Source organism: Ananas comosus, linkage group 7 (genome assembly GCF_001540865.1).
Source record: "Ananas comosus cultivar F153 linkage group 7, ASM154086v1, whole genome shotgun sequence".
Classification (NCBI taxonomy): domain Eukaryota; kingdom Viridiplantae; phylum Streptophyta; class Magnoliopsida; order Poales; family Bromeliaceae; genus Ananas; species Ananas comosus.
This window is the reverse complement of record NC_033627.1, coordinates 2,915,488-2,986,199: the sequence shown is the minus strand read 5'-3', so window position 1 is coordinate 2,986,199 and position 70,712 is coordinate 2,915,488. Positions and strand designations below refer to the sequence as shown.

The 70,712-nt window shown below is 35.3% G+C and overlaps 8 protein-coding genes across 17 annotated transcripts; 3 read left to right on the top strand and 5 right to left on the bottom strand.

Moving 5' to 3' along the window:
* LOC109712953 (PITH domain-containing protein At3g04780) lies at positions 11,303–20,238 on the bottom strand. The gene is made up of 8 exons (XM_020236793.1): positions 20,015–20,238; positions 19,856–19,942; positions 19,632–19,755; positions 19,213–19,261; positions 19,047–19,104; positions 18,792–18,838; positions 18,617–18,694; positions 11,303–11,573 (listed from the first exon to the last, which is right to left on the bottom strand). Exons 1-8 carry the CDS (start codon positions 20,051–20,053, stop codon positions 11,525–11,527), a joined length of 531 nt encoding a protein of 176 aa, XP_020092382.1. The 5' UTR covers positions 20,054–20,238; the 3' UTR covers positions 11,303–11,524.
* On the top strand, positions 20,999–23,438 carry LOC109712951 (probable ribose-5-phosphate isomerase 3, chloroplastic). Its single transcript, XM_020236790.1, has 2 exons — positions 20,999–21,572; positions 22,868–23,438. Exons 1-2 carry the CDS (start codon positions 21,141–21,143, stop codon positions 23,324–23,326), a joined length of 891 nt encoding a protein of 296 aa, XP_020092379.1. The 5' UTR covers positions 20,999–21,140; the 3' UTR covers positions 23,327–23,438.
* On the top strand, positions 25,123–27,803 carry LOC109712947 (pentatricopeptide repeat-containing protein At3g22690-like). 2 transcript variants are annotated; one of them, XM_020236781.1, is made up of 4 exons: positions 25,123–25,273; positions 25,340–26,153; positions 26,275–27,587; positions 27,699–27,803. In XM_020236781.1, exons 1-3 carry the CDS (start codon positions 25,191–25,193, stop codon positions 27,505–27,507), a joined length of 2,130 nt encoding a protein of 709 aa, XP_020092370.1. In that variant the 5' UTR covers positions 25,123–25,190; the 3' UTR covers positions 27,508–27,587; positions 27,699–27,803. The 2 variants fall into 2 exon arrangements, with proteins under 2 accessions (XP_020092370.1, XP_020092371.1); XM_020236782.1 differs by having other exon boundaries at positions 25,126–25,273; positions 25,343–26,153.
* LOC109712952 (probable ribose-5-phosphate isomerase 3, chloroplastic) lies at positions 28,397–30,788 on the bottom strand. The gene is made up of 2 exons (XM_020236792.1): positions 30,270–30,788; positions 28,397–28,974 (listed from the first exon to the last, which is right to left on the bottom strand). The coding sequence occupies exons 1-2, from the start codon at positions 30,699–30,701 to the stop codon at positions 28,516–28,518; spliced, it is 891 nt and encodes a 296-aa protein (XP_020092381.1). The 5' UTR covers positions 30,702–30,788; the 3' UTR covers positions 28,397–28,515.
* LOC109712949 (serine/threonine-protein kinase Nek2-like) lies at positions 30,873–38,113 on the bottom strand. Of its 7 annotated transcripts, XM_020236785.1 has the most exons (16): positions 37,914–38,113; positions 37,454–37,520; positions 36,751–36,859; positions 36,575–36,641; positions 35,891–35,956; positions 35,547–35,593; positions 35,398–35,443; positions 35,171–35,254; positions 34,674–34,716; positions 34,523–34,572; positions 34,366–34,447; positions 34,231–34,280; positions 32,783–32,856; positions 32,632–32,683; positions 32,083–32,514; positions 30,873–31,730 (listed from the first exon to the last, which is right to left on the bottom strand). In XM_020236785.1, exons 3-16 carry the CDS (start codon positions 36,834–36,836, stop codon positions 31,116–31,118), a joined length of 1,794 nt encoding a protein of 597 aa, XP_020092374.1. In that variant the 5' UTR covers positions 36,837–36,859; positions 37,454–37,520; positions 37,914–38,113; the 3' UTR covers positions 30,873–31,115. The 7 variants fall into 7 exon arrangements, with proteins under 7 accessions (XP_020092374.1, XP_020092373.1, XP_020092372.1 ...); XM_020236784.1 differs by lacking the exon at positions 37,454–37,520 and having other exon boundaries at positions 37,693–38,113; XM_020236783.1 differs by lacking the exon at positions 37,454–37,520.
* On the bottom strand, positions 38,890–42,911 carry LOC109712269 (stress-induced-phosphoprotein 1). Of its 2 annotated transcripts, XR_002216803.1 has the most exons (9): positions 42,634–42,911; positions 41,887–41,980; positions 41,697–41,747; positions 41,320–41,493; positions 40,933–41,112; positions 40,563–40,682; positions 40,177–40,310; positions 39,660–39,825; positions 38,890–39,199 (listed from the first exon to the last, which is right to left on the bottom strand). XR_002216803.1 is itself a non-coding variant. In XM_020235734.1 (8 exons), exons 1-8 carry the CDS (start codon positions 42,768–42,770, stop codon positions 39,747–39,749), a joined length of 969 nt encoding a protein of 322 aa, XP_020091323.1. In that variant the 5' UTR covers positions 42,771–42,911; the 3' UTR covers positions 39,376–39,746. The 2 variants fall into 2 exon arrangements, 1 of the variants encoding a protein (XP_020091323.1); XM_020235734.1 differs by lacking the exon at positions 38,890–39,199 and having other exon boundaries at positions 39,376–39,825.
* Positions 51,235–52,684, top strand: LOC109712415 (leucine-rich repeat extensin-like protein 6). Its single transcript, XM_020235971.1, has one exon. It carries the CDS (start codon positions 51,400–51,402, stop codon positions 52,576–52,578), a length of 1,179 nt encoding a protein of 392 aa, XP_020091560.1. The 5' UTR covers positions 51,235–51,399; the 3' UTR covers positions 52,579–52,684.
* On the bottom strand, positions 60,215–68,732 carry LOC109713219 (protein NETWORKED 1A-like). 2 transcript variants are annotated; one of them, XM_020237214.1, is made up of 6 exons: positions 68,417–68,732; positions 67,216–67,523; positions 65,686–66,030; positions 64,173–65,485; positions 61,982–63,673; positions 60,215–61,641 (listed from the first exon to the last, which is right to left on the bottom strand). In XM_020237214.1, the coding sequence occupies exons 2-6, from the start codon at positions 67,316–67,318 to the stop codon at positions 60,520–60,522; spliced, it is 4,575 nt and encodes a 1,524-aa protein (XP_020092803.1). In that variant the 5' UTR covers positions 67,319–67,523; positions 68,417–68,732; the 3' UTR covers positions 60,215–60,519. The 2 variants fall into 2 exon arrangements, with proteins under 2 accessions (XP_020092803.1, XP_020092804.1); XM_020237215.1 differs by lacking the exon at positions 68,417–68,732 and adding an exon at positions 68,088–68,245.

Genomic DNA, 70,712 nt, shown 5'->3' with positions numbered 1-70,712 from the left:
ACGTAGTAGGTAAGGTCGTTGTCGAGGACGTCGTATACCGTGCCCACAGGCTCTCGGGCAATGCTTCTTAGAAAATAGAAACTAACGAAGCAGGAAGTCGAAGCAATGACGTTACAGAGAATGAATTAATAAAATGGAAAGTCGAAGAAGCAAATGTTATGAAAAAGGAATTAATGAGATAGGAAGACAAAGAGACAGACATTACAGAGAAAGAATTAATTTAACAGAAAGCCGAAGAGGGAGACGTTACGGAAAGGCGAACGGTCGCAATAATTGCAGAGTAGAAATTTTAAAAATGAGAGACTATAGTGCTGCCATGTGTTAAAAGTTTATGAAAAATAATGTATATAAAATATATGTATAGATGTATAGATAGTACGAGATGCAGTTGGAGAGAATAATTTTGAAAGGTCTAAAGAGAATAATTTTGAAAGGTCTAAATTACACATTAATTAGTCCCCAAAGAGTGAGGCGTATGACAATTTCATCCTCAAAAATTAACTAATTATAGTTTCTATCTCAAACTTTCTAAGTTGTCATAATTAACTCCTACAAATACAATTTAGTCTGCTGAATAATAACATGCTGTTAATGTAATAGTATTGTAATTGATGATGAAATAATAATTGAGATCCCACCTCACCGCCACATCAGAATTTAATCAGCTAAATTGAACGGTGGAAATTGATTGCAACAATCTAAAATGTTCGAGCCACAAATTACAATAAGTTATAGTTTGAAAAACGAAAGCGTCACGCACCTTACAATTTGAGAATCAGAAATGTAATTTAGCAACTTTCAATGAGGGATAACTTAACCCACCCACTATAATCAATTTTTATTTTTTTTTCACAAGAATAATTTTAACATACAACAGATAAGGTAATAAATGAAGTGAACGCAACTTTCAACTACGAGAAGGCAAAAAAAAAAAAATTCTAATTCAATCACGGTCGATAATATACGACCAAAAAAAATTAAATAAAGATATTTTCACTGTATCTTTAACTGTATGCATCTCAAATTATAACGATCCGACCAGTCGACTATAAGATAAGATAAGGAAGAAGAATTTTTTGGGACACATTGTACAGTCAAACAGCAGGCTCGGAATTGCCAGCAGCAATGACAGAGTGGCTTTGGTGACGGTGCCGCCTGTCTGGGCTCCACCCCCACCCAACTGCTTAGGGCAGATCCTGCTATTTGAGCTCATATGTTTTTAACTTCAAAAAAACAATTAAAAAAAAAAAAATTCATATGCTTCTTAGTTTCTGTATATGTTTCTCTTATTCCATTTGTGAAGCCACTTCAGATAATGCAACTCCAGCATGTATATATTTATGTATAAAATCGAATTGAAGGTGATGTTTAGTTGAATTCGTATTTTGTTTACGAAGCTATTCTATAAAATCGAATTAAAGGGATGTGGTATTAATAATAAACAACTGATTTTTTTCGGATAAATATTTGAAGAGTGTACTAAAATAAGCCATAGAACAGAAAGCTGTAAATACGCAATACCGTGAGTTTGTTCGTGACTCTTTTTTTTTTTTTTTTTCGTTCTTCTTTGATGATGCCTGTAAACTACACACACGCATTTTATTTTCCGCCTCAAATAGGATTCGAACTGGGAACGACAAATAGTTCTAAATGAATTCCTTCACTTCAATCCATGGTGTGTATTTGTGTGTGTCTAGGGTTTTTGATCTTTACACCTGTGAGACCACAACTGAGCTGTAACAATCATTATTATACACAAGCAGTGGACCTCATGTGGAAATGGATTTTCAAAGTTGGTAACTTTAGCGGCTAAATTGGGCTCAAGGACAAACAAAGAATCTCTTAGAAAGGGTACAAATTTGCCTCACTGCAAAATCCTCAGCAGCTTGTGTAATAAGCAGTTATTGTTCAGAGCAAAAGCAAAAGCCCTAATTGTAATTGTATTGTCTTATTTGCTTTGCACCACACATTAATGATGTCATTGCTCTTCTCATTGTGTCTCTCCCTTGTTGTTCATAGATGAGATCTCTTTGAGGGTTTTGCACTATATATCTTGTATGTAAATTACTAATAACAAGTCCTTTTATCCTTTTTCTAAGACTAAATGATGTTCTTCTTCTGTTGCGTAATAATTTTATCTTATTAGGGAAATGAAACTAATGGTAACGGACTTGTTCCTTCTGAATATCTCAAAAAGAAGTCTGCATTTATAGCAGTTATGTTCTCGACTACACAATGAGTAGTATATAAACAGAAATGATCTTGATATTAAGAAAAGATATATTTAATTTGATCACACTACACTAACTAAAATTGATCAGATTTAATGAATCTAATCAGCTGTCATTAAAGTTAGATATGAATCCGACTCTTCTTTAGCATAACAAATTTTCTTTGAAAATATGTATGATCAAACTGCATAGAAACCTTTTTTTAAAAAATAAAATTGGGTTTCTTTTGCGAATCCCCTCTCATGTTATCTAATCCCAAGAGAGCTCACTCCTCTCCCTAATCCATTCTTTATATCTATTCTTATAGACCCAAAATAAAGTAGATCCAAAAAGAAAAAAAAAGTGATGATCCCCTTAAGTATCACACTTAACAATAATAAGTAATCAATATAAGATGGTGAGGTAAAGTGAGGGTGATGAGAGAGAGAAAGAGAGAGGGGTGTGTGAAAGGGAAAGATAAGGGAAGTGTGAGGGAGACAAGTGCATCTGGATATAATCATGAACCTGCCAATTCTTAGGGTTTGGGACCTACACTTCAAAATATGAACAAAATTATATATAAAAAAATATTCTAGTTTTTTTTTTTGGAAAAAATAATTGAGATCATGTGTACGGAAGAATGTTTGTGGGGCCAGAGCAATTTCCCTTGTGAGACAATCACAAAGGGGCTACTACACTCTTGACCACTCTTTGACTACTTGAATACAATGGAAATGGCTAAGTGAGATGTCACTTACAATGGGTCCACATGGTCAAATTTAAACATCCCAATTGAATGTTTAGTTTGTTTTGTAGATTTGTATGTTCTAGCACTTTTTTTTTTTGGACTTTACTGGGCAAAAGTTATGTTATACAGCGATCTGGTTCATCAGGTTCATATGCTTATGATTTGTATCAAGAGTTTTTTTGAGAGAAAGATAGCATACTACCCACTTCATTTATTTCATTTAGAAATAAACTTTGCTGGAAATGTGAATCAACTAGGATTCGAATTTAGGTCTTGGGTACCAACCACCAAGTCCTTTGCCACTTGCTCTAGGGACGGTCGGTTAGTTTGTATCAAGAGTTAAGTTTGATTTCGATATGACTGGCTCGTTAAAACTGGCTAAAGCGAAGGAAAGACGGATCAGGTGGCACGACTTATCAGGTCAAAGAACCTCAACCGGAACCGAACTCACCTTGTTGACGATTCAAACTACTTTGGCCTGAACACAGCTTGCATGCATGACGAGTCATTTTCGATCGAGACCCCCCATGGGCTCGGATCAAGATTGACGCAGACATTAAGAGCTAGGAGGTTAGATTTGTGGGAGTTGTGATCACAGTAGTGGCAACAACACTAGCAAAAGTTGTTACCTGATGCCCTTAAGATAACCCACTATGCCACTACCACCAAATTGGATAAGACCCATTAACTCAAGCTCACCAAAAGCTTGGACTGAGAAGACTCTAAGCTGGAACATCAAATCCCCCATAGCACTACAGCATTTCAAATCAAGGCTCCAAAGTTGAGCTCAAAATAGGCCACTCCTGTAGATTGTGATATGGGACATGAGTTATTTAGAACCTCTGTAGAAGTGTTATTTCAAATCCTCGTAGTATTTTTCATTAGAATTCTATCGCAGCAGCAGAACAAGAAGTTTCAAAAACCTAACTACTACTTGCAATACAGAACTTGTTTCGAAGGCCCACGCTAAAGAGAAACTATGGATCTAACTGGTCTTGCTGTAAGGTGAAGAATTGGAATATAAAACTCATTTTGAAAACCATGCTAGACAAATACTATAAGATCTAACTAGTCTTATTGTAAGATGGTGAACTAATATATAGAACTTATTTTGAAAGCCACGCCAAACAGATACTAAGAATCTGACTGGTCTTACTGCAATGAAGTATATTGTTCAATAGGTTTTTTGAGCTTTTATAAAGTAGGGCTCTTGAACCAGCCTCAAATTTCATTTCATCCTTCACCACATGTGGCTGGAGGATTAGTGAGGGTTGGGCTGCAATCCCTTTCTCCATGATGGGAGGGGAATTTTGATGATGAGTGGTGATGGCAGAAAATTCCTTTTTTTTTTTAGTGTGGGCAGGTCAGGTGGGAAAGAGAGGGATGCAGAGGCTGTCTCTCCCTCTCAAAGTTTGTGCACTCCTCCAAACTGTATTATGTGAAAGAAAGAAAGAAAGGTTAAAACCTCTTTTCTCTCTCAGCATGCGTAGGGTGGTGTACATGTGTGTGCTTAGGCTGGGATTATATCATGTAAAAAACAATATCATTTGTGCCTTAAGAAATTAAGCACTCATTAGCATGCGCAAACTTATGTTTTCTATTTGGCCACAGTACGTAGGCTCACTCTCCCTCTTGAAAATATATTACCTTATCCCAGACTCAAGACTCGTCCCTCAGATGAACTCGATAGTAGCATATCATTTCTTTCGAAGAGATCTCGTTAAGAATAAGCTTAAATTGTTTAATTACAGATCTGGTTTGGCTCTATTTATATTTCCACTATTAGCAGTAATTTTTTCCTCATAAATATTTCGGTTAATTTCATATAGATTCCTGAAAATATAGAGAATTGTAAATATATCTCTATAAAGTTCAACTTTCATATGTTATTCCTGCAAATTTCATAATATTTTCAAATATGTTCCTCTAGTTTGTTATCGTTGACATAATGTCTATTTTATAAATGAAATGATCTTTTTGCCATCACAAATATATCCTTCCAAAAATTCCAATTGTTAACTGAAGAAGGATAAAAAAGTCAATTCACCTCACTAACTAACCAAGATTAAGTATTTAACCTATGGTTAACTAAATTTTTTTGACGAATTCTAACGGTAGGAACATATTTGAAAACATCGGGACTTACAACTTTGTAGGGATATATTTGTAATTTACTATATTTGCAGGGACCTATATAAAATTAATCCTAAATATTTTTATATTAAGTGTGAAGCAGAAATAACCTTACAAAACTTGCATGATATTTCCTTCTAATAAATCTGATGCACTTTGGTCATATCTTAGGTGAGACTCATCATAGTGTACCTAAATTACTCAAGCAATCAACTCCCAATGACTCCACCAACTCAACAGTTGACACACCCCTCTGATTACTTTTTGGTTTGATTTTGATGGCACCAACACTAAAGTAGTAAAGATAGGAAAGTTCACTCTGTCAAAGCTTATTAGGCAGTTGCTTAACACCAATTAGTAACAGTTTACTCTGCAGGTTAACAACCTTAGGTTAGCAATCCTTTGGAAAAGCAACTAATCTATATATCAAGGTTTTAAGTGACCGTCGGCACGGGCCGTATCTATCGCGCCGTATCGTGCAAATAAGATAGCAGCACGATACAGATTTCGTGCCGATTGCACAACTCAAAATTCCCTATTCTTTAAATTAGTTAAGTAATTTTCTCAATAAAATTCAAAAGATGTGATAAAAAGACATAATAAATAGTGAATATTTTGTTGCAACGAAAATAAATATTTTATGTTATTATGTGTCGGCACATAAGAATTTTTTTGACCGACACGCATCGGCACGACTCGGCATGCATCGTGCTGTGCCGTGCTTGTAAGTTTCCGGTATGACTCCATGACATGGCACTTAAATTCTTGCTATATATCCTAAGTTGTTCCACTGACCCGATAACATACTGATGATGAAGACAAAAGTTGATATGTTGATGGTGGTGGTGGTGGTGGTGAGGGAGGGAGATTATGAGATGATTAATCCAAGTCTCAACCTCACACACCTAACTCCAAACATTCTTGCAGATGATTATCCTTACAGTTGGTTCGAAAGAGTGTGAAGATCAAATTTGGTTGTTGACCTACTATGAGAGGAATAACCTTTTTATTAAAAAATAAAAATATGCGGTCGACCAACCGCTGAGATTTCTAATGAGAAGATACGAAAAGAGGAGAACATAAAAGAGATTGTGGTTCAGATATATAAAAGAAAGTGCAAGTTTAATAGAATGTAACAATTACGTAAAGGATTTAACCCATTTGCCATTTTCCTCTTTTATTTATTTATTTATTTATTTTTTTTTGCAATAGTCATTTAATGGTTGGAAAGATTCATATCCCAGTACATCAAAAGTATCTCTTTTTTTAAAAAAAAAAATTTTTAACCCACTTTTGGTTCTTTACATCAGATATAGTGATTTACAGGTTAAATGGGAAATGAACAGCAACAAAAGAAATCATCATAAATACATGACTTTTTCCTTGTGCCCACATTATTCTGCAATAGTCTGCATCATGCTGAGATAGGAGGCTTTAATTAAATTGTTTGGTAGAATGATAAGATCAAAATAATTTTTTTTAAATAATAATATATTTATATGAAGTGAAAAGTGAAAACACCTTTTTTTTTGTTTTTTTTTCTTTGGTTGCTTGCTTTTTCCCATGAATGGGGGACTGGTAAAATAGATTTACTTACTGCCTCCGAAGAAGGTAAAAAATAAATAAATAAATACATACCACCCATGTGGTTTCATACTTTCTCGCTTTAGTACCATATGATTTAAAATGTATCAATTTAGCATCCTGTAACTTTATTTTTATTTTTTTATTATCGATTTTATTAATTTTTTCCGTTAAATCAGTGACAAAGTTAAAACTAAAGGGTACTAAAGTGAATATTTGATAAATCTAGATATGGTATCTGAAATTTTTTTGTATATAATTTAACAAAATATTAATGAAAAAGTTGAAAAAAAGATAAAAATAAAATTATAGCACACTAATTTGATATACTTTAAATTATAGAGTACTGAAATAAGAAAATGCGAAATCGGATGGTATTTGAAGTTTATCCAAAAAAAAAAAAGAAAAAAAAGAAAAAAAAAAAGAAAAGCAGATGCCACGATAAAAGTGTGAGGATGGTAAAACGAACCGCTACGTGTGTGGCCAACCGACAATCGAATCCTGCACCCTATGCCGAAGAAAGCTGCGGCCTCGGATCCCCTACAAACCGCCTCGATTTCCACCAAATCAACATGCACGGAAAAGAAAGAAAGAAAGCAAGAAAGAAAGAAAGGGGAGTAAAAAAACAAGAGAGGATAAATAAAAAAGGAGTAAAGAAAAGAGTTCACAGTTGTCCTTGCCCCTAGTACGATTCCCATCGCGCACTATTCAGAGTCTTTTTTTTTTTTTCCTTTTTTTTTTTTTAAGCCGGGCATTTCTAAACTTATGTATCATTTGGTTCGAGGATAAGCAAAAAATGACTATTCTAAAAATAAGTATAAATTAAGGTATAAGCGGGGATTAGATCAATTTTGCGTTTGAATAAAAATTAGTTTATTCCTGGGAATAAAAAAAATAGCGTTTGGTTACGTAAGATGGAATAAGAAAGATAATGGGTTTTATAAATAAAAAATAATCATATTATCCTCTTATTATATTTAAATTTAAATTTTTAAATATATATTTTTAAGTTTAAAATTTTAACTTTTAAATTTTCAAATTTGAAATTTAAAATCTCAAATTTTAAATTCAAAATTTTAAATTTTAAATTTCAAACTTTAAATTTAATATCAAATTTAAATTTGAAAAATATAAAATATCAAATTTTAAATTTCAAATTTAAATATAAAAATTTAAAATTTAAAATTATAAACTTTATTTTTGAGATTATAAATTATAAATTTTAAAATTTTAAATTTTAAAATTTTAAAATAAGAATAGGGGTGGAACAATTAATAAAAATAATTTATTATAATAAATTTGTAAATTTTTTAAAATTCTACTTAAACTTAAATTTAATAAAAAGATTTATTATAATATTTAAATATAATTTACTATAAATTTTATTATAATAATTTAAATATAATAATAATTATTAATATAGTACATTAATAATTTTATAATAAAATAATGTTATTATATATATAAATTTTAAAATTTTAATTTTAATTTTTAAATTTTTAAATAAGAATAGGATGGGAACAATTAATAAAAAACTATTTATTATAATAATTTATAAATTTTTAAAATTCTATTTAAACTTAAATTTAATAAAAAGAATTTATTATAATATTTAAATATAATTATTATATAAATTTTATTATAATATTTAATATAAATAATATGTATTAATATAGTACAATTAATAATTTATAACAAAAATAATGTATTATAATATATAACATACTATATTTATATAATTTAGTTTTAATTCAATTTATAATTTTTATTAAATTTGAAATTAAGCATTGGAATAGTTCTATTCCACCAAAATGGTGGAATAGCAAATCCCTGGCTATTCCGGAATAATCGAAAATAGCAAGGTTTGACGGGGATAAAATATTCCGACCAAATTTCACGCCCGTTTGGCGGAAAAGCGGGGATAACTCTCCCCAAACCAAACGGGGCCTTAATGATATATATATATATATATATAATATATATATATATATATATATATATATATATATATATAGAGTTGAGCTAGAATACTCTCTATAGTAACGGGGCATTTTACTATCGAGCTGTTTTCGATGATAGAGCTTCCAATTGACGATCGGCTCCGTTGAACATGATCTATACCACTTAAAGTGTTTAGAAATCAAATTTCAAATCTTTTCGCATCATTTGTGCTAATGATCAAAGGGTTTCAAATTGTAATATTTAATGGTGGATAAGAGACGTTTTTTCGTTTAAACGGTGTATAAGATATCCAAATCATTGTATTTTTGTTAGAAAATTCTTTAAACTATTTAAAACAAGATCTATACTCTTGATCTTGATTACAAGACTCCTATCATCATTTTTTAAAGAATATTCATTTTCAACCATTCATTTTCTGTTCACTAGATGGATAAAAGAACAATATCGAAAGTGCGTAAAATTTGATTTCTAGGTAGTTTAAATGATTTAGATCATATTTAACGGAGCCGATCGTCAATTTGAAAGCTCTATCATCGAAAACAACTCGATAGTAAAATACTCCGTTTACTATCGAGAGTATTCTAGCTCAACTCTATATATATATTACACACTATTAATCTAAGGATTCTTATTTTTGACCTGTCTTTTTTCTTCTTTTTTTTTTCCCTTTTTCACTCGAAGATTAAAAAATTTTGTGAACACTAAGATTTATAAAATATAAATATACAAATTACGCTTTTCTTTTGTTTACGCTTATGGTGCAACAAAGAAGACGAGGAAGAAGAAAAACAAAATTTAAGCCATAAAAGCAGAGTGCCGAGTTTGGTATTATTACCGTTTTTCTTTTTTTTTTTTTCCAATAAAGTCTTTATATTATATATAAAATAGTGTAGAAAAGTATGATGTATTAATTATAATCCATACATCCAAAGTATTTATTTAACAAGAAAAAAATAAAAATTTAAAAATATTTTTTAAATAAACTATCATCCATCATTTTGCCAGTGTATTACAAGCTAACTAATTATGACAAAAAAAAAGAGAGGATTTTTTCCATCAATATATTAAATTATGTAAAATGAGTAAAAACCAGCGCCGACGCTAAACAAGACCAAAGCGAAATAAATTGCTAGAAACTACTAATACAATGGTTACGCTAGTGGCACTGCATGCACAAAACTTTATCTGACAACGCTAAACTATACAACAAAGCCCCTAACAAACCCCATAGAACGACTGAGTGAGAGAGAGAGAGAGAGATAGAAATCTTACTTCACACAATGATTTAGAACTATTCAGGGTCTCTTCAAAACAGTACTGTTGAGAATCACGAGCATGGCATGACCAGGAATTATCAATTTTGGGATCCCGTCAAAAGCTAGTTACAATGAGGTAAATAGGTTGCGGAGGGGGACAACTCTAGGACCATAGAATTTAGTTAGCTGTTCATTCTAGTACTGATAGAATGGCGGTACCAATTGTCCACTGGTATTACAGTAGACATTACAGCAAAACTATAGATCCACTACTGTTACCTGGTATTACAGTAGCCATTACAGCAAAACTATAGATCCACTACTGTTACCGTAGCCTAACTTGTGGTGTTGTGGGAGGTTGATTGTTAACAATCGATCATTTCATTTGTATTGTGCGTCAAAGTCTCTGTCGGTGTACACATACCATGTTAATGCTCTACATTCGAATTATACGAGGATGACAGGTGCAACAGGATTATCATCTTTAAGTTAGCAAAAGAGCCAATACATCATAATGCAGAGCAAAGACAGCTGTAATTGCCAACTTATTAAAAGAGACAAACACACTCCAACCTACAATAGAGAGACCACACGCAGATAGCTTTAAAGATCAAACAAAAATATAGCCACACGGAGATGAATTAAGAGCATCCAGATCCTATTTTGTAGGGGCCACCACCACCACCACCACCACCAAATCACACCACAAACACAAAACCCTGCACATGTGTGCACCCATCCCCCTTATTTAATACAGGAGGCTTGTGGCCATCAAACATAGCTGGTGTGTCTAGTGGGCTAGCAAATATTAATTCCTACATGGCCCAGCATACCATTTCAGTACACATCAAATACACCATGCATGTTATTATGGACCCATTTACCCTACAAAATTAATCCACCAACTAAGTTGCTATTATCCTAAATCTAAACTAATATCAGAAGAGACCAAACTAACTAGTTTTCACAACTAAAGCTCTAGATCCAAAGTCTACAAAAGATGCTAAATAACAGGGGAAAAAAAAGAGGAGCAGGGAGTGGGAAAACAAAGGTGAGGGAATTTATATGGGGATTTTATATATCTTTTAAAGACAACTAGCAGTCTTATGGTACAGAACCGTGCCGTTCAACAGCCCTTTTTCACTGGAGGAGGGAACAAAGGGCCGTTGCAAAATCCGAGAAAGGCAAAGCAAAGCTGAGGAGGTGTCCTTCGATAAAAAAGAGCCAGAAAAAGGGAGAAAAAGCTAATAGTATTAGTAGTTGTTATAGGGGTCGTAGTACTACTACAGTAGTAGTAGTAGAGGAGATCACATCATAATAATGGAGGAATCCAATTAGTATTAAGAGTAGCCCCCACACCATTGCGTAAAATCGTGACCCGCAAAACAAAATAATTAAAATAAATGATGTAACCGTGTGCTAAACCTCAACAAAAATTGGAGTCGATTAAATAGTAAAGCAGTACAACGAGCATAGTGTGACAACAGAATTTTAATTGATAATCTTATGCAAGTAAACATGTTGTATTGTATCGGTCTATTGGTTTACACTGGTCATGTAACTTACCAGATCCAAACCCTCCTCTTCTTGTACACATGAAATATGGTCGGATACGGGATGGTTAGGGCGAGTTAGTGCTCCTCTATCTTCTTGAGATCCTTCATGTTTGTCGTGTCCACCCTGCAAGTAGGACAAGATAAGCAATGCAGGTGAGAATGTGCAGGTCAAAGCTCTGGTATTTATTTATTCAGATGGAAGCAATTTGAGCAGGGACTTATCATTTCAAGTCTTATCTCTGAGAGAGAGAGAGAGACAGAGAGAGAGAAATGATGACGACTGCTATGACAGGAACAATGTTCCTCACATCACGGGATCAGTGGGAGGATATGTCATTCTTCTAGGTCTATGTGATCTAGCTCTTACTAGTTTATGACCACACTATATAAATAGAAAACATAGTCTAAAACAACTAAATTATTATTTATATAGATAAATTATAATAATACAACAAAATCATAGAGTAAAAAAATATTAATACTAAACTAATCAATTTTTAAACTAAATAAAAAAATAATTAGTACCACAATCAAATATATTTAAATATAACTAGTACTACCCATTATATTATTTTATTATATTTTTTCTTTACCTCTTTTAACTGTAATTGACTTCGGCTCAGAATAGGCCGAAGTCAACTACGATGTTTTAAATATTTCGAATTTCGACTGTATCTTTATTACAGCAAATCAAACAGTTGAAGTGACTATTTACGGCCGAAAACGGCTTCACCACTCTCCACTTCCATCCAAACAAACAAGCCCTTGTTGAAGCATATAGTATATAATAATGTTCGACAAAGTGCTATTTAAATAGTATATTTAGAAAAAGCAAAGTACTGCAGTAGAATCCAAAGCAATTAAATTTTTGCTAGAAAAAGCAAAGTACTGCAGCAGAATCCATAGCTATTTAAACCCTTGATATTGAAGATAAGAATTCTATTATCACTTTTTGAAGGATACACATTTTCAACCATTCAATTTTTTATTTTCACTTGATGTACAAAAGAATAATATCGTAAAAGAATGAGATTCGATTTCTAGATACTTTAAATGGTGTTGATCATGCTCAATGGTACAGATAGTCGATTTAAAAGATTTATCATAAAAAATAACAAAGCTTCTCCCTCCCCCCGACTCTCCTCTCCTCTCAGCCATCTCTCTCACTCATTCTCACTCTCTCCCTCCTACCTCCCTCTCTCTCTCCGCTCTCTCTTCTCTATATATATATATAATATATAATATATTTAATATATATATATATATATATATTTCGGCTACTATACTATCGATAGTACCAAGCGCTTGGTACTATCGAGTTTTCCACCATTAAATCTACCCCTTTGACCATTTCCACCAGTTAAATCATACTATTCAACTTTCCACTCAACTCTAGAGGACTACTATCATCCTAACCGTACATCCCTTCCTCCAATGGCCGAAAATCTAATAGCACCATTAACTTGGTGACTAGTTCTATATATAAAGAGAAAACTAGGCTACTATACTATTAATAGCACCAAGTCATTGGCACTATTAGATTCTCAACTCTTGAAGGAAGGGATGTCTGGTTAGGATTATAATAGTTCACTGGGGTTAAATGGGTGGTTTGTTGGATAGTATGATCTACCATGTGAAAATGGTCAAAGGGATAGATCTGACGGCGGAAAACTTGATAGCACCAAATACTTGGTGTTATCGATAGTATAGTAGTCGAACTCTCTCTCTCTCTCTCTATATATATATATATAGTTGAGCTAAAATGTTATTAGTAGCAAACGAACACCATTGTCATCCATTTGTTTTCGATGATGGAGTCTCCAAATCGACGATCAGTATCGTTGAACATAATCTATACCATTTGAAGTATCTAGAAACTAAAGTTCAAATCTTTTTGACATCGTTGGCCTAATGACCAAAGAGTTTCAAAATTTATAATTTTAATAGTCAATATGAGACGCTTTCTCGTTTAACAACGTAAAGATATCCAAATCAATTGAATTTTGATAAAAAAATTCTTTAAACTATTTAAAATAAGATTTATACTCTTAATCTTACTTACAAGACTCATATCATCAATTTTTAACAAATATTTATTTTCAGCCATTCAATTTTGTGTTCACTTGATGAACAAGAGAATAATATTGAAAAAATATGAAATTTGATTTCTAGATGCTTCAAGTGGTATAGATCATATTGAGCGGTGCCGATCGTCGATTCCGAAGCTCCATCATCGAAAACAAATGGGTGGCAACGAAACATGTTTGCTACTAATAATATTCCAACTCAACTCTACACACACACATATATATAATTATAGAGAGAGAGAAAGAGAGGAATATTAATATACTCTTATGAGTGCGAAAGTTTTCACACTCATAAGTTATTTTCGATAATTGATCTTTCGAACTAACGATCCATACCGTTAAATATAATTTAGAGTATTTGAATGCTTAGAAACCAAATTTTGTAATTTTTCAAAATCATAATAGACAATCAAATAGGTATAAATTAACGGTGAAAATGAAATGACCTCCTCAAAATAGAGTTGAGTTCTTCAATTCAAGATCGAAGTTATTGATCTTGATTAAATAATGACTATAATTTTTAATTAAAAATTCAACCAATTCCAATTTTTCCACACAATTAAACTAGAAAACGTCCCATATCGACCGTTAAAATTATCAATTTTGAGGACTTTTGATCATAAGGAATCTGACGTCCAACAATTATGAAATTCAATTTTTAGAATGTTTACGTGTTTTCAAATTATGTTTAACAATGTGGATCATAGATTCGAAAAATCTACCATTGAAAATGACTTAAGAGTACAAAAGTGATTGTATGCATAAAAGTATAATAGCCGAGGCACTCTCTCTCTCTCTCTCTCTCTCTCTCTCTCTCTCTCTCTCTATATATATATATATATATGACAATGCTGCTATACTTTTGTGACGACATGAATAGTGTGTTCTCACAACATTTTTAGTCTACAATGCTTTAGAATGCAGTGAGGGTAGATGGAATAATATTCTGATCTAAATGGTAAAAAGTCTAAAATACGCACTATTCAGGCCCTCTTATGAGCACCATAGATGGACCCTCTATAGATGACTATAATTAAATGCAAAACTGGAAGCCGAGCCAAAGAGGCAAAAACTGGGAGGTAAGACTGGAAGGAAAGACTTCAAATGCTGCGAAAAAAAAGGCTGGACCATTAACTAAAGATTTCACAACTGTACAAAGATATTGAAGACTAATGGCCATCTACAAGTGATGTCCCATCTTAGATAGCCTACGGGCTTTCCTTCGAAGGAGTCAAAAAAAAAAATCCTATCAAAGATGCGGAAAAAAAAGTCCTACACTCCTACTTAACTAGCTAAATAAATTGCTATAGAGTAAATAACACTTTTGGTCCTCAAATTAGAAGACACATGATATTTTGATCTTTAAACTTTAATTTGTTATAATTTCTTGCTCAAATTTTTTAAATTATTATAATTAAGTTCTATAACCCAATTTAGTTGGCTAAATATTGATATATCGCTAAGGAGAAAATAATATAGCAGTGTTATGATTAATGATGTGATAATAACTAAACTGCTACATCACTTGTACATCAACCATTCATCAATGTTTAACCAAATAGATTGAGTTGTAGGACTTAATTGCAACAATTTACAGAAGTTCAAACTTAAAAATTGCAACTAGGTAAAGTTTGAGGACCAAAATGTGATGTGCCCCATAGGAGGACCAAACATGTATATTTACCCATTGCTACAACATAAATATCAAGAAACTAAAGTGATACATATCACAGAACTTCCAAAATAGTATCACCAACGAATAGAAGTATGCATAAGACAATTATAATGTCAAGATGACATAACAACAGCATGAAGACCGGGCAAGTTATGACAAATCAATGGCACCTCCAGTACTTCCAAAATAGTATCTCGTCTCAAAGATCATCACCAGTATTATGAATGACATGGTAATACATTAAACATATTTGCCAACCAAAGTGTATTAATCAGCATAAGCTGACGTAAAGTAAATACACCCAAAATGTAGTAAACAGATATCTTATCAGGAACAACACTAAGAACAGGATGCATTTTCCTTACAAAAATAACCAAATAACACAAAAGAGCATAATTAAATAGTTGGTAGAGCATAATTAAATAGTTGGGTTATTTTTCCTTCAAGTAATTTAGTTATTTCTCTCCAAGGAGATACTATCCTAACAAAATTAGTGGAGTCTAGCAATATCTCGGGTGGCATCCTGAGAAACTACACTGGGACCACGTACAGGAAATTTTTCTTGTAGATTGTTGTGGTGTGATAGCAGGAGACATAAAATTAACTAATTGACTTGTTAAAAAGGCTAAGGATTTCACTTTTCATGAATCATAAAGTATACTCCATTGCAAATAAACATCAGGTTTTGAATCACAGACAGACTCTAAGCAAGTAAGGTTAGCACCGCATAATTTTCAGTCTGCTACACATCATAAGCTAGTTCTATTATTTCGTTTGAAGGGCTCACATCATTTAGTCCTACCTCTTCAACTTATAAATGACAGCTCCACTTCTACAGTTTGTGATTAACAGAAAAAACAATTTCCCTGATCCACATGCATTAGAGTGGATAACATTTATATCGGAGGTGTTGGATCATAATTTTAATTACTTTGGTATCACTCATGTACTCAGCTGAAAATTGAGGAAAACTACTTTATTAGAATATACTAAAACAATAAGCACTAAAAAGCAATCAGAGGACCACTAGCTTGACGACTAAATTAGCTGCCATAGTGGAACGCCATCATAGAAATTAATTAGAAATTTGAGTAATGACAATCAAAACTGAAATTGAAGCTCGATATCCTGATTAAAACAAATTAAAGTTCGGTAACCTAAATAAAATCTCACCAAATGTCAGTGACCAATGCTGTAATTTACAATTGAAAAAAATCCTTGCTTATGTCTGTGATCACCAACAAATATTTGACTTAATTATTAGCAAATAAAGCTTGAGTAAAGAATGTTGGTGCTATTTCTAAAGCAGAGAAGCCAAAGAATCTCACACAGAATAACGGTCTGTCATACCTAGGTCAGTCAATTGATCTACAAAAGTTTAGCAAACCCGATTTCTTTCTCATTTAGACAAAAGAAAGTAAGAGTCCTCAGGATCTACATTATGATTTGAAACCAATGACAAAAGTCAAATAAAAATCCAGATTATAGCAAAGGGACCGTTGTGAGCATTGGTTGAAATCACAATGCCTACCAAGCGCATGCAACGAGATGCACAGCTTATAGATTGACTTAGATGATTATATTCCCCAGATTGTGCCAAATTAGAACAATTTTGAGTTTGTTTAGTAAATAAGCTGAACAATTTGTGACAATTTTTGGGAGATTGCAATAATGCAAAAAGCGAAATTCATGATAACAATAGCTTTATACAAACCAAATCTACACAGCCCTAGATATAGCTATAATCAGCAACTCTGTTCAGCAATGTATTTGTTATAAGGAGTTCAAGAAGATAGAATTTTTTTTCTTTTTTTTTTTTTCCTTCTCAAGTGAAAAAAATACAAAGAGTCATCAGGCCAGCCAAGTATGGAACTTCCATACTATAATAGAAATAGTTTATACAAACCAAATCTAAACAGCCCTAGATATAAGCTATAATCGGCAACTTTGATCAGCAATGTATCTGTTATAAGGAATTCAAGAAGATATAATGAAGGGCATCTGGATGATGCCATGCAGTTTCCCTTTGGGCTTCTTTCATTAGTGCATTTATCTTTTATTTTTGTTGGTTAATTAAAATGTATTGAAAATTATTTAAAATATACGAAGCCTTATGAGAATAAGTAGTACTATGGACGTTTAATTTCATTACTAAGGAGTCAGTAAATACCACGTTCACATCACATCTTTCATATTTCATTAATAAGGCGAATGACAATTCATGACTGACATATTATAAAATGCCATACTCATATTAATTGTGTATTTTTAAGAGTTAATCTGAGTAAGTCATCTTGTAAATAATTAATGATAAATTCTCATTTCTTCCATTAAGAAGATATGGAAAAATGTATTAACTCAATCATTTCTAAGTGATGAATATTGCTCTTAGTTATAATTCATAGATACTAGTACTTCACATATTTCCTCTTGAGCTATGAGTGAACAATACGTTCACATCACATCTTCAGTATTTCATTAGCAAAAGAAATGACAAGTCATCATTAATGAGTTGTGCAGTGCCATATTTACATAAATTCGCTATTTATAAGAGTTAAATTATTGATGATAAACCATCACTTTTCCTATCAGTGAACTATGAAAGATTTGATGAGGATAATTAAAAAAAATCTAAGAAAAAATTGATATTGAACTATAATATTATATCTTTTTTAGACTAATAATTCCAATTGTCTTATCCACAGGTAAGTGCAAGAATTTCACTAGAGAAGCATTATCACACAAAACTAAGAATTTAAGCATCTTTAAATTCACCTTGAACTGTTTTACACCTTCAAAAGACTAATCTATGGTTCCTTTCTATATCTAGTTTCAAATTGCACCACCTAAATTGTCCAAATTCTAGATTGCAAAGATTTTCTTGCCTGCTGCACTGTAAGTTCGAATGTAAGATTTGAACCCAAATAAATTCTCTGGATAATTTTTAATCATGTTTAACAAATGCTTTATGGTTTTCATATACATCCGCCTGCAAGTTACTTTAGCTTACACATAGATTGGATCATAAGTATAAACTAGTAAATATCACATTTATTTATCTGACTAAGAATATACACTAGCCACAAAAAAAACGCTTCTTTTCTTCAGAAAATGTTCCCTTGATTGTGTCGAAATACTTGAACAAGAAATGTCAAACCAAAAATTAAAGATGCTACCAAGAACTACAGTCATAGCATAGAGATTTCAAGAATGACCAGATTAATACTCTTATTTATGTTAGATTCTCCAACTTTATAGCAATTTTTGAGTGAGATGCATATAAAATACCTTTCAACTCTTTGCTGTTTGGTAGAGATTAAATGCTTAATAGAGACGGTGGATCAATTTAAAGAAGAGAAGCTACAGAAGAATGAAAGGATAAGAAATTAATCAATTAACACTCACGTTGTTCCATAGAGGGCAATTTTCTGAACTTTAGAGATGTCGCCACCGCCTTGGTTGTCCTCGATAAAAATTGTCAAGCTGATATAATATGATTAGTCCAACAAATTAATAACCAACTTATGCAATGCAATCACATACTAAAAAATTAAAAGGGGAGAATGTATACTCAACTTACCTATGAACATTTTGAAATTTGACATACTTCACAGGTACAGGCTTCCCCTGCAAATGAAATGAAGTTGCAACTAAGCAATCTATTATTATGTTTCAAGACAAAATTCAACTACTATTCACCCAGAGGCAACCCCTATCTTTCCTAAACCCAACAAAGATATTAATAATGGAATAATAATAACAATAATTTTCATCCAAAAAGTTGCAAAGGCCAAAGATCAATTTTAATTTCAAGAAGTTAGAAGGATGACAATACCTTCAAATTCTCAGGGGATAAAACAACTGTGTCATTAGACGGATAATCATTGACATCACTGCAACAGTTGTTACATGGTCAATAAACGATCAGTACTCAAAACAACCAAAACTTCAAGAGTTCTAATTTTGTGAATTGAATCTCTTGAATCTAAGATATAGCATACCTAAAGCCCATATGCTCTTTGTTTGCAAAAAGTTTAGCCGTCCTTGGACCTGCCAAATAACATATTGAGGTCATAAATAGACTTGAACTAATTTGACAGCATGCAGATAAAGCAATCAAGAAGCAAAAAAGATGCAACAGAAAGTAGAAAAGATCAAAAGCTCAATAATGCAATGCAAGGCAGCACATGCACAAGGCATATATCTAAATACCTAAAAACGCGAATGGCTTAAGAAAATTAAATAAACAAATAAATAATTACTTGTACCGGTGATCCTTATACATTACATAATACAACAGCCTAATATTTGCGAGTGATACCACAAACCCAATCATCGTGCAGCAAGAAACGATCAAAGCATTCAAAGTAGAATCAGCGCACAGAAGCAAACAAGAATTCCAAAAATTAAACACCATTACCTTCCTCTTCGGGGCCCTTGATGACAACCGAGTGCAACTTGATCACTTGAGTGAACGGTATATATATCAAAAGCTGCTCATCGGCCTCGCTCTCGAGATGAAGCCCATCATCCTCCCTATAACCCTAACATCGAAGAGATCAAAAAGAAAAAAGGAACTCAAAAAAGAACGGATCAAGAAACAAGGAAAGAGGGGTAAGATCGGGCGATGGCGATGGCGATCACCTGCTTCAAGGCATTGGCAACGGAGTGGCTGGTGCTCTGGTTGAGGCACTCGACGCCGCTCCAATCGACGAAGTCGACGAGATCGACCTAAAAAAGGGAACGATCAGGGCGAGGGAAGGGGATCTAGGGTTAGGGTTTTGATCGTGGGAGAGGACGTACCTGGCCTCGTTGGATCGTGGAGGAGGCGGGCGACGCCATGGGCGAAGGAGAGAAACGATGAGGATGGGAAAAAGGAGAAGGGTGAAGGGGGAGGAGAGGGGAGAGGAGCGCTAGAGTCTCTCTCTGGGGCTCGTTCGTAGCGTTTAGGTGCGGGGGCCGAGAGTGAGAATGCGGAGGGCGTATTTAAAGGGGATCGGAGCCGAATCGAAGTCGTCGCCGCATATGTTGGTGGTGGAGTATAAATAAGTAGTCGGCAACGAATTCCGAATTCGTTCAACACCGTCTTTTTAGATTCTGCCGGCTTCTGTGTTTTCGGTTGACGAGTTTAATTTAGAAACTATTTGTTTTTTTTTTTTCCTTTTTGTTTTGTGTATTAAAAGGAAATAAATGCACTAGGCCCGCTGAATTATTGCTGTCTTACATAAGACGTTAGAAAAAAAAATTTCAGGTAAACTTCAATTATCTTCCATGTGTTTTACTTATTTGATTTTTAAGGTCTCGATCCAAATAATTAGTTGGCTAGTCATAAATTAATAGGCTTTGTTTAGTATTGCGGAAAAATTGTGTTACTTGAAGTGAGAAAACATAATGAAAAATATTTTGTCTGTGTTTCGCATATCGCAATGAGTCGATTATAATATATTTTCTGCGATTCCATCAGAGAACGGAGTAAGTATATCCCTATATATTTTTATTCTAATCTTATTTTATCTAATAGCGTCGGATAGGCCTCAATATCACACTAAGTCATAGTTTAAAATCTAAATAACTCATTCATAAAAAAGAATTTAAGATTAGTGATGAAAACTTAACTGTATTCTCTATTTTATTTTTAGCAGAAATGGAATTTGAACCTGAAGAATAACCCGTAGTTAATGAGGCCTCTAATACTGTTTACCTTAAAAAAATAATAATGAAAAATAAAAGAAAAAATTGTAAAACAGTACCCGCCAACTCCTTGAAAAGGCCCGCATCTCATACGGCTCTCACCTCTCACCACCAACCCCCACACTCACCAGTCACCACTCAATACCGAGTCCCAACCATCTCTCCCCGATCCAAAACCCCTTCTTCCTCCTCCTCTCCTCTCGTTCTACCTCGTCTCCACCACCAAACCCTAATCCCCATGGCCACCTTATCCCTCCTCCTCCTGCCCCCCTCCCCCTCCTCCTCCTCCTGCTACTCCACCTCCCTCCGCCGCCTCGCCCTCTCCCTCCCTCCGCCGCTCCGCCCCCGCCGCGCCTGCGCCGCCGCGGCCCCTCGGATCCTTGCGCAATCCGTGCCCTCCGCTCTCACGCAGGACGACCTCAAGAAGCTCGCCGCGGAGAAGGCCGTGGAGTACGTGAGCAGCGGCATGGTCCTCGGCCTCGGCACCGGCTCCACCGCCGCCTTCGTCGTCGCCGAGATCGGTGCCCTCCTCGCCTCCGGTAAGCTCTCCGACATCGTCGGCGTCCCCACCTCCAAGCGCACCTTCGAGCAGGCCCAGTCGCTCGGCATCCCCCTCTCCACCCTCGACGACCACCCCCACATCAATCTCGCCATCGATGGCGCCGATGAGGTCATAGAGACTCTCTCTCTGTCTCTAACTCTCCCTCTACCCCTAGATTGAATGGAGTTTGAGATCATTAATGATTGCTTATACTTCAAACACTTTGCTATTGCTCTATAGGTAAAAATGCAAGGAACTTACACATATACTATAGCCTGTTTTGGTCCAACTACCCAACCTTCGAAAGGTTTGATTTTAGAGTCTAGACCTTTCGAGCACTTCAATTGTTTTAAGGGAAATTAGCCATGACATACTCGAATCATTCTTTTCCAGATAAACGGTGCACCCAAATTCTGAATCAGAAATGCTCTTCAATGGCTCGAATCAAATGAATAAAAGGTCAAACCTTAGTTTAGTTTTATACATTTTCAGCTTCTCTATGATTGGTAGCAAGAAGCTCCCTTTTATACAGGTGAAGAGAGAAAGATCTGATGTTAAGTTCTCAATACTTTCGGAGTGGAGTTCTTATTTCGAGAGTTAGATGAATATGTTATAAATCATGGTAAAATCAGAAAATGCGGCCGATCTTCTTTACAAGGGAAAGAGCATATATCTATGTTGATGAGAGAGATAAATTCTTGACGAACATGATCTTGTTGCTGCACATCTGTAGATTTCTTAGCGAACATGGAACATCCCTGTAGAGCTTGTTTTGCCCAATCAAAGTTTCTGCTGTAATGTTGTTTAAGTGGAGTTGGTCTAAGAAGCCCTGACAAAGTTTGCAGTAATATCCCCTCAATAAACTCTTGCTGCTGCTAATTTTGGGTCATAATGGCCTTATTAAAGAATTTGACCAAAAATAAAATGTTTATCAGCTGGTTTTTCCCTGTAGAGATTTCCAATTGGAATCTAAACAGCTGGTGAACTTTCTCGACTTCCCCATCCCCCCCCTCCTGAGGGGGTGTTAATCTACCGTTGCTTGGTGAATGTACCACAAGCAGGCAGATGGATAATTTCTTATATCTTACTATTTTTCTTCTGGTAGGTTTTGTGATTCGCTAGTTTACGAACAACTAGTTTCAAGTTTTGACTGCATTTTATGTACTGTCTTAGCCATGTTTTTTTTTCCTTCCTACCAATTTGTAGATGACTCCATTACAATGTTAAATATGCAAGAATTTGCTTTAGAATTTAGATACTAGATGATTCTTGTGGATTGTATGAAAGAACATTTCTTCGGGGACATATGACAAAATATTTGGAAGTCAATAATATGTCACTGTTCTCTTTTGTTGCGTCCTGCTACTGTATGTACGACGAGTCTATTTGCTTGCATTTGAGCTTCAATATGGGATTTAAAACAGGTGGATCCAAATATTAACCTAGTTAAAGGGCGCGGAGGGGCTCTTCTTCGGGAGAAGATGGTTGAGGCTGCTTCAGACAAATTCATCGTGGTTGTCGATGAAACAAAGCTCGTAACCGGCTTAGGCGGAAGCGGACTCGCAATGCCGGTGGAAGTCGTGCAGTTCTGTTGGAAGTATAACCTAAGAAGATTGCAAGAATTGTTCAAAGAAGAAGGGTGTGAAGCAAAGCTTAGGCTGGACGGCGATGGGAAACCTTATATCACGGATAATTCAAACTATATTGTAGATTTGTACTTCAAGACTCCAATTAAGGATGCACTAGGCGCTGGAAAGGAGATCTCGGCGTTTGAAGGGGTTGTAGAGCATGGGTTGTTTTTGGATATGGCGAGTACAGTAATTATTGCAGGGAAGGATGGGGTGAGTGTGAAGTCAAGGTTAATTAGTGTGGAGGCTGCATGATTGATGTTGCGTAAAATAAGGTGTATTTTCATTCAGTTTTTCAATTTGTCCCCCAATAGAGGGTTGTATTATTGCATTCGAAATAATAAACAAGGGGACTACCATGTTTAAAGTGACCACCTTTTTTCACTGTTACATTGTCTTCTGCCTCAAGTTCCCTGTTGTTTTCGTCAATTTAGTGAGTAACCAAGTTTTAGATTATATCATTTATATTGATTCAAAATTTCTGTCTAGATGAACTTCGCATTTATTTTTGTTTGGCGTATTTGCTATTCCTGAGTTTGTATAAAAGTCACCAGAAATTAATGCATGTGGAGTTTTTATATTAAATGAGTAGTATAAATTAAGCTTCTTTATTTCCTGAAAGTGAGTTTATTTTCTTAGAAGAATGTTATTACTCCAAGTTTAAACTCTCAAAAGTCGGATTCAGTATAATAGAAGCTCCGAATTTAGTCAAAATCCAAGAAAACCCAGCTCACCAACTGGCTAGATCAGATTTTAGGTTAGTTTGTATTTCACAAGACTCTGACCTAAAACACTAGCAACATTTTATGATAAATTTTGACTAGATATTAGACAACTTCTATTCCAAAAGATATAATTATCCCATACACTTTCTGCCACTACTGATGCACAGATAAGTTGATAACCCGTAAATACATTACCGTTTCCTTCGAGTTAATATTTTATGTTTTCTATTTTTACTAAAAACACCAAAAGGGTTCCCCCTAGGGTGAAAGATATTTTATTATTTCTAAGTTAACTAGTCTAAAAAATATTAGGAAAACTTCAAACNCCCCACTGTGATTTCGTAGTTTCTCACTTTGCCCCCCGGGGGTTTAAAATGTATCAATTTGCCCCCCTGTGATTTCTTTTTTCTCTTTTTCTTATCAATTTTATTATTTTTTTTTCTTAAATCAGTGATAAAGTTAAAATTAAAAGGTAGTAAAGTGAATATTTGATAAATCTAGATAGGTATCTGAAGTTTTTTTGTATATAATTTAATAAAATATTAACGAAAAAGCTACCGAAAAGATAAAAACGAAACAACAAGGGGACAATTTGATACATTTTAAACCACAGGAGGCTAAAATGAGAAACTACGCGGGGTTTTTGAAGTTTTTCCAAAAATATTTTGAATCCGCTAATAGTCGAAGAAAAATAAATTTCAATCACCTTACCAAGTCGCCTCAAGAAACGGAATCCAATACCTATTGACGGTAGATTTCACATTCTTAAATAAATAAGGTTAAATTACATAAAATTTCCTGTCGAAACTCGAGTTTTCACTTTCCAACCCTGTCATTTAAAAACCTACACTTTGCCCTCTTGTAAAATAAAAAATGTTTACTTCGTCCCCTACCATTAGTAATCCGTTAGGATTCGTTTATAAAATATTATTATATTTTTTTATACCAAAAATATTTTTAGCCTTCTCTTCTGTGAACATAATAAGAGGCAAAATGGTGAGGGGCAAAATGATCATTTTATTATTATAGTTCACACCATACCCCGTGAACATTTTTTATTTTACAAGAGGGCAAAGTATAGATTTTTAAATGACATGGAAGAAAAATAAAAAATCAAATTTTGATAGAAAATTTTCTATAATTTAGCCAATAAATAATTTGAAAATCCTTCCTACACAATTTTTTACTGGAAATTCCAGTAGCTAGTGTTATTGCGCTTCTAATTTTACACCTCCCCATCCAATGATCTAAGTGTGGTAAGATTAATACGATGAAATCAATTTTGGAACATACAAGGTTTATTTATTTATTTTTTAAGTGCCTTTCATAGTTTGGCCTAAAATTCTCTCTCTAAAAAGCAAATCCAACTCAGTGCCGTATAGAGTTGGCTTGGGATGGCGTGTATACAACCTCTCCATCCAACCACCACTTCACCCTTCTCTTCGAAATCGCGCGGGGGCGCCATCAACAATTCCTGGTACTCTCTCTCTCTCTCTCTCTCTCTCTCTCTCTCTCGCCATTAACACTACTCTACATTTCGCAGCAGCACAGCTACCACCCACAGCTACAAGGCCGTTCGCAATTGGGACCAAAGCGAGCCCGAACGCGCCATTCTCCTCTTCAAGAGGTTGGTAGAACACGGCCCACTCTCCCTTAACCCTCGCTGTGGCTCCTTCTTCTTCTTCTTCCCCACCGTTCTCAAAGCATGCGCAAAGATCCCGGCTTTTTCCGAAGGAGCCCAGGTCCACGGAATCGCCGTTAAGCTCGGAGTGGCCTCGGATTCGTACGTGCAAAATGCGCTGATCGGTTTGTACTTCGGATGCGGACGCTCCGGCGACGCGCATCTCCTGTTCGAGAAAATGCCTGAGAGGAGTGCTGTGTCCTGGAGCTGCGTTATTGGGGGGTACGCCGAGTTGGGTTTGTGGGAAAAGGTGAAATCTTTGTTTAGGACGATGGTTGGGGAGTTTCGTGCTGCGCCCAATTCGGTGACGCTTGTGAGGGTGGTCGCGGCGTGCACTAAATCGAGGGACTTTGAGCTGGGCACGAAGGTTCTCCGGTATATCCGTGAGAAAGGAGTGAGCTTGGGATTGAATCTGGGAAATGCTTTGGTGAACATGTATGCTAAGATGGGGGTGATGGAGGAAGCAGAGAGGTTATTCCGTCGGATGATCGAACGCGATGTGGTGACATGGACCACATTGCTCGCTGGATATGCCGCCGTACGCCGTATAGAAACTGCCCGCGAGGTGTTTGATAAAATGCCTCATCGGAATGTGGTGGCTTGGAACGCCATGCTTAGCGGATATGTTTCCAATGGATGCTTCGAAGCAGCAATGTTGCTTTATAATGAGATGCTGGTAACTTCTCTCACCCACCCTGTTCGATGCGTAGATGTTAGTGATTCGGTCATCGTTTTGTTATTAAATTGGTGGTGTAAGTAGAAACATGCATTATCTTACCACATTTTGGCTTCGGCAGGCTCTTGATGTAAAACCCGACAAGGCCACCATGATAAGCGTTGTATCGGCTTCTGCACGATTGGGTTACGTAAGCATAGGCAAAGTAATCCATGGATACATTTGTAAGGCGGAGATGGACAAATCTCTTGATTTGCTTCATTCTATTCTTGGACTCTACACAAGTTGTGGTGACATGAACTCAGCTGAATCATTATTCAACAAATTGGTTATAAAGAGTGAGATCTCTAGGACTTTGATGGTGGTGGGACATGTAAAGCACGGCGCTGTGGCGACTGCACTTGACACCTTCAAACAAATGCCATACAAGGATATAGCTGCCTGGAATGCAATGATTAGTGCGTTAACCAAATCTGGTTACTTCAGTGAAACTTTGGGTATCTTTGAAGAGATGCAGAGGATGAAGGTGAGCCCTAATCAATTAACACTCGTTAGCACATTGACTGCATGTGCAAAAGTTGGCGCTCTTGAATTAGGCAGGTGGATTCATGCTTACATTGAGAGAAACAAAATAGAAATGGATGCGCAATTAGGCTCTTCTCTTGTGGAAATGTATGCAAAGTGTGGATGCATAGATCTTGCTCTCGAAGTGTTCAACAGAATGCATGTGAAGGATTTGTTGGCATGGACTACTATTATCAGTGGGCTTGCCATGCATGGAAGAAGTAAACTAGCTCTAGAACACTTCAAAGACATGGAAGGGAATGGTATTCATCCTGATGCTGTTACATTCATTGGTGTTTTAGCCGCTTGTAGCCATGGAGGTTTAGTAGAAGAAGGTAAGCACTACTTCGATTTGATGACTCGAAAGTATGGAATTCATCCGACAACCGAACATTATAGTTGTATGGTGGATCTCTTTGGCCGATGCGGCCTCTTGAACGAAGCTAAACATTTTATAGAATCAATGGACTTTTCTGCAAATCGAAAGGCCATTTGGGGAGCTCTACTTGGTGCTTGTAATCTTCATGGACATATTGAACTTGCTGAGTATGTGACAAGAAAGCTAATTGGGGATGATCCGACTCATTGTGGAGCATATGTATTAATGTCTAATGTGTATGCAAAAGAATCCATGTGGGATGGTGTCAAAAAGATGAGAAATCTGATGAAGAGAGAAGGCGTTGAAAAAGTTCCTGGTTGTAGTTGGATTGAGTTGAATGGAGTTGTACATGAATTTTTTGCTGGGGGTGCTTACCATCCAGAGTGTACAGAGATTGACATGAAAATGTAATTTGGAATTTGATGATGTTGTCATAAACTAGTCGAATCTCGTCGCTGCTGCTACTACGGCCTCAGCCTTTTACCTATGGGGTAAGATCTGCTGCTTATTCTTTAATTTGGAATAAATTACTGTCAATTTATAGATATAATAATAAAACTGATCCATTGTAACTTTAACCTTTTATGACATGATCAAAGCAGATCTCAAGAAGATAAAGATGCTACTTGAACTAATTCATTGCAATAGTGGCCTTGCATGACTATTCAAAGCAGATTGCAAGAAGGTAACTATGCTATTTCATCTAATTCACTATAATGTGTTGTTGACAAGTAACGAAGCCCAAGAAAACGGAAATGTATTTACGGGTTATCTGTGCATCAGTAGTTGCAGAAAGTATATGGGATAATTATATCTTTTGGAATCGAAGTTGTCTAATACCTAGTCAAAATTTCTCATAAAATGTTGCTAGTGTTTTAGGTCAAAGTCTAGTGAAATACAAACTAACCATAAGATCTGATCTAGCCAGTTGGTGAGCTGGGTTTTCTTGGATTTTGACTAAATTCGGAGTTTATATTATACTGAATCCGACTTTTGAGAGTCTAAACTTGGAGTAATAAGTCTTCTAAGAAATTAAATTCACTTTCAAGAAATAAAGGAGCTTAAAATTATACTACTAATTTAATACAAAAACTCTACAGGCATGAATTTCTCGTAACTAATCATCCAAACTCAGGAGTAGCAAACATAGACAACAGCATAAATCAAACAAAAAGAAATGCTAAATCTAGGTGGAAATCTTGAATCATAAATGATATAATCTACAACTTGCTTACTATCTAAATTGTTGAAAACAACAGAGAACTCGAGGCAGGAGATAACATAACAGTGAGAAAAGAGGTGGTCACTTTAAACATGGTAGTCCCCTTGTTTATTATTTCGAATGCAATAATACAACCCTCTGTTGGGGGACAAACTGAAAAACTAAATGAAAACACACCTTATTTTACGCAACATCAATCATGCAGCCTCCACATTAATTAACCTTGACTTCACACTCACCCCATCCTTCCTTGCAATAATTACTGTACTCGCCATATCCAAAAACAACCCATGCTCTACAACCCCTTCAAACGCCGAGATCTCCTTTCCAGCGCCTAGTGCATCCTTAATTGGAGTCTTGAAGTACAAATCTACAATATAGTTTGAATTATCCGTGATATAAGGTTTCCCATCGCCGTCCAGCCTAAGCTTTGCTTCACACCCTTCTTCTTTGAACAATTCTTGCAATCTTCTTAGGTTATACTTCCAACAGAACTGCACGACTTCCACCGGCATTGCGAGTCCGCTTCCGCCTAAGCCGGTTACGAGCTTTGTTTCATCGACAACCACGATGAATTTGTCTGAAGCAGCCTCAACCATCTTTTCCCGAAGAAGAGCCCCTCCGCGCCCTTTAACTAGGTTAATATTTGGATCCACCTGTTTTAAATCCCATATTGAAGCTCAAATGCAAGCAAATAGACTCGTCGTACATACAGTAGCAGGACGCAACAAAAGAGAACAGCGACATATTATTGACTTCCAAATATTTTGTCATATGTCCCCGAAGAAATGTTCTTTCATACAATCCACAAGAATCATCTAGTATCTAAATTCTAAAGCAAATTCTTGCATATTTGACATTGTAATGGAGTCATCTACAAATTGGTAGGAAGGAAAAAAAAACATGGCTAAGACAGTGCATAAAATGCAGTCAAAACTTGAAACTAGTTGTTCGTAAACTAGCGAATCACAAAACCTACCAGAAGAAAAATAGTAAGATATAAGAAATTATCCATCTGCCTGCTTGTGGTACATTCACCAAGCAACGCTAGATTAACACCCCCTCAGGAGGGGGGGGATGGGGAAGTCGAGAAAGTTCACCAGCCGTTTAGATTCCAATTGGAAATCTCTACAGGGAAAAACCAGCTGATAAACATTTTATTTTTGGTCAAATTATTTAATAAGGCCATTATGACCCAAAATTAGCAGCAGCAAGAGTTTATTGAGGGGATATTACTGCAAACTTCGTCAGGGCTTCTTAGACCAACTCTACTTAAACAACATTACAGCAGAAACTTCGATTGGGCAAAACAAGCCCTACAGGGATGTTCCATGTTCGCTAAGAAATCTACAGATGTGCCGCAACAAGATCATGTTCGTCAAGAATTTATCTCTCTCATCAACATAGATATATGCTCTTTCCCTTGTAAAGAAGATCGGCCGCATTTTCTGATTTTACCATGATTTATAACATATTCATCTAACTCTCGAAATAAGAACTCCACTCCGAAAGTATTGAGAACTTAACATCAGATCTTTCTCTCTTCACCTGTATAAAAGGGAGCTTCTTGCTACCAATCATAGAGAAGCTGAAAATGTATAAAACTAAACTAAGGTTTGACCTTTTATTCATTTGATTCGAGCCATTGAAGAGCATTTCTGATTCAGAATTTGGGTGCACCGTTTATCTGGAAAAGAATGATTCGAGTATGTCATGGCTAATTTCCCTTAAAACAATTGAAGTGCTCGAAAGGTCTAGACTCTAAAATCAAACCTTTCGAAGGTTGGGTAGTTGGACCAAAACAGGCTATAGTATATGTGTAAGTTCCTTGCATTTTTACCTATAGAGCAATAGCAAAGTGTTTGAAGTATAAGCAATCATTAATGATCTCAAACTCCATTCAATCTAGGGGTAGAGGGAGAGTTAGAGACAGAGAGAGAGTCTCTATGACCTCATCGGCGCCATCGATGGCGAGATTGATGTGGGGGTGGTCGTCGAGGGTGGAGAGGGGGATGCCGAGCGACTGGGCCAGCTCGAAGGTGCGCTTGGAGGTGGGGACGCCGACGATGTCGGAGAGCTTACCGGAGGCGAGGAGGGCACCGATCTCGGCGACGACGAAGGCGGCGGTGGAGCCGGTGCCGAGGCCGAGGACCATGCCGCTGCTCACGTACTCCACGGCCTTCTCCGCGGCGAGCTTCTTGAGGTCGTCCTGCGTGAGAGCGGAGGGCACGGATTGCGCAAGGATCCGAGGGGCCGCGGCGGCGCAGGCGCGGCGGGGGCGGAGCGGCGGAGGGAGGGAGAGGGCGAGGCGGCGGAGGGAGGTGGAGTAGGAGGAGGAGGAGGAGGGGGAGGGGGGCAGGAGGAGGAGGGATAAGGTGGCCATGGGGATTAGGGTTTGGTGGTGGAGACGAGGTAGAACGAGAGGAGAGGAGGAGGAGGAAGGGGTTTTGGATCGGGGAGAGAGTGTTGGGGGACTCGGGAGTCGGGATTGAGTGATGAGTGTGGGAGTAGGCCGTCGATTTGGGGACTTGGGGTTGACCGTTGGAGATTATATGTTGGCTTGATGAGAATTTGCTCATGCTTGGTTGGTATTTCGTAAGCACTGTTTCAATTTTTTTTTTCTTTTTTTTTTTTATCCCATATCTAGACAACAAATCAATTATTAGCGAACCTTTCTACAGAAAGTTCACATCACAAACCTGATGAAACAGGGCAAAAATTCTCACCGCCACTATAATACGTCCAACTAATTTTTGGTTTCTGAACATCATCAAATTGGCTAAAAAAGATATGCTTGTCAAAGTCTCGTCTCTTTGAAGCTCTTCGTCAGCCAAATAGCCGTCTCCCTTGGAGAAACTTTTTCAGGGCCAAACGGCTTCAGCAATATCCCCAACTCCTCGAATCTCTCCTGCTGCAATAAGTTGGCACTCACCTCCAGTAGCCCTTCCAGAGCGTCTGCGCGCTGCTGGTACGATGAGGTGTCGAACCTCTGCTGCTCCCGCCGCCTTGGCTCCGATGACTCCAAGATTGAATCGTCTGCTGCAGCTGTCTGTTCGTGATCAGAGGAACTGCCACTTGTGTTCACCGCCCCTCCAGTGCGGGAGAAGATCTGAACCATGCACTTGTCCTTTGTGACTGAACGGTCAGCAGCGCACCTTGGCATCACAGAAGAGAATCTGCGAGACGGCACAGGCTTCGGAAAAGAGATGAAGGGGTCTTCAGAGGATGCTAATGGGAATTCGGCTATTTTATCTATTCGAGGAGCATTTAGGGAAACATCGGTGGAATCATCTTCGTGGAGGATCCCAAGATTGTGTTGCTTGTGACGAGTTTGAAGTGCTGGGAGAGGCAGAGATGCTCGTCGAGTCGGACGAACTGTTCTACCTGCAGGTGCTCTTGACAGGTGGGACAGCTGGAAGTGAAATGCACAGGAATGCAGAACAAATGAGTCTCATCCTATTTGTAGCAAAGTTAATTGAGAGTAGATATTAGCACATTATCTCCAGGTAATATCAATAGTCAGAAACACGAACGATTTCTACAGGATAGTATAAAGAATCAGATCCTTGACGGGAGATATGTAAAAAAGAATAATTTGTTTAGAAAGATAAAATCTTTAGATATCAACATTAAGTAGACCAACATAACCCATATGGACTAAAAAAAAAGAAAAAACATAAAACTAGCAGCATCGATGCTACAAGTTGGCAACTATTCATGAGCACTAGTCGAAACAATGATATCATAATGGTGTGCGGTCGTACCTCTTGACGAATTGTTCTGGTATGAACTGTTCTTGAGGGCTCCAGTCGCCTCCTAGGAGTAGTGAAGGCCTTGGTTGGAGTATTTTGAGGCGTTTTAGCAAAAGTTGCAGGCTTCTCATTGATTGCCTTACTTTCAATAGACATTTCTCTGATTATTTGGTTTGTAGAACAAGAACGATCTCTTAAAGTTAGAGTCGACCTCCGCAAATCTCTCTCACTAGAAGGTCTGGTAAGTTTGACAATTTTCTCACTCCCAAAAGAATCCCTTTTATCCTTGCCTGCATAATCATCTTCATCATCGGGAAATCTAATCTTCTTTACAGTATTTCTAGCAGGGGATTCGATAGGAATCATATTGCGAATAGGACTAGACTTCAAATGGACTTGAAGGACATAAGGCTGAAGATGTGGATACTTGAGCAGTTCCGCAGCCTAGTTAAGGGGAAAAATATGTACATAAACATTAACTAACTTATAAAGATGCAAGCTGATATGCACGCAAAAGAAAAGGCCAAAAATGAGAAATAAATTGCATTGATGAGTACATACACTTGGCCTATGTTCGGGGCTTTTACGCAGCATGCTCTTAATGAGTCCCCTACTGCATGAAAGAACTAAGAGTTGTAATAAAGGTTGATGTGAAAGAATGAATCGAAAAGGAGCTAACAAAGCATGGAAATGTACAAGGGAAAAAGCGTACAATGCACCAGAAAAGGTAGTTGGTAGAGGAGCCACGATAGACTTGTTAATCTTGTTTATCAGAGTTTGCATGTCCTAGAGAGGGAAATATACAATGATCAATTTTCCATCTTAGGTAACAAGAGAGTGAAAAAAAGAATTAGCATTAAAAATATCCCAACTAGGTACTTTACACAGCATTTATGTACAACACAGCAGATTAGTTGACACAAATTAAGATATCCACAAACATAAATTTTCCAATACAAATAGAATAACCTGCCACATCTATATTGTTATAAAAAGCAACAAGATAGACAAGGGCAATTTCAAACATGCCACTCAAAACTTTAAAAATATCACAAATGCCCCTTTGAGGTTGTCAATACCCGCATTGCCCCTAAATCCATAAATAGTATCATAAAAACCCTCTCCACGGACATCCGTTAAAAAACGTCTAGTTAACACAGGTTAGCAAAAAATTTTACTTGAATTAAAACAAAAAATGACTAATTTGCCCCTTTTTAGCCTAGTAATAGATAATATTTTGGCTACCGTGAAAGACTCGTGAAATTATTTTGCACCCACTTGCTAATCAGATCTCAATGCCCACGTTCCTAAACCCTAAACCCTAATACCCTAAGAAACGCTAAACCCTAAAAACCTAAAATCCTAAAAACCTAAAAACTCTAAAATCCTAAAACTCAAAAAAACCCCTAAACCCTAAAAACCCTAAAATCCTAAAACCCTAAAACCCTAAGCCCTACAATCCTAAACACTAAACCCTAAAATGCTCCATGGGCAAAACGGGCAAACAGTCAAATTTTAAACGGAGTTAATTAATAAGGATAATTTGGATAGTTTGATGAAACTAAAAGAGTATTTTTAATATTGACAATTTTTAAGGGTATCTATGAAATTAAGGGTAGATGGAAGGGTACTAAGGAAATTAACCCAAAAATATGTTACTATAAAAAGCACTTTATCAATTGATTATACGTATCTACACTTTCAAAGGCAAAAACTTGTCCTTTTTGAGGATAACATTTATACATGAGTTTACAAACTTGTCCTTTTTGAGGATAACATTTATTCATGAGTTTACACTTTTGCACTTTGGGGTGCAGTTTATGAACCTATATTTAGACACCCTCAGTACCTTGGGTCATCAGACAATTTAGGAAGTCATAATACAAACATAGTTTCAAACTTTCAACATATTTTAAACGTGCCATTGTGGTTATCCCCCAGCCAAAAATAGAGATTCCTGAAACGAAATCACTAACCCACCAAAATTAGAACGATGAACCTGCCAATACTCAATCAGCGCAACTCGATTTCCACAAACCTCAAAACTTAGTGAAATATGATATCTAGAATCGATCCACTATATCTGGTAGCAAAATGTAAGGAATGGCAAAAGTGGAAACCAGTTAAATATTGAAAAAGATAAGGGCTGGTTCAACTCACAAAAGCTTTAAATGCTGGCTTGAGAGCAGTCATTTCATATAGGCAGCATCCTAGATAAATGAAGCAATTAAGGACAGAAATCCAAAACTTCAAGATAATTTAAGATACTCTCTCATATACTAAGATATACTATACCGAGAGACCAGATATCAGACTTAGAACCATAAGGTACATCAGCTAGAATTTCGGGGCACATGTAGCTAGGAGTTCCCACAACCTGCATTGTGAATTAATCAGTGCGAAAGCAATGGATGAATCTCTAAAAGACTTGCTAGACTGGTTGAGAACTTACCGAGGAAGCCAAATCGACTGATGTCAATATTTTAGCCAGGCCAAAATCACCTGTACATTTTTCATAAATCTAAAATGTTTAATGTCTATGATCAGTGAAGGCATTCAAGATTGCGAGCTATGGTTCACCATGCAAAGAGAAGGTGACTTACCAAGCCGTATGTTTTGATCTTTTGTCAGAAATATATTGGAGCACTGAGACAAATATCGTAAGGCTTCAGCAAACAGTACTTTAAAGCTTTATACATGAAATTGGGTACACTGCTCCAGTGGTCCCCCAACTAGTTGAGGTTTCAGCATGGCCCAACCTTTTCAACAGTCACAGTTTGGTCCCTAACCTCTGCATTTTTTTCACAATCTTATTCTTTTGGTTAAATTCCTTAATTAACTTGAATGAATATGCCCATGTAATCACCGTGTAAGAAATCCAAAAGTCAATTACATGGCAATTAGATAACTACTATCCGGATATTTCTTCCAATTAGCTGTAGAAATTTAACAAATTGCAAATGTTCGGGGTTCAATTGTAACAATTTAAAGATTAGGAACCAAACTAAAACAATTCTAAATGTTGAGGACGCTTGGTGCAATTTACTTTCATGAAGAAAAACTTGATAATACCCCAACTAGTGGCAAAACTATCACCAACCTTCACATCACGATGAAGAATGTGATTTGCATGCAAATAATCAAGTGCCATGAGGAGCTGTACAAGCCATTTACAGAGCATCTGCTGACAGATAAATGAAAAAACAAAAGAAAACTCTCAATTCAGAATAAATAACAAATTTAGATGCTAAATGCGTGGCCACGGAAATTCAATTTAGATGCTAAATGCTTGACCAAGAAAAAACAATGTAATAATGTTAAAGCAACCTCTTCAGGGAAATGAGTTCCATTGGCCTTTTTTATTGCTTCAGCCCTGTACAAACAAAGGAGAGGTTGTAAATCTGAACATAAGACTCCAATCATCAGAAAAGGACCTATAGGTACGAAAGTGAATTTCACCTCAGAAAGATACATACATGTCTCCTCCCTCACAATATCCTATTATAATGCACACATAGCAACCCTGTAATCAAGACAAGACAGTAGAAAGATTTATATACCTTTCTTTGAAATAAATGAAGAAAAACGGAGATTGCAAAAAAAAAAAAAAGGACTTTAAGAACATTATTCTTTTTACTAAAAAGTCTTAGTGATGCGCAGGCACATTTTGAGCATTGAATTGAAACAAGTAAAACACACATACTTGGAATTGATTAGGTTCATATCATTATGTAAAGTTACTGTGAATTTTGAATTGCAAAGCTGTCGAGTTGCAAAGAAATCTATAAACAAAGCCAATGATTGAAGGTCTATGTGCAACCTTCTCCACCCACGAATCTTTGTACTCCACGATAAATGGGTTTCTCACTTTAGAAATGAGCTCCATCTGCACAAGAAAAAAATTATCTTTCAGACATGGAATGGATAATAAGAATATCTGATTAACACTTTTGGTTCATAAAGTCGCTGTACCATCTAAAGTATCCTAAAATATTCATTTTATATATAGCAGAATAATAATTACAGAACAAGCAGTTCCAATCACTACAGCTCTTCTAATGAAAAATTATGTTAAAAGAAAAACAGTTGCTAGGCCAGTAGACTGCATAAGCATCAAAATGACAAAGCATAAACATCTGACCGGCAACCTGCATCAGCCTACAAAGTCAAAAAAGTCCAAACAGGATTGCATCTAATATATACAAGTAGCTAGTAACCTTAGACCAAGTATAATAATATGGCAATAAGATGTCAAAATAATTTATTATATTATATACCTATGTAAAAACTGAATTTCATTCATGCCCCTCGAAAGTGCAATTCCTCATAAAAATACCCTTATCTTAAGTTGGGGGTCATATGATCATACGGCAAAGTTGTATGGTCAAGGATAGATATATCTAAGAACATAAGTTTTGAGAACATTAGTCTGCGAATAGATAATTTAGAGAGGTATATATGTAAATATGTCCGCAAAGAAAATTAATTCAGACGAGATTCTTACTTCTTGGTGAGCAGACCTGCGGCATCTGTCTGTCTGACGAGCAAGGCGGATCTTCTTCAACACATACCTGCAACAGCTTGAAATTGTTAACCGAAACACAAAAATAATAACAGGAGGAGAAAATGGGAGGAAATAATGAAACCCAAAGTAGGGTTACAAATAGTGAGCCCCAGCACCTCTTCTTCTCAGCCTTATGCCTGACTAGAAGAGCGGAACCGAATGCTCCTTTCCCTATCTGCTCCAAAACCTCATACTGATCCATCTTTCAGAATTTTCCTTTAAAACCTGCCAATATCAAGAGTCAAAAAAATTCTAGGAAAATCTGATAAAATTGTTAGTGTAATTTGTCAGAAAACTCGAATAAGAAAAAGGCCCTCCACGCCCACACTTTGCAGTGGTGAAAACTGCAAAGTGTTAAAAGATGCCTCCGAAAGTATGAAAAGCCAAATGTGTTTGATTTGAGCTACAATCCGCATTTGAACTCGGTCAGTGCACTGGATTGGACAAGATTGTGATCACAACCTCCCAAGTCCCAACTAGCAATGTAAACCCAAAAACAAGAGGTTGCTCGAAAGAAAACCTAAATTCACACAAATTGAGCATGGTAAAACAGAAAGAAGCGATCACAGCAAGCATCTCTCGATACGAGACCTCCAATTATGAACTAGAGAGGTGGCTGGCAAGAAAAAACCCAAAATATGCGTTGAAACCCCATAAACTGTGCATTTGAAGCAGAGAGAAGAAATCAACCCCGGAACCTCTCAATCTAGGCCTCTAGCTCTGATCTAGAGAGATTTCTTTTATTAAACCCCCCGAGTTCGTCTAAAATCCACACACATTGCACTCGATAGAGCATAAAGAAGAGATCAACATGAGTACCTCTCAACCCTAGTAACTCTAGTTCAAATCTAGAGAAGTTCCTTGCAAGCGCACACCAAAGTAAACACTGTACATTTAAAGCAGGCAGATGAGATCAAAAACGAGTACATCTGAATCCGATACTTCTAGATCAATTCTAGATAGGTTGCTTGCAACAGAACTCCAGAAATCCGTGCTATATCCACACACAAACGCACACCGCACATGGCGTAGCACAAATAAGAGATCAAAACGAGTACCTCTGATTCCGAGACCTCTAGTTCGAATCTACAGAGGTTTCTTGCGAGAAACACCCCAAATTACATGTTAAACCCACACACATTGCACACGGCAATCTCAATCCAAGACATCTAGTTGCGATCTAAAGAGGATTCTTGAACCAAAACCTCCGAATTCGCGTTAAATCCGCACAAATCTTGCGCGAAACGAAGCAGAGAGAGAAAGAGATCGAGACGCGAACCACTCAATCCGAGATCTCGCGGCGAGGGCTCCTAAATCCGGTATCCGCCATCGGAGAGGGTTCTTGGACGAGATGAGAACGGAGGAGGTGGAGAGGTTGTCTCCTCTGCTTCTTTCGACGCCATTTTTTATTGCGTAGAGAGAGAGAGAGAGAGAGAGAGAGAGAGAGAGAGAGTGTGTGTGTGTGTGTGTGTGTGTGTGTGTGGCGGCAAGCGGCTAAAAAGGTGGAGATGATGGGGGGTTTTCAAAGTTTAAAAAAAATTCTCAGTTGCAGGCAAAAAAAAAAAAAAAAAAAAAAAAAAATCCAAGAGGAGAGAGAAAGAGGACAGGAGAGGGACTGAGCAGCGAGTGAGGAGAAATTGTTGCTTAATGATATTTATTATTATTATTACTAAACTAAACATATTAAAATTATGAATTTTTACAAGTTAAATAATAGTATTTTTTAAAAAAAATTTATATCCATACATTTCAAAATGAGACGTACATCTTATGTCCCCATTCTAAAATTCACAAAAAGTACATCTTACTTTAGAATGTGTTGTCGGTAGGATTGCTTAATTTTTTATGATCAAATTTTAAAACTACTTAATTTTTAAATAATAAAATTTTTAAAATATATGATTCTTGTAAGATAAGACTTTTAAACAGTATAATTTATTAAACAATAAACATAATACCAAACCAGGCGTAACATCAAATATTAGGTATAATAATTAGACAAGTAATTTATTTACGCAAGTGGTTAACTGCACGTGCAGATATCGTTTGATAGGCGATCCAAGATATCAAGCAACTATGCTAGACAGTGATGGTAATTTATGGAGAAAACGAGTGGAAGATACAGATAGGAGTTCATGAAGTAGAATCTATAGAACATGAGTAAGATCAGAATAATTTCTCAGCATGTTCAGCATATTGACTGCAACAGTTCTATCACAACCTTTCTAAAATTAAGCTCTAGAGACTCTGATCCATCGAAAACAACGGTACATACAACAATTTCTCAATAATTCGGAAAGCAATGGCAAGGTGATGAGGTTAAATCAAAGCTTTTACGTTGCTTCTGCTGGAAAAAGGTTAAACAATGACACCGAATCTTAAACCTCTCTCAAAACCAATGTCTCAAAACCAATGACGCGGAATCGTAAACATCTCTTTCACATGATATTCAAAATTTGAGCCTCTCTCCATCCCATCAACCCCTCTACTGCAACAGTCATTGCATGAAGAACAAAAAATTGAGGCTCACAATGCTCCTTTGATGAACATACAAGTAGACCAACTCTGCAGTAAGAGCATTTTCAGAAACTCTGATAAGTAATACATCTCAACAACATCCTTTTTATAAGAAAACTAAAGGGACCTCACAATGCTCTTTAAAGCATTGTCTATGCCAACTCTAGTTTAGCTTACTACAGATTAAAAGAGAAAAAGAAATGGAACCTTATCAAACCAAACCATTAAAACAAATACATAATAATTATCGATTATGTTCTTAATGAAGCATGTAATCATTCTCATCAAAAAAAAAGTGGACCACCAAACCCAAAGAAATACAAATAAAACAGTTACCTCCTAACAGTACACTTCAGGCAACCAACAAAAGCTCACATTACATGCCTAGGAACGAAGGCTAAAAGATAATCGTTTTTACCATGTACAACAAAACCTCACAAAAGAAACAGTTAGAATGGCCAGCAAAACAAAATTCGTTACATTAATGTTACAAAAAAATCTCAAGTACCTTCAATAACGTAACCAAAAAAAACCCCTTGAGGTATGATCAAACGTTTAATCCACTATTGACCGTCGATTAAACGGCAATAAAGGATTATCTGGCATCAGAAGCAGGCTCTTTGAATAGACGAGGAAGCACTTCGTGGGCACTGATATCCAAAGGCTCCGGATTCCTTAAACAAGATAGTATAGTTCAAGTTTCTCATCAAAAAGCAGTAGACATCAAATGTTCCACATAAGGATTGTAAGAAATTTAAATGCCACAATACTCGTTTGTCAAGAACTATTATAAGAAACCCAAAGCTTCAACAGGTAATTATTACTTTTGAAATAGCAAACTTCTGATTTTGTCAGTAAGGACAAATTTGGAACATATTTAAGGCAACAAAAGTGCAACAATTCCATATACAAAGAAACCAAACTTAGTATCCTTAATGTTTTCATGGATTAATCATAGGGCAACACAGAATTCATGAAGAGAACTAAAAATGGCCTAGCCTTAGTATTGGTAAGAGGAGAATTACCTGCACAAGGTCCGACCTTTTTCGGTTGAACTAGGAACAAACCACAGCTTACGAATGAAAGGTGATTCAAACTGAACAAAGAAACCATCACTCTGCCCAAGCTTCCACTTTCTTGATCCCTGCCCTTTCCAAACCTGCAGAAGCAGACAAATAGTAAAATTACTCTTGAATCTTAATTTCTTATAATGATTCACTGTTATGTTGTATAAGAAGAATATAAAAAATTGCAGAAATAACTATGATAATAAAATTTTATGCAAGCATATCATATTGTTTTAAAAATTTTGGTCCTAAATCGTGACAAAAGACCAGGACACCGCAACTAATAATGGTAATACATTAAGAAACATACATAATTTAAAAAATGTGCAAGCTATAAAGCCCACCTGAGGATACGATATAATGCTTTTGGGCGCTACCAAGCAAGCAGCTTTGGAAAATGACTCCTCTGCATATTGCCTCAAATATGAGAAACAACTGCTGTGCGTGTGAGGGGACTCGAAAGCCTAGCAAAATGAAAGACGAGAAGAAAAGTCAATACCTACATACAATTTTAACAAGATCTGCAATCATAATTACAAAGAAAAGTCAACATATGAATATAATTTATTTTTGACAATATATGGAACTATAATTACAATGCTTGATTTGGAGTTTATTCATGACTCTCAAGCACATCACTATGATGATTTTAGTCACATGAAAAATACATCAATATACAATACTCAAGATGGATGATTAACAACAATATTGTACCTTATCAATATTGACTACCGGAGCATATTTATCAGTCTGAGTCTTCTGCTTATCGAGAAGAAAATTGACCCTGGCATCCACCTTAGCAGTTTCATGCCAAACTTTGACGGCCGTGTCCATGACTTCAACAATAAAAGAGAAGATACATTGAGATACTTCCGCATCTCCACATTTTGCAGACTACAAGCAATAGCATGAAATCAATGTTAGCTCGACAGAATAGCAAACTTCTTTGTAACTGCTGTGCTCACTCATTTTTCATGATTTTCCTAAAATATTGGGAACGAATCAGATTTAATATACAGTTGATTTTTGAAAAAAGTTCATCAGAGTTGTCTGTCTAAAATTGCCTAATAAACACAAAGATTGCAATAATCCTCAACTCACCAGTTCAGATTTCAAAGGTTCCAAGTATTTTGCAATGTCAATGCTCGATCTCATACTTTCTACTTCAAGAACCCGTTTCTTATCTCTGGCTAATTGAGAGAGCCTTTTTATTTTTTTGGAAACTTCCACACTCTGTGGATTGTACTGCAAAGCCAGTTGGAAAGCAGCTATAGCCTGCATAATGGACACACCAGGATATACAATAAGAGGACTGTTCTAATTAAAGGAAGAGAAGCACAATATATTGGAGCAGCTTTTGAGTTACATTGCTCCATGGGGCTTACTAGAGCAACTTATCCAGTATCAAAGACATGCACCAGTAATACGAGATCCAGTAGTGTAAAAAGAACTAATAAAAATATAATGTGAGTTCTTACATCATCATAGCGTTCCATTGCCTCCAAAATACAGCCTTTCCTGAAATAACCCTACATTGCATAAAATAAACAGCTAATTAACATAACGGCTCAAAAAGTAAAAAAAGATAAAATCAGTCAGCCTGACTTGATGTCTATTTCAAAGCATAAGCTGAAAATATGAACGCAACTTCTCATGATCTATACATACCTTCTCCCACTGGGGGTTAAGAGTAATTGTTGTCTCAGCATCAGCAAGCGCTTTATTGAGTTTAACCAAATGCAGAAATGCAGCAGCCCGATTGCTGCAAACCAATGATAGAACATTTTTAACATAAAATCCACGAGATTCTGGAAGTAATGTGTAACAAGTTTAACATAAACTGAACCCCAAATAAAGAATTGGTAGTAACACAAAAAGAAATAGATGCGCTGACGTGCCAATTTGCATTTGCATGGGTATATTGATTACCGAGGACTATTGTCACTAGGTTAAAGGACACCACATATAAGTGAAATCGTACTTAATACAGCTTTTAAGCGCGCTTTATCTGAAATGCAAATTTTGTCGAGACTCGTTTGAATTGTCTCTTTTTCTACCATCTTGAGATGCAATTTGATTATATCTCCAATTAGTTGGGAAATTCACACCACTCCTAAATATTTCAAAGATGAGCTTTCCAATTAACAAATAAAAATAAAAAAAATGCTACAGTGAGCTCAGATTCTCCTTCTCCCAGTAACCTATCAATGCTTCAGCATATTTATCACAAAAAAAAAAAAAAAAATTTTACATCCTCAAACAGTGTTATGCGTTCCGCAAGAGACATCAAATCTAGGGTTTCGAAGTACATCAAAATTATACTAAAAAATAAATATCTAACAAGAGCTCAGGTGATGATATGATTTCTATGGATCGAAACCAAAAATGTCAAAGAAATATAAAAAAAAAAAAAACCTGTAGAGGGTGGGATTGTTGGGCTCCATCTTGATCGCCTGCGTGTAGAGCGCCGCCGCTTTCAAGTAGTTCCCGGCCTTGAAGAACTCATTGCCCTGATCCTTCAGCGACGCTCCTCCACCGCCTCCTTCGGCCATGGCTCTCTCTCTCTCTCTCTCTCTCTCTCGCTCTCTCTCGCTCTCTCTTCCACCTAGGGTTAGGGTTTTGGATTCGGCCTTCGTGCTATGGAGCAGGAGCTACCACCGTTACCGCTGGAAATGAAATGAAATGAAATGGCAAAATCGCAAATAGAAATTCCGAAAAAAAAAATAAAAAATAAAAAATTATCCCATCATATTTGGACCCACGCACTGGGTAACAAAATAGCCCGAAAAGGTAGGGGCCCAAAATAACTTAACGTACACATTTGGCCCAACAAAGAGCCTCAATTGGGCCTTTATAAGGGCCAAAATTTTACTTTTTACATCACCCAAAGGCCTAATTAACCGTTTGACCCTGCTTCATCTACGGGTGAGCATCGGTTGGTTGGGTTCGATTCGATTTATTTAACTTTAATAAAATATTTTTATTTAGCTTAAATATTTTTAAAATACTAAAAATTAGATATAATCATGATAAATTTTATGTTAAAAATTATTAATCCAAGATAATAATAATTAATATCTCTAATTATTTGATTGTATTTAAAATTAAAACATATTTTTGTTTTGGTGCTATTATTTTTTCGTCCTTGGATTGAGAAATAAATGGTTAGGATGACGTGGGCCCTCAAGGGTTGAGTGAGTGGTTGGTTGAATAATATAATCTAACGGGTAAAAATAATCAAAAGGTTAAATCGGTGAAAAACTCGATAGCACCAAATTTTTGGTGCTATAAATAGTACCCCAGCCGGACTATATATATATATATATATATATATATATATATATATATATATATAGAGCTAGTCTCCTATATTATCTATAGTACCGGGGCTCCGGTACTATAGTCCCCTTTTCGATCTTAGGGTATTCAAATCAACGATCCATACCGTTAAAATTAATTTAGGGTATTTAAAGTTTTTAGAAATAAAATTTTATATTTTTTCGACATAGTTTACTCTATGATCAAATCATTTCAAAATTGTCAATTTTCAACGGCTACTATGACGAGTTTGGAGTTTAGCAATGTAGAAGAAATTTTGATAGAAAATACTTTGAACTATTTAGATTAAGATTAACATTTTTTATTTTGAATTTAAAAGTTCTATACTCAAATTTCAAAGATTATTCAATTTTCACAGTTCATTTTGACATAATTGATTTACTAAGTAAACGATGTCGAAAAAAATTAAAATTTTATTCATAAGAACTTCATATACCCTAAATCATATTTAACAGTGTGAATCGTTAATTTGAATACCGTAAAATCGAAAATAAGACTATAGTACCGGAGCTCCGGTACTATAGATAGTATAATAGTCTAATTTTATATATATATATATATATATGTATATATAGAGAGAGAGAGAGAGAGAGAGAGAGAGAGTGTGAGGCTATTATGCTATCGGAAGCACAGAGCCTTCCGTGCTTCCAGCTCGCTTTCGATGTTGCGACTTTCGAATCATCGATCGGCTCCGTTAAACTTGATCTAGAGTATTTGGAGTACCTAGAAAATAAATTTTATTATTTTTCGATATCATTTGCCTAGTGATCGAATGGGCTCAAAATCAATAAATTTCAATGGCCGTAGTGAGCCGTTTACAAGTTTAACGGTGTAGAAATATTCAAATTACGTGAAATTTTGATAGAAAATTCTTTATACTATATAAAACAAGATCAATATCTTTGATTTAAAATTTTAATATCATATTATTATATTTTGTAAGATTTTTATTTTCAGCCGTTGATTTGGAGCCCATTCGTTCGCTAGGCAAATAATATCGTAAAATCATAAAATTTATTTTCTAGATATTTCAAATACTCTAGATCAAGTTTAATGGAGCCGATCGACGATTCGAAAGNATATATATATATATATATATATAGAGTTGGACTGGGCTACTATTAGTAGCAAAATCCCATTATTGCTACCAGTTTTTTAGCCTTTGGATCAACTCTTTTCATAATTTCTAACCATTGGATTAAATACTATAACCCAGTGGGGACCACTCAACCCTAGGGGGATCACTCAACTCTAACCGACTAATATCATCATGGCCCTACAATTTTTCATCCAAGGGTTAAAAATTTGATAGCAAAAAGAGCGTTTTACTATTAATAGTATTCCAGCCTAATTCTATATATATATATATATAATCACTAAAATGTCGGTTAATTTGTTCGGTTTATTCGGTTTTTTTGGTTTTCAACTTTTAGAACTGAATTGAACCGACGGATTTCGGTAAGTTCTGTTTGATAATTCGATTTGAACCGAATAATGCTCACCCTTAGTTGTGCCTTTGAACCGAATAATGCTATTCAATTCAGTGGAATCTCAAAAGTGTGATTCGAAGTAAATTTCTAGCATAATTCTCTCTATAATAGAATCAAAATCATCAGCAAGCTTTTGCTTTTCGCCCTCAAAGTCACAATTACACTTCTCGCCAAAGTAGAAGCTCCAAACTTTTTTATTATAAAGCACTTTGTGACAAATGTTACAAATAAATGCAGCTAAACATAGAAGAAGAGATAAGGCGAAACTGCATCTTAATTAATAAAATTTATTACGCACTTATGTTCAGGTTCATTATCGATTGTGTTAGCCATTGTCGATGGAAGAACATGAAGATCTAGTTGCTAATTTTTTTTAGACATTTAAAATCAAGAGTTCACTAGATGCACTTGAGATAGATGAGTAAGAGTCAAAAAGAAAAAAAAAAAAAAAAAAGAGGTTGAACTCTGATTAGCTTTAGATTATGATTAAGCTATGAACATGGTCATCAAATCAAGTAAATGGATGATTAAGACATCTAAACATACAAGTACAATATTGTCTTCGAATTCGCGATCTACAACATTTTCTTTTCACTTTATTTTAGGTCAATATCCAATCAACTAAGCAATTAAGAAGTATTAACACATTACACCAAACAAATAAATACATATTCCTCTAACTCAATATTATAATTTGCTAATCACAAGATATGCCTCCTAAAAACACTCAACTAAATCAAATAATTGCATGAGAACAGCTAAGCTACCACATGAACCCCTGACCCATGTTTATATTAATTTAGCTCTCCAATTTTAATTTTGTTATTATTTCTCTTAAAATACCTAATTAACAAGAAAAGAATATATTATTAAGATGTCAATACTATAGGCATGCAATTGGGCATTTGAAAACAATATCTCTAAAATAGGGAACAAAGAAAAGGAGAATTAGCTAAAAGGACTATGTCAAAGTGGATATGGTGGGCAAAGAGATTTTTCATCGGAATAACGTAAAAATGAAGTAAAACTCAATAGATTTCTTAATCACATTATCATTTGAAACATCACAAAATAAAAGTAAAAAAGAGGAACGATCACACTGCCTCTTAGGTAGGAAAGAGATTGCGCAACGACTACTTCACTAAATGTAACCACCGTCGCAAAAAATCAAATTAAGAGGCGCAGTGATAGCAATAGAATATCGCGGTACGACCACTTTTTCTTTATTTTTTGTTCTCCGAGGAAGGACATAAGACGATGTAAACGCACTTGTGGCTCGTCAATAACTCCATTTGGTTGGAACAAGAATTGTCGAATCGTTGCGTACTGTGAAAGAGATGTGGTTTAATTTAGTGTTTCTAGATTGTAAGACAAGGTCAATTTAATACAATTACATAACAAGGATATTACCAAGCTCAACAACCACAACATAGTACTTACTTTCATTGCTCTTATGCTATTCATGTTCCAAATATATAAGGATATGTTGAATGAGAAAAGTATTGGGGGATTAATATATAGATCGTGTAGAAGCAATGCTCATAGCAATAGTTAATTAATTAATTGTGCATTTCTTCTTTCATTATATGTTTTAATAAAATGATTCTCCTCCCAAGTTTATGACAAAATGCTCATGAAAGAAGAGATGACAAAATTAATCACTAGTTCGAAATTGTTTGAGGGAATTTTAAAAAATCAAACTCTCAACTATGTACCTTGCAAGTGAGTGTAAGATTCGGATTCCAAATACTAGAAACCATAAAACTGACCATGACTTGATCAAGAAAACGACTAGACGGCGAGCAAACGATGGGTTCGCTTAACCTAATACGCGTCACTGTATAATTAAATTAGCATGACCTAGTCATGGAGCAATAAGTGGGATTTGTTGTAATACCTAAAGCTTAATAATGTATTTATGAGGGTTCACACATGCATTAGCATCTTTGAGAACAGATTCAGTGAATACATCAATTAAGTGGTAGTTCAAAATTGGTTGGTCATTGTCCCCTAGGCCTCCTTATGTTCTTTTCTATGTTTGTTGTTTCTGGTCCCAATCAAAATGTTACTGTTATGAACACCTTAATTTATTCACTTGTTCAAAAAATTTTCCTGTTGAGGATGTGCCCACACATTCCATTAAAAAGTAGGCTTCATTGCTTTGATATGATCAATATTTGATAGCAATGGCTACCTAGTTCCAGTGCACACATTTAACTTTTTGGCAAAAAAGTTAAAACATATCTATAATGATGAGTGTTTTAAAAGGTTCTGCCAAAACTTTTTAGTACTACAAATAATTTTTCCACTGAACAAATATAAACTAGACAATACAAAGTTTTAGACCTTTCGATCTACCTCAAAAGTTGAAATCGCACTGCACAGTACTACTGTAATGGTGTCTAATACTGTTAGGGCGTGTTTGTTTCGCTTTTTTTCATCCTGGAATCGGAATCGAAATGGGTGAATCCGTTTGTGAGTGTTTAGTACGCGGGAGTTCCATTCCAATTCCAATTCCCGAGTGGAATGGAAATTCTCCAATCGCCTCTTTTTTCAATCCAGCCTAGGAGGCCGGATTGGAAGTTGAATCCGGACGGAATGGATATTTATTCAAATTAAATTTATTTTTTTAATTATTTAATTAAAATATAAGTTAAAATTTAAAAATTTAATATATAATTTTAAATTATAATTTGAACTTAAATTAAAAATTAAAATTTAATCAAGTATTTCGAATCTAACTTATGAATTTGAATTTAAATTAAATTTTAATTTATATAAAGTTTTATTCAAATTTTATTTCAAACTTAAATTAAATTTATAGATTTAAATTAAAATTTAAATTGTAATTTTAAGTTTGAATTTGAATAAATCAAAATTTATTTTCATATTTTGAATTATCCACTCAACTTCAAAATTTATTTTTTTTAAAAAAAAAAGATTTAAAGTTTTGACATTATTTCAAAATTTTGATGTAAATTTTTAATTTGAATTTAAATTAATATATTATAAAGATAATGTTAGTATATTAATTTGATTACGTTTTTTATATCCACCTGAACCAAACACAGACAATGGGAATGATTTATTCCGATTCCGATTTAGGTGATGAACCAAACAGAATTAGGTAATGAATCATTTCAATTCCGATTACAGCTTATTTTGATTCCGTTTCTGATTCCGACTCCGACTTCGAACCAAACACGCTCTTAGTGTCGTAAAGAACAATCGCTACTACAGCACCCGAAGTAAAGCCAAACTCGATCCTCTTTAGTTGAGGCAAGAATCAGTAAAGGTGTCCGTGGACCGCGTCGGGTTTGGATAGTTGATATACTGTACTTGTACCCTAAAAAGAAATAGTTAAAAAATATATATATACATCCTACTCATTTAACTTCGGGTCGGGTCCAGATCTGAATACTTAAGTTACTAATGTATCTATCGGGTCTATTTGAGCGGGTGTAGATAGTAACTATCCGTATACTACCCGTTCAAAACCGGATACGGGTTGGGTAAGGCTACCTGTATATATATTTTTTTATAGACTTTATTATTAAATTATTTGGGCAAAATTTATTTCGACCATTATATTTACTTATTAAAAGTCTAAAATTTAAAATAATTTTATATGTAAACATACAAAAATTAAAAATTTATGATACCATATTACAGATAAAGAGAATATAAGTTGTAGTAATTACTTATATTATATACTAACATTCAAAAAAAGGAGGAAAAAAATAAAGATGAATCAGAAAATTTACTGAATAGAATATTCATTTAAAAAAACTAGATTGTCGACTATGATGGGAGAAGGGATTTGAAAAAAAAACTCACTTGTACCACACCTGTAAAGGATTAATATCGCTAATGATGACGATGATGGAAATATTGTTTCATAAAAAACTCTTAGGCGGAAATAAAACACAAAAAATAAAGAGTTAAAAACGAAGAGTAAAAAAATTAGAAAAAAGAAAGTAGTAAAAGAGCGGCTAGGGTTTAAGTGTTTCCCTAGGATGAAAATACTTAGAGATCCCTCGTCTATAAGTCCTATTAAAATTGATCCCTCAACTTTAAAAGTTCAAAATTTTTTTATTTACTATCGAATATTTCATCGGGTCTGGGTTCGGGTCCGGGTCCGGATTTAAAAACTACTCTGGACCCTACCAATTTAAAAGTTGGGTTCGGATCAGGTCCAAATCGGGTGTGGGTATAAAATATCCGGACCCATACCCGAAACTTTAGTGGGTATTTTTTTTTATCCGTATACTATCCATTTTTTATCGGGTCCGGTTCGGGTCCGGATAGGATCCGGATAGGGTCCGGGTCAGGTATGGTATATCAGATATTTTGGACAGTTTTAGGCAAGATATATACATAGTGATAGATTTTCTCTCTATTCACGTCAAATTAAAATTACCAGAGAATCATTCGAAACATGTCAACAAACAAAAAGATGCAAAGTTAACTTCATTAGATGGTGGCATCACATCTTTATTTTTATATCAACATGAAAATTAGTACTAACTAATGAATATTAATTTTTTCTTCCTTCTCAAGATACAAATGACAATGGTAGGGAAGATGTACTTTAATATTAACTAATTAAAATTGCACCAACAAAATGTACTTTAAATGATCGAGTCTTAATATATATATATATATATATATATATATATATATATATATATATATATATATATGATTTTGGTTTTTAAAAATGGTACGATAAATGCAAGATGTTTAAATACAAGTATATATATATATATATATATATATAGGTGTTAGCTAGTATCGTACCAATAAATAGCTTAGTTATTTAAGCTTTAGTTACATGTTGCACGCCATGGTTTAGATCTGAATATGTTCTTAGGTGACCTAAGTTGACAATAAAAAGTTTAAAATCCATAATAAGTTAGCTCACATCTCAAAGCAAGATGAAACTTGGTCAATTACTCGAAACTTGCACGGATGCATGAATTAATACATGCAGGGGTTTTGATTCAGTCCACAAGTTTCTTAAGGGTTTCCAAAGGTGAGTATTATTATAACGTACGTTTTATTAATTACATGGTCCCTTTTTATTTATGGTAAATTGATAAATACTCCTTATAAATCATGTGATTCTTTAATTAATAATCGTAATACGTACGCTCCTTCCATATTTAATGGAAACATTATTGGAATACGTACATGCAAATGTGGGATGCATAATTCATAGCATTCGTGTGTGTGTATATATATTAATTGTATTGTAATTTCAGGATAAATTAATTAATTGATTTGATCTAAAGTCCACCAGAAACTTGATTTCAAATTCAAATTCGATCCAAACCTGTAAATTCAGATTAAAATCTGTATGTTTTCAAATTATTAATACAAACAAAACCACAAAACATCAATCTAAAAATTAATTCATAAATTATCTTTAAGGAAAGTTTATTCTAAAATATTCAAGCGCGTGCCTCATAGAAGCTGTTGAGAGTAGAACTCAAAACCGTGTTCTTCAGTAGACTAATAATATATAGTAATAAACCAAATAAAAAAACAAAAATAAGGATCATTTTCTCTCCCTCCCTCCAATGGGATGAGACAAAACATATAAAATATATAAATATATATAATAAGAGTAGGGCTACTGTGCTGCTATTAGGAGTACAATAATCTTTGTACTCCTAAATTTCTAGCCGTTTATTAATTTTGATGGATGATTAAGATAAAAGAGGAAAGAAAAATTTTAAAAAAAAAATTAAAAAGAAGAGAAAATGAGGCACTCAATTTCTCACTAATTTCTCATCTCTCTTTTATCCTAACCATTCATCAAAATTAATACACGGTTAAAAATTTAGAAATACAAAGACTATTGTACTCCTAATAACACAGTAGTCCTGCTTTATATAATAAGCAATTCAGAGACAAAACTCAATCCACAATAAACAACATGCCCCCAATAAAAATCACATATATTATTAGTAATAGCCGTGTGTATATATACATATATACACACACACACATGAAGTCACTATATAAAATACATAATATTACTCCACAAATTAAGAACCTACTTACCTAGATGAGAAAATAAATTGAACATTATCCCACTAATATAATAAATCCAACTTACTACTAATAATATAAACTCTTCTCTCTCTCTCTCTCTCTCTCTCTCTCTCTCTCTCTCTCTCTCTCTCTCTCATATATTAAATAATCCATTTACACACACTTATCACCTAACCAAGCCTTTATTTAAACTTAATTCATATAAAAATTAGACTCCCACCTATTGCACATATAAAAGCAAATCCCACCCCTCTATAACACTAATCCATACACATACACATAACATGCTAACATGACTACTACCACCACCACCGCCACCACCACCACTCTCCTCCTTATTTTCTCTCTCCTCCCTCTCCTCTCCCTCCCTCAACCCTCCCCTCCTCCTTCGCCCTCGCCTCCGCACTCCGCGCCACTCGCGCCGATCAACCCGCGCCTGGAGAAGGCGTACGTCGCGCTCCAGGCGCTGAAGCATTCGATCACCGCCGACCCGAAGAACTTCACCGCTGACTGGTGTGGCCCCTACGTGTGCAACTACACCGGCGTGTTCTGCGCCCCCGCGCCCGACGACCCCTGCATCCTCACCGTCGCCGGTGTCGACCTCAACCATGCCCGCCTCGCCGGCACCCTCCCGGAGGACCTCGGCCTCCTCACCGACCTCTCGCTCCTCCACATCAACTCCAACCGCTTCTCCAGCGCCCTACCGCAGTCCTTCTGCGAGCTCAAGCTCCTCTACGAGCTCGACGTGAGCAACAACCGCCTCACCGGGCCCTTCCCCTCCGTCGTCCTCAAGCTACCCTCGCTCAGATACCTCGACATCCGCTTCAACAAGTTCTCCGGTGCCGTCCCGAGCGAAGTGTTCGACCGCGAGCTCGACGCGTTCTTCGTGAACAACAACGAGTTTGAGTTCGCCCTCCCGGCGAACATCGGGAACTCGACCGCGTCGGTGCTGGTGCTCGCAAACAACCGGCTCGGCGGGTGCCTGCCGGAGAGCCTGGGGGACATGGCGCGCACGCTGAACCAGCTGATACTGCTGAACAGTAATATCACGTCGTGCATTCCGCAGAGCATCGGGCGGCTGGACAAGCTCACGGTACTCGACCTCAGCTTCAACAACCTGGTGGGGCTGCTGCCGGAGAGCATAGGGAGGATGCGGCGGCTGGAGCAGCTCGACGTCGCGCACAACGCGCTCTCCGGGGACGTGCCGGAGAGTGTCTGCGAGCTGCCGAGGCTGAAGAACTTCACTTACTCGTACAACTACTTCTGCGGGGAGCCGGACCGCTGCCTGAAGGTCCGGCGGCACGACGACCGCGACAATTGCATTGCCGGCCGCCCCGACCAGCGCCCGCCCGACGAGTGCATCGCCTTCCTCCACCGCCCGCCGGTTTATTGCGATTCGAACGGTTGTATCGCGCCGCCACCCCCGCCGCCGCCGCCTCCACCGCCGCCGCCGCCGCCGTATTGGAGATGATTCTATATATATGAATTGTGATTGAAACATATAAGAATATTATTGTTGTATCATTAAAAGGTTATTAATTAATAATGTTACAGCTTTTTGTGGGAGTTAGGAGTGATTCATATTATATATTAAAGATCAATATTAAACAATGATTATGAAATTAAATTAAAGGAAATTTTAATTTGGCCAGAGCGAGGAGGACCTTTTATTAAATTCCTTGTGGTACCAACGTGGACTATATTTTAATTTCCAGGAGAAAACGAAGGCAAATTAAGAGGAGATCCTTTAATTTTCATATGCTTACCTATGTAAACGCTGAAAAAATATCTGAGTTAGTATTTTATTAATAATAAATTCAGTTTAAAGTAAATATTATAATAAAAATATTTTATGAATTAAAGCTCCATCATAAATTCATAATCATATAGTTTACTTCAAATATAATCTCTAGCTAATCAAATCATATTTTTAAATTACTTTTCAGGATAGTAATAAAATAAAAAAAACGAAGTTCACAATTTGAATTGAGTTTTCATCATGTATTTTGTTAGTATGCCCTTCACCTGAGTATAATATTTAAAGTATAATAGACTAAAAATATTATATTAATTATATCGCTAGGTGAATCAGGTAAATTTTATATATTTTTTTCTTTTCTTTTCATACTAGAATTTCTTCTAGACGAACTTTTTCCTATTCATGTGCTTGTTTGAGCACACTAACTAGCTAGCATGTTGAAATTAGAACCTACAATTCAGCTCAGGGTCGGCTCGTATTCGATTTGGAATGAGCGCAAAATCGATCACTTGTTTAATAAACGATCCAAATGTAATTTAAAATTTTCAACCCGAAATCTTAATGAGCTAAACATGAGCTGGGTTAACTTTTATATTTTGTACAAATTTTTACTATTTGGATTTTATGCTAACCCAAGTATTAAAAGATCTATATTTCATGAATTTTAATTACTAAATTAAGATTCTAATTTTTTAATTTACTTTCAACTTTTTACTTTGTAGTAGAGCTGACTATCTAATTTATTGTTCAGGAACCGACGCGTGTACAACTCGTTAATAAACAAGCCGAACATATTACGACGAGACAACTTATGTTCAGCTTGTTCAATAAACGAGTCAAACACGAACTAATTTCAACTCACTCGTGTTCGGTCCATTAACAACCCTAGTTAAAATATATGCAAAAAAAAAAAAGAAAAAAAGAAAAGAAAAGAAAAAAACTCATCAACAAAATTTGGAAAAAAATCTGAGTCCCTTTTTGAGAGTAGCCAAATTGGGTGACGCTTCCCAGCTTGATAGAGCTGTTTAGCACTAGCTAGAGAAGAGACTTTGAAACGAGTAAATATTTAGCCATGCACCAATTTTTTAATTGCTTGTTTTATATAATTTTGCGATATTTAATTTTAGAGTCCCAATCACAACTTGTAATGCAAATGACTAGCAAAGTTCTCAAGCAGACGCGGCCAAAAAGTCACGTCTCCTTCACAAATTATTATCCGGTTGACTAAGTCCATTAACTACTGGTGTACAAAAATTTATCAAATTATAAATTATTTTGAACCGGCTATTAAATTTTTTACTATTTAACTTTTTAATTTATTTGATTTAAATTAGTTAATAATATTTTGACTATAAAATTTAAATGCACCGTTCTTTTTTATAAGTTTAATTAGCATATATTATATAATTCTTAAAATTATAAATATATTATAATAAATAATTGGCTTTAATTTTGAAGTCTAAATATTACCGACCGATTCAAATCAAATGAATTAAAATTTTGAAATGCTATAGCATACAATTTAGACATAGATTATTGAAGTTTTGTATAAATGATAGTATTTGTTTAACGCCCATCACGAAAATGTCGAGGCCTAAAAGGATCTGCTGTTCATTCGTACTTTGAATTAATATTTTTATTTTTATTAAATTTGATTTACGATTGAATTGCGTGCTATATAGAATGATCAACTTCTTAAAAAAAATTTTTACCAGTTTTTTTCTGCTTAAAACAGTTCTAAAATAGCAGGCCACGGAGCGAAGATTCCCCTGATTAAGTTTCGTCGGGATTTGGAATGTTTCTTTTTCCTTGCAATGTACGTAATGGTGCGTTTGGTTCGCATTATGAAAGATTACTAATGTTAGCGGCTGAGAGTCCCGGCCCTTACCAGGTCAATAATCTTCCTCGGGAAGAGCGTTGGGAATGATGAGCGGCTGCGGATGGTGACTCTCGAAGTTTGCGCCCACGACGGATCAAGCGATTCGGTCGATGAGGGATCGAATCAGCCGGGTTCGAAAACCTCCACAGTAAATTCGCTTCGGCGGGATGAGCCGAATGAAGAGGGAAAGCCCGGAATTCGACTGGAAGACGAGCCGAATGGCTAAACAACTTGAGCTCTGATCGGCGAGAAGAGCCGAAAATGAATTTCTATTGAACAGACGTACAAAAACAGGGGAGTGATGCCCGTAGGGCAGACAGACTCCAAGTAAAAGAACAGGGGAGTGATGCCCGTAGGGCAGACAGACTCCAAGTATGCTTAAGTTACGCGAGCTACTCCTACGAAAAGCGGTAAATGCAGGAAAGAAAGATGCAGGAAAATAAAGGTGGTCTTTTGTGCGCAGGGGCGAAAACCTCTTTTCAGGGTATCGTATGCCTATTTATAAAACCGCCCTTGCGTTAGTTATTGCTTTTGCACGATCAGCCACTATCCCCTGATTCGTAGGACCACCTTCGGCCGATCGGAACCGCTCGTAACTGCTTGCGGTTGCTATAACTCCTCGGTCCAGCGCGGCTCATATGCGTCCGGTGCACTCTAGGTCTACCGTTTTAGCCGTCTTACGGATATAGACCGTGCGTGCAGCTGTTCGCCGCCTAACTGGCTCAACAACTTAAGATATAGATATCGAATAATTTTTCTATTCTTCTATTATAAGAATGTGGATTTCTGAGTTGGTTCGCACGTGATAATATTAATTTAACATTTATTTATATTAAAAAAATTACAATGAATTAATTAAAATTAAGTAATTTAATTTTAGAGAATTTTATCAAAAGTATTTCATATCTTTTTAGAAAAAAAAACGAGAAGAGAGTTATAAGTTAGGAGGAGAGAGACTAATTAAAAATAGATAAGAAGAATATAGCTCGAATTTAAGAGAGTGATGAGAGTGAAATTTAGAAGAAGATGAGAGAGAGAGATTAGTTTAGAGAGAGAAAAAAAGGTTTGAATTTTAGATGAGAAAAATAAGTTTAGAGAAGAGATATAAGTGTTAAGTATGTAAATTAAAATAATATTATTGCGGCGAGATAGAAAGAAAAAAAGAGATTAGACTATTATTTACTTAAATATTATATGGAATACCATCCTCCTCAGGAAGAGTAATTAGTACTTTGGGATTGAATTTATTTCATGAATCCAATTATACACTGGTATTTACTTAGTTCGTTTAAAGCAAACACCGTCATGTTTTTTTATTCATTGGGAATTACTAGGATCTTAAAAGATAGCGCGAACAAATACCCGAATAAATTACTCGATATAGTGAATATATATACTATCTATACTTATATATATACTATATATATTATTTAATATTATATATTATAGTATATTATGTATATAGTATATATAAGTCCGAGTTATTACTGTTATTGAGTATTGGCTCCTTATATCAATAAGTTTTCGCTCTTAGATTTATTTTATTATTCAATTTTAAATCCGTTTTGTTCATACTATTTAACAAACTAGTACTCACTTCAACTTGAGGGAGACCCTTTCATTTTAGGTGGCACTTCATTCTTATAACATCCATTAGTATAAGTGTTTAAAATTTCTAAGTATAAGAATGTCTTAATATAAGAGTATGTAGCCCCCAGAGTAATATATATTATTCTTTAATATATAAATTATATATATATTATATATATATATATTATATATATAATATATAAGTTTTGCTAGAAACTATTGATAGTAAATGGCATCATCGGTTAATATCGATTTCTGTTTTTCATTATTAGTTCAATTGATGATCGCACTGTAAAACTTGATTTAAAGCTATGATCCGCACGTTATATTTGAGTTCTTAGGTCTAGATTTATTTAATAGTTTAGATTTTTTAACAAAAATTTAGTTGGTTTGAATTTTCGTTATACTTTAAAGAGCAAACGCACAATATGGCATTAAATTATAGTTTTTGTGACCTTTGTCGTTTGTTAGTGATGCCAAAAAATCATTGAATTATTTATAGATAATTAAGTATGTATAGATCATTTTCAATGGTGCGATCGTCGATTGAGCTCTATCATCATAAAACATCCCGGTAGTAAGGCGAGCATTTATACGATAGTTAGCCAGTCAAACTTATCTAATATATATCTATAATATATATCTATATATATAATAGCAGAGAGAGAGAGACTGATAGCATGTGAAGAAGAAGGGAGGACGAGAGAGAGAGAGAGAGAGGTAGGGCTACTATACTTTATGGTAGTGGATTCTTCGTTATCATAAGTGTTTCCGACTTGGAGCTTCGAGATTGACGAATCAGCCGTTAATTATGATCTAGTTATTGTGACCTTCTAGAAATTAATTCATTTTTTTGAAATATAATAAAGTCCTCAAAAATGGGAAAATGACGAAATTTGACGACGTCCTTAAAAAAGATGTCGGTCCTCAATTAAGATGTATTATTGTATCTTTATTAGACTGATTAGAATTTTTATCAAATCACTATTCGATTTTTTAACATGTTAATATCAAATATCGGATACCGTGCCGTTAAAATTATCATTTTGTGAGTTTGATCGTCAGGTAATGATGTTAGAAAATATGAATGATTTATAAAGTTTTTAAATGCTCTAGATAAATATTACCGTATGTGGATCGTCGTTGGTAAGTTATCATGAAATTAATTTATGAGTACGGGTGAGCTATCTAAGAGTATATTAGCGCCTTCTTTATATATATATATGTTAATATTATATATATTTATGTATATAATATATATATATATATATATTTATACATTATATTATCTTTTACATTATTATATAATCATATTATAACTATGATATGTATTATATTATTATATTATATATTACATCTATATATATATAGATACTTATTACATATATAATATTATATATATATCTATTATATAGTTTGAGCTAGTACTCCTAAGCATCATGGCGGTTTGGTGTTTTGGTTTTTTTGCAATTGTGATTGAGAGATTTAGGGTTGGAAATGATGTGATTAGGTGGTGTATAGGTGGTGTAGGTGATAGTGTTTGATTCAATGATTTTAGTAATCAAGGAGTAGATCCTAAAGGCTAGAATTAAAGCACTGGTTGGTGATGTTTCTAAATTTCTAGCTCATTTCTTATATTATATATATATTATATATATTATATATATTATATATATATATATATATGATTGACGGGCTACTCTTATGCAATTCTCACTGTTACAATTTTTTAGCTTTGATAACTTTTATTTCTACCTTGGCATTTAATAATATAATCCAATGGGACCACTCCATTAGGGATGGGACCATCATATTAATCGATTATATTATCCCGTTCTAAATTTTTCATCAGGGTTTAAAATATTCATAGTAAAAGAGTGTTTACTTTTTTAATAGTATTCATAATTTATGTATAATATTACTATATACTATATGATAGTATATATATATATATATATATGTATAATCTACATATATATATATATATATATCTACATATTATTATAATACGATATATTATTAGTATATTATATGTATATATATATATATCTATATAATATAACTAAACATATATATATATAATATATACATAACATATATAGTTAATATATATATATATATATAGTGGCTAGAATACTTCCTAAAAGCCATCATGGGGTGGCTTGATTTTAGCCATGTGGATTGAGAGATGAGGGTTGGAATGATATGTGATAGGGTGATAGGTAGTGGTAGTGTGATAGTGTTTGATTCAATATTATTAGTAAATCAAGGAGTAGAATCCAAAGGCTAGAAACTTAAAGCACCAAGTGTTCGGTCGTTTCTAAAAAATATTCTAGACTCAATTTTATACTATAGACTATATATATATTATATATATATATATTATATATATATAACTTATATAGAGTTGACTGGGCTACATTAGTAGCAAAAGTCTCACTGTGCTACCAGTTTTTTAGCCTTTTGGAATAACTCTTTTCATTATTTCTAACCATGGATTAAATACTTATACCCACATGTGGGACCACTACAAACCTTATGGACCACTCCAACTCTAATCGGACTAGATCGATCCCATTCTACAATTTTCTCCAAGGTGTAAACTTCACTAGTTAAAGAGTGTTTACTATTAATAGTATCCAGAGCAATTCGTATATATATATATATATATATATATATATATATATATAGGTATGTATGTATATATTATATATTCAAAAGTTGTCTAGAATCTATTATACTGCGATGCTTTGATGTTTAAATTTGTTAAGTTTCTTTTGGCTTCATCTAGCCTAATCAGGTCCAACTTTTACAGGCTAAAAAAATATGTATCTTATTTAACAATATCACGGGTACTTTTCTTTATCTACCGTGGTTCAAACCTCGTATGTACACTAGCTTCTGGATAGCATTGTAATAATATAGTTCTCAAAAGAAAAAAGCTCTTGGATAAGAGGTTTATACGCAACTTTTTGAATTAAAAAAAGAAACAAAGAAAGAAAGAAAGAAAACCCACATTAATAAGTGAGTATTAATTACATGAAGTCGGCGGTGAATAACTTCGGTTACCGGGTTTAGAAGTCGTTGGCGAGGAAGCCCAGTTCGCCGCATCGAACAGCTTGGAAATTGGAATCAAATGGTGGCGAAAGGGTCCGAGCGTAGAGATAGTGATGAGGAGTCGGCGACGGGATAGCTTACTTCAACGACTTAATGAGAAACCCATTCCTTATGCGGAATACGGCGGTGAGACATCTAAAATTGCAGACATTTTAACATAAATCACACGACCATTTTCCCGCTACTCTTCTCCTCCTCCCTCCCGCTGAAACCATCCGACGCTTCGAAACCCTAGCCATGGCGGAAACCCTAGTCGAGAGCACAACCGCATATCCTTCTACGACTCGTCCCTTCCTCTCTCTCTCTCTCTCTCCTCGAAACCCTAGCCATGGCGGAAACCCTAGTCGAGAGCACAACCGCATATCCTTCTACGACTCGTCCCTTCCTCGATTCCTCGCCGTGTTGAAGCAGAGGTCCTCCTCTTCGCCCTCTTCCTCTTCTCCTCTCTCTCTGTCTTCATCTCTGAATCCTTCTATTAGCGATTGGGACCAAAATAGATTTTTCTTTATTATGATTTGAGTAATCCTAGTAATATATAGGGATCTAATCCTTAAATTTATAAGGTTTTAGATGTAGTAGGTCACATTTAATTTTCCTATTCGGTTTTATGGCCTTTGGTAGTTGAGTTCATACTCATGAACTCTCAATTTACGTGTTTCTGATCATTTTAAGGTCATTTTGGACTGGGTATATTCCTGCTAGGAGAAAATGATGCGACTCTACTCTTTAAGTTTTAACAATGAAAGATTGAATACGAACCAGTTTTGCAATACTTTGGCTGGATAAATTATGCAATAATTCAAACATACAATATTCAGTGCAGGGAGGGATCTACTACATAGATGTCAGATACACAATACAAGAAACTACACCATAGTAGCTGCTTCTAATCATACCTACCATGTACAGTCTCATACAAAATAGGAAATATCCAAAAAGCAGATGATTAAAGGGTTTTATATGAGAAAAATAGTCATAAAGGTATGGGAATCACTCACTCTGAACAACATGTTATCACCTGTTCAGTTAACTAGCCAATTGCCGGAAGCTGCAGCAAGAATGAGAGTTCAGTCACCCTCAGTTTTTTTCGGATTCAGGCAACCACAGGGAAGACCTCTCTTCTTTCTCCGACTGTCTCTTGACTTACCATAGAGATATTCCACCAAAAGCACTTTCGACCTTCTATGCATGGTCTTGTTCCTCTTGTTTGCTTGTTCTTCATCAAGTTTCAGAAAGACATGGTGGATTTTCTGCAGCTCAAGCTCCAACCTTCCAATCTTTTCTGACACTTTTCGCGCTCGTTCTGAGATTTTCCTTTGGCTTCTTCTGCTCCAATCAACATTTTCATCGGTAATGTTCTCAGAGGACGAGGCACAATCTTCAGCCTTCTTTGTCAGTTTATTGATAGCATCAATCAATTGCCAGACGGTCCCCTCAACTTCTTTCAATTGCGCTTTTACACCATCAAGACGTGAGGTGCTTTTGCTCTCTTCAGATGCTTCGATATTTTCTTTCAATTCTTGTATGCTGGATTGAAGAACCATTAGCCTCTGAGCATCAGAAGAAAGCCTTTCGATGAACCTTTTGTTAAAATCTTGGTGAGATTCTAAAGCAATTCTTTTGGGCAGCTCTTGTTTGTCAACTACCAACTCTTTCACAGATATAATTTCAGTTGAAGGTCGTTTACCCTTGTCTTTCTCTTCTGGTTCAGTTATCGGATGCTTTATCTCGTGTTGCATTCTTGCTGATCGAGCATTCTTCGTAGGGTTGTCGCTATTGGATCCAACTATTCCCCATAGTTCGAGCATCTGGTCATTGGTTTCTACTGCTTTTTCTGGCTTTTTTTGCCCATGGGAGTGAATGTTATTACCATTTTGAGAAGAATTTTGTACAAGATCAAGCTGTATATCTTTGAGCATCCTTTCATACTTCACATCGTTGAGGTCATCGTCTAAGATTTCCTTTAACTTCAACATTTCAATCTGCTTTCTCGCAGCTGATAGACTAGAATTGAAATCAAGTCTTTCCTGCTCTAAAAGAATGCCCGTATCCATTACCACTTTTTGAAGCGCTTTAACTGTTGCATGCAATTTTTGCAATTCCAGGTTTCCTGCCAAAGCTGTTGCATTATGATCCTCACTTGGTTTCTGGCTGTTCTTAGAATGCTGAAACGGCACCAATGTATTCTCCTGAAATAAATAATAAACCATGCTTCGTAATTACGGTTGGAGATGTGGTGGAAAGATGATAAAAGGGAATTTTACGTATATACCCGTGCAAAAATTGCATTTACTTACATATCCCTGCAACTGAATTCTAACAAATTGACTTACAAAATCTTATTCCTGATTGTACTTAAAAATGTGCCCCCTTTGGCGGGGAAAAAACATTTTCAAAGTAAAAAAAATGTACTTACTGTGAATTGGATGAAGGGGCATTTTTGTAAGAAATTTATACATATGCAAAATCCCTGAAAGAAACTTTGCTTTCATCTTTTATGCAGCACTAACTATGAATAAACAAGAGTACCTCGCTTTTTGGCTTATCTAATGGTATATGGTCTTTTGCCAATAAAAGAGTCTGTTCCTCAAGGATAGCTACATCATCTTGCAATGATCCTAAAAGAGTGAAACCTCCATCCAAATCCACTTTCAATCTTCTGTTTTCTACTTCAATAGCATCGAGCTTTTCCTTCAACTCGTGCACATATGAATTTCTTTGAGTAATTTCTTCCTTTAGAACTTCTTTTTGTACCATGGAGGATATCTCGAAGCTCTCGCATACTATTATCAACTCAAGTATCTTTTCTTTGAATAAAGCTGCATTAATTGTGGCAAACTGGATATTGCTTAATAACGTTGCAATTTCGACATCACAGGACCTAACCACATCAATTCCTTTTTGCTGTTCAGATGCCAATTCCTTTTCTTTGCTTCGGAGCTCATCAACTTGTTTCTGCAGCTCATGAACCTCCTGTCTCGACAGCTCATTTGCTTTACAAATGCATGCAATCTCATGTTCTCTATTCTTGTTATCTTCTGAGAGGATTGTAATGCTTTTCACTAGTTCTTCTCTTACCAATTTAGCCTCATCAAGATTTCTACACAATTCCAAGTTCGTTGCTTCTGTTTGTTGGAACTTCTGATTAGCCTGTGAGAGCTTCTTATGTACTGACTTGAGATCTGATACTCTCTCATCATAAAGACTTTTAAAAGCAACTTTAAGACATTCCAGAGTCATAGCGTCAGCAAGGATAACATGGTATTGCTCTTCCAGTGCTTTTTCTTTCTCCCTGATGTCGTGAAGTTTATTCAACAAAGAAGAATTTTCTTCGAGCAATTTAATTATTTCAGTTTGTAAAGAACGGCGAGAATCTTGCAATTCTGTTAACTGTCCAAGTAGAAATTTCATTTCAGATTTCAATTCTTCGACTTTTTCGTTACTACCCTTCATTTTCTGCCATATTTGTTCATTCATCTTAAGGAGCTCATTATTTTCCGTTTTTAGCACTGACAGTTCCTCAGTCTTCGTTTGAGCTTCTTTCTTAAGCATGTTCTTCTCAGATCTCAGCTCTGCCACTTCCTGCTGAAAATGCTCCAAAAGTGTGACAACGACCGACTTCTCTAGAAGCTGATTTTGCTTCACATCTTGGGCATCAGAAATAGTATTCAGTAAGTATCTAATCTCGTGCAAAATAAGCTGCAAAATAATTTCATCCTTCAAGTCTTCTAAGGAATCGTATCTCTCATCCAACTTAAGCACTTTCAAAATCAATCGAACCCCTTCAGCTAGTTTCTCATTGTGCTTTAATAAAGAACCAATCTTACCCTCTTGACTTGAGTACTTTTCTTTAAGTTCTTGATGTTTCTGCAAGTTCGCTGAAATAACCAAGTTCTTTTCTTTCATATCAGATAAACATCGCTGCAAGATAAAAATCTCGAATTGAGCATTTATGATTTTTTGCTGTTCGACTTCTAGCTCCTGCTCCCTCCTGCGACCTTCAACTTGTAGTAAAAGAATCTGCTTCTCTAAATCGCTTATCTGACTCTTGCTAAAGGTGGCGACATTTGCATTCTCTTCCCTCTCTAATTTTATTGCCTTTTGCAACTCTGTGACTTGATCGAGCGCTAAGTCTTTCTCCCTCTCTAGATTTGAGTGTTTGCTTTGTAATTCTGCATATTTCCTTTCCAAGTTCCCAAGAATCTGGGTAATGCTTTCAACCTAATATGCAAAAAACCCATTGAGAGTAAGATCACAACAATTGTTGAATTGATGAAAGTTGAAAAGTATTTTGAGAACAAAAGTACCAAAACTTAAAAGAGTTTCACATTGATTGCTAAATGTGCAGGGGCATCAATGGGTGTTTGGCCATTTTCGTCAAGTACAGACTCTTTTTCAGTTTTCGTGCCATCTTTTCTGTATTTACAAGCTTGAGCTAAAATATTCTTTTATGTACCATAAAGCCCTCGGTCAAAATATCTAGTACACTGAATATCATCAAAGGAAGGTTCAGGGGCTTTTAAGTCCATAAAAGAAGGTTCCAGCCTAAAGTTGTGATAACATAAATGTGGAGAACTCAGAAAAGTTCTTTGCCGAAGCTAAAAAAGATGCAAAACCTAGAATAGAGGAGAGTACTTTTGTAAAAGAACCCATGGAGATTTGAAGGAAGATGGGAAAAGCTGTTGAGAAGGAAGGTGCAGAAAAGTCTAAAACGACTTACCTCAGAAACGAGATTTCTCTTTTCACCTAGAAGCATGGAATTCTGATCACATAGAGACTGACAAGATTCTTCTAGTTCCTTCAACTTCCCTCTAAGACTTTCTAGTTCAATATTAGCATCAGACAACGAGTTCTCCAAATAAATATTTTTCACCGAGAGCTTCTCCATATTCTGAGAAATAAAATCTATCTGGGAGACCAACACAGCCCGCTCAGACTGATGTGTTGAAACCTTGGAATTGAGGTACTCACACGAATCTTCTAATTTCTTTTTCTTCTTTCTCAGTCTTTCCAGTTCAATGTTTGCATCCGACAAAGAAATTTCTAAAGCTGCATTTTTCTCCGACATCTTCTGCAATTGCTTCAGATTCTCGACGTGAAGGGCACTTACACCCTCGTGATTATTGATGATGTCTTTTAACTCCACATTTCCATCTCTCAACTCCTTTGCTAAAGCTTGAAGTGACTCCACATTTGAAGTAACCGCACTTACTTGTTCCATTAGAGAACAATGCCTCCATTCTGAATTATTTTTATCTTCCTTGAGACGAGATAGCTGTTTTTGAAGCACTTTTTTTTCCTCGACATGGACAGATACTTCATCCTCAAGTTTTCCTTTTACATCCTTCAGGAAAATTATCTCATCCTGGAGATCGATTATCCGTAAAGTTGAGGATTTGTTTTGCTCATTCAGTCTGCTATATTCCTCTCTAATCTTCTCCAATTCTCTTTCTAATCTTACTTTGTTCATTTCCATGTCCTTTAACTTGCCAGCCTCGCCTTGAATCTCCAGAGCCCAAAGCCTCATCTTTTCTTGAGAATCTTGTAGCAGCTTCTCCATAGATAGACGAGCCATGTCGGCTTGCATGCTTTTCAGCTTCTCTTCTTGTATGGAGATGCTAAGCTTTTCAAGCTCTGCCTGCTTCTCATTAAGCTCTTCTTGCTGCTCTTTTGCTCTCTGCTTAAGCTTATCCAGTTCCAGCTGTAGAGATTCGTTCGCTCTCTCTAGAACAAGGCATCGATGCTCAGAACTCTTTAAATTTTTGAGTCCATGTTGCATCTCTTCCTTAAGCTTTGCAAATTCTTTTTCTGTATGAGATATTTCAGCCTTTAGGTTTGATAATCTTGAACTGGATTGTTGCCATTGGAGAAGGGCAGCTTCCTTTTCAGATTCCAATTTAGATAGGGTCTCTTTCAGGTTAAAAACTTGAGATTCAGCTTCATCAGTGCGTTCTGATTGTGATTTGATCCGGTTCTTGAGATTTTGATTTTCCTCTGATAACCTCGATATTTCTTTCTGTAGCATCTCATACTCTGCAACAACATTATTTGCTCTTTCAAATCAAAATTTTCATCTGCAATTGAACATCTTATCAAAGAAATTCTTATGATATTTTGGATGAAATGTTTTTTTTTGGGCTATCAGAATTTGTCTTTAATAGTTGATGCTGATCTCACTTATGTCCTTATGAGTTTGATTTTAAATGTGTTATCCCTGAAGGTGGATTACATACCTCTTGAATTCTTCTTTAGATCAGCAGTGTTAAACGGTGGGGAAATGCGGCGATCCGTATCAAGATCATGCAGTTCTGACTCCGATGGAGAAATTCCAGAGGGTTCATCATCGAATTCTAGTGGAATTTGGTCCGGAAATGCTTCTGCCATTGTCTGATGAGCCTGTCGAAGTGCCCCTTGCGCGTGGTCATATCTCTCGGCTAAAGCTCGGTATGCACGGTATATTTCCTCCATCAAACTCATAAGCTCAGGGCGTCTTCTGTAGTACATTTCCGCTCTCTTTGCAAAGGAGTCGGCATCTTCTTCGATGATCTTGATCATTGCTTTGACCTTGCTATCCATATCTGAGTTGCCGAGCATTTGGATAAGCTTAATTTGATACAATTCCATGTAATTAGAAACATGAAAAGCATACAAAAAAATTCCTTCAATGATGACACATGTAAAGGAAAATTTGTCAGCATATGATGTGTGTGGCTATATATCTGCCAATTCTAACATTATTCATCTAAGCGGTGTTAGTTAAGTTAATATGAAACTAAAAAGTTGAATGTAGGTGCATGTTCTAAATTACGAATCACTAGTTTGTTGTTCATAGAGCGTTTTACTGGTTCAAGAATTTCTCTTCTGTCATTTCATGTCAAATACAATGAACACAGAAAATATTAGCACTAGATATATTGCTTTCCTGGCTTCATTAGCCAGAATTAATAAAGATCTTTTAACTTTGGAACTTACCGCAAGGTTTAATTGTAATGTTAGAATCTCCAAATTGATTTTTTGGTCACTGTATTAATTTAACTGATCCAGCCCTAGATAATGGCCAACTATGGATGCTTCTAGAAAGCTATCTGAACACACTGTAATCACCCGGTGATTAAATTGCAATGCTAATTCAGTTCATTAAAAATATTAGCAGTTCAAAATGCATGGTAAGGAGCAAATCTTGTCTACACCACAAGCATGACAAAAGATAACAAGTCTATTTGCTTTACTTCTAATTATTCGATCATTAAGATTCACCATTCAATGTACTCATGATTCTGAGTTACTCCTTATGAACAAAATAGTTACCTTTTATGAACTTACAACACTTGGACATACTTACACATATGCAGAGCTCAACAATGATTCTACAAAATAAGATAGTTTAATGCATGTGACACTATTAGAGATGACCATTTCCTAATCATGTTTGCGCACTACTTGCATTTAATTCGTCCTGTTTAAGTATTTAATACAAGGCTGAATATGGTTCCTTACTCATATGATTCTGGTAGAAATCTCTTCTAACGGATTCCGAGCATCATGCAATGTTCATAAATTGACATGATTCACAGCATACTCTTTATTATAATGTTTTTTTTTTTCATTTTCTTGTCGACTAAACACAGCATAATCATGTTAACTATGCTTGCTATGCAGAGCAGTCAAAACTCCGCAGAATGGTTTATTCGCAGAAGTTACCAACAAAGGTACACATTTATGCCATTGCCTCAAAAAGCAGAAGTATTATGCTCAAATTTTACCTGAAAGATTTTCCTGAAGCCATTTTGAATTTTTGGGACTGATATGGCTATCCCACCACCATGAATATAAGCGTCTCGACTCGGAATGCGACAATGTAGCCATTGTTCCCAGCAGCAAAAGAAACAAGAGCTACTCTTTATTTGGTCTTAAAAGGGCTTGATCTTTATACCAGTATAAAATTTTTAACAAATGCAATGTAAAAGATCAGATCCAGGAGAACAATTAAAAAGAACAGGGGGAATTCAGTAAATTTCACAGATGAGCTAACACAAAAAAAACCTTTGTATCCCCCAAATTCCAAAATTACCTGCAAACATAAAGATTTAGGAGATTATGTTTGAGAAGCAGAGCAAATAAGTCATGAAAGGAAATTGAAGTATCAGTTAAAATACTAACTTATAACTCTTTTATACAAAGCAAATTACCTCAACAACATTGATGTTATATCTTGCTTTGATATTGAAAAGCAGGGTCTAAATCTTACCAATGGTTTCACTGTATAATGTCTGATATAAAGGACCATCTAAATCAAAAATTTAACATGAAACCTTTTGAATTTCCTTTTTTAATTTTTTTTTTTTTGCAAGAGGAACTTTATTAGGAAATCAAATATGCAGAAACTGCAGAGAGAGAACCAAAAGAGCATGTGAAAATCCAAAAGGAATGTCTGATTTCTATAGCAAAAGCAGTCCCTGATAAATAGCAAATATAATCCAGGAAACATACTAAAAAGTGTAACAGGAAAAAGGAGGAAAAAAAAAAAAAAAGAATAACCATCAAAACATGAAATGGGAACAGTTCACACTACACTAGCAGCAAAATCCCCAAATGCCCAGAAAACCATAACACAGAAAAAAAAAAAAAAAATCACCTCTCAAAATTCAAAGATCTAGAATGATCACCACCATGCAGTAAACCCCATGAATCCTCTCTTGAAACACAAGAAAAATCTCAAATGCCTCCTCCTCAAAGATTATGATCAAAGAAGAACCCAAAAATCAGATTTTTTTTTTTTTTTTTTTTTTTTTTTTTTTTNAAGTGGACCAAACGACGGGAACTTAAATCCCTGCACCCGTTTTTTTTTTTTTTTTTTTTTTTTTTTTTTTGGCAATTGGGTACTTTGATCAAAACATGGAAGGGAGAAAAAAAAAAACACCCCCTTCTTTCCACAATAAATAAAAGGAAAGAAAAGGCCAATACCAATCTCTACAACAAGCAGCTGCACCAAAAGATCCAGCTGCTCCCCACCCCTCTCTTAGCCCATCATCTCCTCCTCTCACAAAACCAATACCAAAGAAGAAGATGATGAAGAGGAAGAAAAAGGAATGCTCTCTCTCTCTCTCTCTCTCTCTCTCTCTTTCTTTTTCTGTACTATACTTGTATATGTGTCAGTGAAGATTCTAACTTTTCCTTTTTAACTCCCCTGCTACTACTATTGTCCACAGGGAAAAAGGTATAGTAGGAAATATAAGAAAGGACAAAAGCAGAAGCAGGAACAGGAAAAAAGAAAAAAAAAAGAAAAAAAAAAAGAGAGAATTTGGTGAGGTATTTTGGGATGCCAAAATTGGGGGACAAAAATGTGGGATTGGGGAATTTGTGAGAGGGTTTGTTGCAGTGAGAAGGGGAAGTTACAGCTGTGTGGGAATAATCCACTAAACAAGGAAACTGCTAAACCACCAATCCCAATATAATGTCTCTGTGTATTATTATTCATGCATTAAATATGTGATATATCCACTCAAAATATTGAATTGAAGCAGTGCATTGATTTTGGCAATAATCTTTACACTAGTTATTTGACGAACAAATCAAATTTATTAAATTTGACTAAATTTATTTAGTAACAGATGTTGTCGTCTGTGTGATTTTTTAACTTTTAAGTTCATTAATTCACATAAAATTTGTCACGTCGAAACCAGAAAATATCCAATATGCAACACTAATTTTGATCAAAAAAAAAACACTAAATCAATTATAAAAATTCATACTAGGAGAGTAAAATTGGGTTAAAATGCAATTTATCCATCAATTTTTTAAAAAAGATTTTATTGAGTACATTTAATTATTGGGGGAATCCTTTTCCCATGCCACAACAGTTATTAATACTACAGTGGTCTCAGCTGTCCTTTGTCTTTGCTTAGATAGTCGTACACTTATTAATGTGGTGTTTATTTTAACAAAAAGGTCCACCTACAATTCTTTATTAGGCCACAATGTTCCCTAATTATTCCATTCTAATTATTATTATTTTTTTGTAAATTATGTAATTGGGGGAATCCTTTTCCCATGCCACAACAGTTATTAATACTACAGTGGTCTCAGCTGTCCTTTGTCTTTGCTTAGATAGTCGTACACTTATTAATGTGGTGTTTATTTTAACAAAAAGGTCCTCCTACAATTCTTTATTAGGCCACAATGTTCCCTAATTATTCCATTCTAATTATTATTATTTTTTTGTAAATTATGTAACATGCTCTATTAAATATTTTATTTCTTGAGAGAAAGGAGATATAGGTCGGCGCTATGGCTTATTATAAATGTATTTAAAATTTAATTATGTAGTTAGTGTGCTTGTTTGTTTTAATTATGTCGGCGCGATTAAATTATGTCCGCGTGATTAAACTTCATATACCACTCCTGTGATTTCGCACTTTCTCACTTTAATACCCTATAGTTTAAAGTGTATCAAGTTAGTATTATGTGGTTTTATTTTTATCTTTTCGTCAGTTAATTTGTTAATATTTCGTTAAATTATATACAAAAAAACTTCAGATAATTTTACGCTACATTTATATGTGGAATTTTATTTTGTTTTAGAAGTAACTTGCATTATTTTGCTCTCTCTTAAATTAAAGAAAAAAAATCATCAATCATGAACTGATTTTTTTTAAAAAAAATTATTGGGCTTTTCATGCACGTTTCGCATGCAAACAAGGGGTGAATCGCATGCAAATTAACAAAGGGGTGAATGAGAAATGAGTTATTAAATTTGACTTTATTTATTGCGTAGAAGTGTGTCATAACATGAATACGTTCGCTTAAATGCCAATTATTGATTAATTATTATTATTTCAACGGTTCGTAGACGTTGTTGATGTCCTAATTTTTTTTTTTTACTTCCAATTAAAACGCATAGTTAGCAAAATAATTATTCCAACCAACTCAAATTATGCTATTAATCCACACTCCATTAGTCCTATTACAGTTAATCTGGTAATCATTATAGTTATTTTTAATTACTAAAAAGGGAAAAAAAAAAGAAGCTAAATAAGCTGTATAAAATCTCTGTATTTGCACATATAAGAGGTAAATAATTGGATGTAGAATCTCTCCCTCTATATATATTTTTATCTAAAACTAATTTAATTAGCAATAATATTTTGTTTACAAAGCCTAACAACACTAGCTCATAAATTGCGCTGTAAACGCTTAAATTTGTGACATTTTAAATTACATGCATAAACATGCCACATGATTATCTGTATTTTGTTGGCGA

Coding starts and splice junctions, on each gene's coding strand:
- LOC109713219 (XM_020237214.1), bottom strand. CDS start 67,318: ATGGCTACATTGTCGCATTCCGAGTCGAGACGCTTATATTCATGGTGG. Junction 63,674..64,172: donor AGAGAAATCTCGTTTCTGAG/GTAAGTCGTTTT, acceptor TTTGCATATTAG/GTTGAAAGCATTACCCAGAT. Junction 61,642..61,981: donor TAGATAAGCCAAAAAGCGAG/GTACTCTTGTTT, acceptor TATTTATTTCAG/GAGAATACATTGGTGCCGTT.
- LOC109712952 (XM_020236792.1), bottom strand. CDS start 30,701: ATGGCCACCTTATCCCTCCTCCTCCTGCCCCCCTCCCCCTCCTCCTCC. Junction 28,975..30,269: donor CCATCGATGGCGCCGATGAG/GTCATAGAGACT, acceptor GATTTAAAACAG/GTGGATCCAAATATTAACCT.
- LOC109712415 (XM_020235971.1), top strand. CDS start 51,400: ATGACTACTACCACCACCACCGCCACCACCACCACTCTCCTCCTTATT.
- LOC109712947 (XM_020236781.1), top strand. CDS start 25,191: ATGGCGTGTATACAACCTCTCCATCCAACCACCACTTCACCCTTCTCT. Junction 25,274..25,339: donor GGCGCCATCAACAATTCCTG/GTACTCTCTCTC, acceptor TACATTTCGCAG/CAGCACAGCTACCACCCACA. Junction 26,154..26,274: donor TGCTTTATAATGAGATGCTG/GTAACTTCTCTC, acceptor TGGCTTCGGCAG/GCTCTTGATGTAAAACCCGA.
- LOC109712953 (XM_020236793.1), bottom strand. CDS start 20,053: ATGGCGTCGCCCGCCTCCTCCACGATCCAACGAGGCCAG. Junction 19,943..20,014: donor CCACGATCCAACGAGGCCAG/GTACGTCCTCTC, acceptor TCCCTTTTTTAG/GTCGATCTCGTCGACTTCGT. Junction 19,262..19,631: donor CAAGGGCCCCGAAGAGGAAG/GTAATGGTGTTT, acceptor GTTATTTGGCAG/GTCCAAGGACGGCTAAACTT.
- LOC109712951 (XM_020236790.1), top strand. CDS start 21,141: ATGGCCACCTTATCCCTCCTCCTCCTGCCCCCCTCCCCCTCCTCCTCC. Junction 21,573..22,867: donor CCATCGATGGCGCCGATGAG/GTCATAGAGACT, acceptor GATTTAAAACAG/GTGGATCCAAATATTAACCT.
- LOC109712269 (XM_020235734.1), bottom strand. CDS start 42,770: ATGGCCGAAGGAGGCGGTGGAGGAGCGTCGCTGAAGGATCAGGGCAAT. Junction 40,311..40,562: donor GCATTATATCGTATCCTCAG/GTGGGCTTTATA, acceptor CTGCTTCTGCAG/GTTTGGAAAGGGCAGGGATC. Junction 39,826..40,176: donor AAAGGTCGGACCTTGTGCAG/GTAATTCTCCTC, acceptor ATCTTGTTTAAG/GAATCCGGAGCCTTTGGATA.
- LOC109712949 (XM_020236784.1), bottom strand. CDS start 36,836: ATGGATCAGTATGAGGTTTTGGAGCAGATAGGGAAAGGAGCATTCGGT. Junction 34,717..35,170: donor TTCTTCATCGTGATGTGAAG/GTTGGTGATAGT, acceptor TATTTGTCTCAG/TGCTCCAATATATTTCTGAC. Junction 32,515..32,631: donor GCCCCGAACATAGGCCAAGT/GTATGTACTCAT, acceptor CCCCTTAACTAG/GCTGCGGAACTGCTCAAGTA.